This window comes from Arachis ipaensis, chromosome B8, assembly GCF_059453495.1.
Source record: "Arachis ipaensis isolate K30076 ecotype BB chromosome B8, ASM5945349v1, whole genome shotgun sequence".
Taxonomy (NCBI): Eukaryota; Viridiplantae; Streptophyta; class Magnoliopsida; order Fabales; family Fabaceae; genus Arachis; species Arachis ipaensis.
The window spans coordinates 131,204,117-131,276,205 of NC_142443.1; the positions used below are offsets into that span (position 1 = coordinate 131,204,117).

The 72,089-nt window shown below is 35.4% G+C and overlaps 3 protein-coding genes across 3 annotated transcripts; 1 reads left to right on the top strand and 2 right to left on the bottom strand.

Moving 5' to 3' along the window:
* The first annotated feature begins 15,717 nt into the window (after positions 1–15,717).
* On the top strand, positions 15,718–18,810 carry LOC107611533 (putative receptor-like protein kinase At4g39110). Its single transcript, XM_016313448.3, has one exon. It carries the CDS (start codon positions 16,037–16,039, stop codon positions 18,611–18,613), a length of 2,577 nt encoding a protein of 858 aa, XP_016168934.1. The 5' UTR covers positions 15,718–16,036; the 3' UTR covers positions 18,614–18,810.
* A 4,266-nt stretch (positions 18,811–23,076) lies between these two features.
* On the bottom strand, positions 23,077–29,027 carry SAE2 (SUMO-activating enzyme 2). The gene is made up of 11 exons (XM_016315017.3): positions 28,865–29,027; positions 28,681–28,770; positions 27,555–27,638; positions 27,256–27,474; positions 26,447–26,548; positions 25,522–25,980; positions 25,167–25,396; positions 24,366–24,459; positions 24,096–24,275; positions 23,922–24,019; positions 23,077–23,683 (listed from the first exon to the last, which is right to left on the bottom strand). The coding sequence occupies exons 1-11, from the start codon at positions 28,883–28,885 to the stop codon at positions 23,365–23,367; spliced, it is 1,896 nt and encodes a 631-aa protein (XP_016170503.1). The 5' UTR covers positions 28,886–29,027; the 3' UTR covers positions 23,077–23,364.
* A 3,567-nt stretch (positions 29,028–32,594) lies between these two features.
* Positions 32,595–34,303, bottom strand: LOC107611532 (uncharacterized). Its single transcript, XM_016313447.1, has 3 exons — positions 34,267–34,303; positions 33,978–34,090; positions 32,595–33,881 (listed from the first exon to the last, which is right to left on the bottom strand). The coding sequence occupies exons 1-3, from the start codon at positions 34,301–34,303 to the stop codon at positions 32,595–32,597; spliced, it is 1,437 nt and encodes a 478-aa protein (XP_016168933.1).
* Positions 34,304–72,089: the final 37,786 nt, after the last annotated feature.

Genomic DNA, 72,089 nt, shown 5'->3' on the forward strand with positions numbered 1-72,089 from the left:
GTGAATTCAAGAAGTGAGATTTATGAACAAATGGGTCAACATTTTGGGGTTCCTTTACTGAATGAAGAGGGATTTATGGATTACGTCTCTGAGAGCATTGAAGAACAGACATTGATTTCAGCCTTGAAGGTTTAGGAGGAGCTTCTTCAGTGGCTAGACACTTCCCCTTCGAAGTACTAAGGCGAGATGGTGCGCTGGATAGAGCCACTGCCTAAGATGAAGATGGTTACCTTGGGGTCATCTTTGTGTGAGACATGGGTTCAGTGCGAGGAAGGGAATGAGAATGTGAGGGTGATGGAGTGAATGTGGGATCGTGAGAGTGAAAAGGGGCTCGAGACTTTTTAGGGATTTTGGGAAGCTATTGAGTGAGGGTGCCTCTTCGTGTAGCAGTTTTCTTTCTTATTATTATGACACAATGATTTTGCAGTTTTCAAAACAAAGGATGGTAGTGGAAAAACTGAAGGTTCATGCAAGTGAATATGAAGGAGTTTGGTTTGGTAACTAGGACAAGTTAATGGTTTCTTGAAAACATGTATGTGCAAAACCTATGACAACTTTGAAAAGACATGACCTAAAGTTGAAAAGTTTTTCATTTAAAAAAAATGTAAAACAACTTTTATAAAAGACAAAGAAAAAGAATTAAATTTTTTTTAATATATGACAAAACCAATGAAGTTCACTATCACATAAACACACTCTTATTTGGCCTAATAGTGGTTATGTTTAAGGAAACACAAAGGACCACATGAAATATGAAAAGAATGGTTGACCCACATGAATCTGAACTTGGAACCAAATACCAAATACCATGTTCTAGGATGATGGCTCTTTACTTGTCTAGAATTATTTCATTCCAATTTGAGAGGCAAAAATTCTTAAACAGCACGTCAGCAAAGTTAGAACAAAGAATCATAACTAAGAATTTCTAAACTAGTACTTAATTTGCAAAATTTGTCCTCAGTTAGTGATTTGGTAAATATATCAGGTAATTGTTCCTTTGATTTAATAAATTGAATGTTAATATTACCCTTTTGAACATGTTCTCTTATTGAGTGAAATCTCACTTCAATATGTTTTGTTCTTGAGTGCAAAACTAAATTTTTAGAAATATTTATGGCACTGATGTTATCACACAACAAGAGAATGTTATCAGCATTTAATTTATAATCAATCAGCTGAGTTTTTAACCACATGAATTGTGAACAACAAGAAGAAGCAGCAATGTATTCGAATTTAGCAGTAGAAAAGGCCAATGTAGATTGCTTCTTGATTGACCATACATTCAAGGATTTGCCCAGAAAATAGCAAATGCCAAAAGTACTCCTTCTATCAAATCTTTCTCCAATAAAATCTACATCACAATAATTAACTACAGAAAATTCATCAGACCTAGGATACCATAAATCAAAGTTGGATGTATCATGAACATATCTAATGATCTTTTTAACTATAGAAAGATGTGACTCTTTTGGTTGTGATTGGAATCTTGAACAAATTTTAACACTTTATACAATGTCAGGTCTAGAGAATGTTAAGTACATAAGGGAGCCTATCATGCCTCTATACCTAGCCTCATTAACATCTTTCTCAGTTTTATTTTTTTCTAACTTTGAGTTAGGGTGCATGGGTGTTCTCATGGGTTTAGAATTTTTCATACCAAACTTCTACTTCTCTTGGTGAATAAAAGTTCTGTTTTGAGTTTGTTTAATTTGAAGACTAAGAAAAAAATTAAGTTCACCCATCATACTCTTGTCGAATTCACTTGTCAGGAGTTTACCAAAATTAGTACAAAGTGGTTCATTTACTGATCCAAATGTTATGTCATCAACATAAATTTGAACTAGGATAAAAGAATCATTAGAATTCTTAATGAATAGAGTAGTATTTGTAGTACCTTTTTAAAAATTATTTTTCAAAAAAAAAAAAAGAACTAAGTCTTTCATAAAAAACTTTTGGGTCTTGCCTTAATCCATAAAGAGCTTTTAAAAATTTAAAAAACATGATTTGGATACTCTTTATTTTCAAAACCAAGGGGTTGTGCCACGTACACTTCTCTATCAATCACATCATTCAAGAAAGCACATTTTATATCCGTTTGAAATAATTTAAAGCCACAATGGGCAGCATATGCTAGGAAAAGCCTTATAGCTTCTATTCGTGCCACAAGAGCAAAGGATTCATCAAACTATATCCCTTCTTCTTGATCATATCCTTGCACCACTAATCTTGCTTTATTTCTAGTAATGCCTCCATCTTCACCCAATTTATTCCTAAAAATTCATTTAGTGCCCGTCACTTTCCTTTCGATAGAATTAGAAACAAGTGTCCACACTTGATTCTTCTCAAATTGTTGAAGTTCTTTCTCCATAGCCTTTACCCAAGAAGGGTCATCAAGTGCTTCTTTGATATTTTGAGGCTCAATTTGTGATAGAAAAGCCAATTTTTTTCGTTAGCCTTTTTAGAGGATAATCTCGATTTGTAACACCTTGAGAAACATCCCCAATAACGAATTCTTGTGGATAGTTCTTTAAAAATCTTCATTCATGGAGTCTTGAGTATTTAGGAATAGATTCAGGTTAGCTGGGATCAATGGAATTGGTAATTCCAGGGATTTCACCAACTACCACTACAAGAAAAATATCCATTCAGCCACACTTTTTTTAAGCTACATTTGAAAAGCGTAGCCTATTCTATGAATAGGCTACGCTTTTCTCCGTGTTGCCTTTTTATAAGAGAAAAAGATACACAATTGTGGCATCATTTAAAAAGTGTAGCCTTAGGTATTATAGAAATCACTTATAAAGCGTAGTCGTAGGTTGATATCTATGGGTTCACTTTTCGTATCAAAGAGAACGCTTTTAAAAAGTAACTTATTTATTATGTTTTGGTTGCGCTTTAAAAGTGATGCCTAATGTATGTATGGCAAATTCCTAACACTTGGTAAATTTTTTGTTTCCCTTTCAATTTCCTCCAGAAGAACACACCCACAAGCCACTTCGCGCACAGCAAACCCTCTTCCCTCCAGAAGCACACCCTTTCGCCATTCTCACCTTTGCGCATAACCCTCACTTTTGCCAACCTTTTCGCACACAACACACCCTCAAATAAACACAGCAAAAATTTGCCCTCACCCAGTCACCCTCACTCACGTGACATACACCCTCATCCTCACTCCACACACACATGAAAGATGGAAGAAATCCAAAAGGGGGAGAACGGGAAGAAGAAGAGAAGTGAGGGAAGGAAGGAAAGGACGACTCCGCCGCTGTCGTTGTTGAGCATCAGTGAGAGAGAGAGCTCGAGGAAAAGAGAAAACGCGATGGAGGAGAGAAGAAGGGGGTGCTTCGTCGCTACTGAAGCTCCATCGCCATTGCTAGGGCTTGTTGCCATCGCCGTTCTGCCACCGTCGGGCTGCTGTGCTGCCGCCGAGGAGCTCGAAGGGATGTCTCGCTGCCGTCGTGCTCTGTCGCCAAGCCGTTGCGTCGCCGCTCATCTCTTCTTCACCGTCGCCGCTCATCACCATCGTCGTATCCTCTGTCACCAGGTAAACCTTCTCTGTTCTGTATCCTCCCTTTCTCGATCATTCTCTAACTCGCTCTCATTTTTCAGTTCGAAAGTGGGTATGGTTTTGATAGTGATGATAAACTGCAACGGCTAATTAAGATAGAGAAGGTATGTATCAATTTTCAATTGGTTCTGTGAATGTTTGGAGGTTTTGGTTTCGAATTTTAGGTTTTTAATTAGTTTAGCATCTTGAAAAATTAGTGAAAAGAACAGGTTTCACACTAAAATATTTTGATTTATGTCTTGGTTCATATGCATTCCTTGAACATAGTGGTTGCTTTCAATTTCTAGCTTCAAGCTATATTCCTCTCTGATGCTTTTCAAATGCTTTTTTTGGTTTTTTTTCATAGATGCTTTGAATTTTATTGATAATAGCCAATTAAAATGTGTCAATAAAATAACAGCAAATGGAAAAAAGGAAAAACTTGGTCCTAGAATGTATAATACTGTTATTTGATAAAGCACACTGGAAATAGGAGTTTTATTAGCCGAGTTTTGAGTCAATTACATTACATATGGATAAAAATAGCTGTATAAATTCTTATGTAGCTTCTCATTATTGTTACAATTAAACGGCCATTCCTTATAAAAAGAATTGTTATGTATTATTATTTAATTACGTATCAAGAGAAAATAATAATTGTGCAGAAATTTCGTTAAAATTAAAGGGTAACTATAAAACTAATGAGTGTGAATGAATTAAAGGGCATCATTTTTTTTTTTACTTTTGGCTACACTTTTCAAGTGTACCTGAATGGGTATTTTTATTGTAGTATACAGGAGATAAAATAAAATTGTCTCCTGCAGAATTGCCTGTTGCAGCTAAATCAGGCTCAGGTTGCTCACAATTATCTTTTTCTTGATTTTGGGCTTCATTTTTGTTGCTCTCCACTTGATTTCCTACATCACACTCTTCCAAAACACTTTGAACAAGGTTAGAATAAAAAATATAATATGTATGGACTCCTCAATTATTCTAGCATCTTGATGGTAAACTCTATATGCTTTGCTAGTTGCGGAGTAACCTACAAATATATATTCATATATTTTTAGATTAAACTTTTCTAAATTTCTTTTGGTGTTTAAAACAAAATATTTGCATCCAAAGATATGAAAGTAATCTAAATTTTGTTGTTTCCTTTCCAAAGCTCATAAAGGATTTTCTTCAAAAATTTTCTTATGGTTGGTTATATTCAAAATATAGCAAGTCGTGTTCACGGCTTCAGCCCAAAGGAACTTAGGAACTTCACTTTCATATAACATGGCTCTAACCATTTCTTGAATACTTATATTCCTTCTTTTCACAACACCATTTTATTGTGGTGTTTTTGGTAAGAAAAATTATGTGAAATTCCAAGTTCATCACAAAAAAATTTAAAGAAATTGATTTTCAAACTCTTTACCATGATCACTTCTAATAGAAACTATCTTTAAATCCTTTTCATTTTGAATTCTTTTGCTAAAAACCTTAAAGACTGAAAATGCATTATTTTTATGTATAAGAAATAAAACCTAACCAAATCTTGTATAATTATCCGCAATCACCAAACCATAATGATTACCACCCAAACTTTGAGTTCTAGTTAGACCAAAGAGATCAATATGTAACACTTCAAGTGGCCTTTTAGTAGAAATATCTTCCTTTAATTTAAAAGAATTATTTGTTTGTTTTTTCATTTGACAAGCATCACATATGATATTTTTGTCAAACTTAATCTTAGAAAGACCTTTCACTAAATCCTTTTTAACAAGTTTGTTTATTTGAAACAGGTTATATGGTCCAATCTTTTGTGCCATAGCTATTTTCATATTCTTTAGAATGAAAATAAGCTACATTTTGATTCTTAAGTTCATTAAGTAGTGAGGCCATACACATTATCACAACGGTTTGCAACAAATAACACTTCATCAGTCTTTTCACTCACAACAAGGCATTCTAATCTTTTGAAAATTACTAAGTAACCCAAATCACATAATTGGCTAACATTCAAAAGATTGTGCTTCAAACCATCAACCAAAAAACATCATCAATGAAAGTAGAGAGATCTTTACCTATTTTTTCAATTGCAATAATTGTACCATCACCAAAAGACACAAATCATCCATCATACTTGTTGGGTTTGATAAAGAATGTTAACTTTTTCGTCATATGCCTAGAGCATCCGCTATCCAAGTACCACATGTCTTTCTTCCTTTTGGATGCTAGGCAAATCTGCACACATTCTTAAGTAACCTTAGGTATCTAAACTAATTTGGATCCTTTGAACTTAATCCACCTTAGTTACCAAAGTACATTGAAATCACAAATAACCTTGTATATTTTGTCTCCCATTCTCCTTTTGTCAGTAAAGCATTGAGAAGAGAGTGGCCAGGTTTATTGCAATTAAAGCAGTAATTTTTTTGTGCATGTTGTTAAAAACGATTGAAGTTATGATGCTAATAATAATTAAAAGATTTGAATTTTTTATTTTTGAAAAGGGTGCATTTTCTTTGACAAATCTATTTTTAGCATTGATACCTTTTTTTTCAATATAGCCTAAACTAGAATTTTTTGAAGTAAATGGGTTTTTTTAATATAAGACCTTTTTGTCAAAGTACGATTTTTTAAAGGCAACCTCATTGCTAATAAAGTAATCCAAATCAGAAATTGTTTGAAGCAGGTTCGGTTTTTGATGAAGAAGCATTTTTATTAAAATATGGCTTTTCAAAGACAGAATCATTGTTAGAGAAATATCCAAGATTAGATTTATCAGACGAGAATTTTGTTTTTGAAGATGATGCCATAAGTTTAGGAATGGTTTTTCAAAAACTACTTCATTTTTTGTTACATAACCCAAATATGATTTTTCAAATAATGGTCTTCAATTAGCAAGTAATTTGTCTAAGTTGCTTGAACTACATGCAAATTTGGCTAAATCATTATTTAATATTTTAATCATTTCATCCAATCTTTCATTTTCAGCAACAAGTTCTTGAGAAGGATCAACAATGTGCTTTCCTTTGAACTTTTCAGTTTTAGATTTCAAAAATCTATTTTCTTCAACAAGATTAATAGCACATTCGGTCTCCATTTTTTCTTTCAAAAATTTATTTCAACTTTCAAAACTTCATTTTCAAATTTGCATTTTTTATATTTATTCAGCAATTTTTTAAAATGGTTAGTGAGATCATCAACAATAACATATAAATCTTCAAGAGATACGTCATAGTAATTTATCTTTTCTAGTTGATCTTCACCAGCCATTAAACAAACTTGAGCTTCATAGTTGGAGTTATCTTTCTCATCCTAATCATTCTCTAGATCCTCCCAAGAAGTCATGAGCACTTTCTTTTTGTCTTTCTTTGCCTTGTCCTTTTTTTTGAGCTTTGGACAGTTGAACTTGAAGTGTCCTACCTCCTTGCAATTGTGACAGATTACTTTGCTCAAATCCTTCTTGTACTCCTTTGATCTTGAGCCCTTGTTTCTGCCTTTGTTCCTATCAGCCTCCTTAGTCTCCTAGCAAAAAAAAAAATTTGTTATCCTAAAAACTGTCACTTGACTCTCCAAATACTCAACTTTTGATTTTAGAGCCACTTCTTTTTTCTTAGTGTCTTGGCTGGTGTGTGTTTTTATATGCTAGAAGTTTCTCTCTTAACTTATCATAAGTTAATGGACTCAGATTATTGCGTTCGGCTAGGACAGTAGCTTTAGTTTTTCACTCTTTTGTAAGGCTTCTAAGGACCTTTCTCACCAAAGTTTGTTTAGTGTGGGTCATGTCAATAGCATCTAGGCTGTTTATGATGATTGAGAATCTCTTAAACATCTCATCAATGCTTTCTCCATCTTTCATGGTAAATATTTCATATTTTTTTTGCAGCATATCAATCCTTGTTTCTTTGACTTATTTGGTGTCTTCGTGTGTGACTTGGAATTTCTCCTAGATTTTTTTTGCAGTCTTGCATCTAGACACCTTTCAGTACTATTCGAAGTTGATAGCACAATGCATCAAGTTTATAGCTTTTGCAGTTAGCTCCACCTTAGCTTCTTTTTGTCATCATCACTCTATTCGGCTTCTTCCTTTGGAGTCATCACTCCATCAACACTTGTCTTCGTATGAATTTTAGGACTATTCATAACTATCTTCCATATATTGTAATCAATTGATTGAATAAATATCTGCATCCTTTCTTTCCATTAAGCATAGTTTTTTCCATTGAAGAAGGGAGGCTTGTTGTTTGACTGACCCTCTATTAGAGTATAGGCCACAGTATTTGCACCCATGTTGCTCGCCATTGGACCTTTCCTCTAAGCTATGAAGTTTGATTCTTTAGACCTAGTTGTTGGTACCAATTGAAGGTTCTTAATGGCCTAGAGAAGGGGGGTTGAATCTATGTCCTTCTTTAAAAACTTGATTAATAAAGCCTCAAACTAAAACTTTTAACTTAGCTTCTATTTGGTTTACGTATTTGGTTATACAGGAGACAATTTCGTCTTGTCTCATAAATTGTGAAAAACATAATCAAAATAGAGAAGAAGAAGATGACACAACCATGTATCCTAGTTCAGTTGCTTAGTGCTATGTAACCTACATCCAGTCTCCACTACAATGTTGGTGGAATTTTCACTATCTTTTCAAGCATTACATATACCAATTCTCTAGAACTCAACATAATCCTATATGGGACACGCAATCTTCAATATAAACTTGACTTGGCTATGTAACTACCTAGACTCAACATACTAAGTGCTTACCCAACTTAGTAAGGGATACCTCTCAAGTACATGACACAAAATAGAAATATAACCAAAAGAAATCTGAAATCACTCTTGGCTTTTCTCTCCAAATATTTTTTTTTCAACCTTTTCTCTCATTGGCTTTTTCTCAATGCCTTTCTTTCTTATCTTTTACCTCTGAATAAATACAAAGAAAGATATAACATTGAAACAGAAATACAAACAGTAAATCAAGAAGGAGATGATAATTCATAGCCTTTACTTTATGTGCTGAACCCAACTTCTAAACTCAAGACATTGTCCTTCATCTTGGCGGAGTGCTCCTTTTAGTGTAGGTGCAATACTTCTAAGACTTTAAACTCTGTTGTGAGGTTTTTCTCTTCTCTCTCATTCGGGTTCTCTCTCCTTAGTTCAAAATGAAAACCAATTTCCTTTTTGTACATTGCTTGAGCCACGGCTAGAGTTTACTTCAAAAAATCAACCTCTTGATTCTTGGGCTAGCTGAAATCTTTCTTTCTCTTTTTTCAATCAACCCCAAAAATTAGAAATTTGTAATCAGGGCAAAGCCCCTTAGCAGACACAGTAGCAACATGATTTATCTTTTTCAAAGAGCTTAGCAAAATCCAAACCCTTAAATTTGTGCTTTACCTCCAAGAATTCACGTCAAAAAAAATTTACCACCACTTTTTTTATTTTACCCGAAATGGTGGTGCAAAGAGTAGGAGAAAATGTGAAGTAATTGACTTGTCTCTTAAAGAAAATAAATTATTTTTAACTTCTCTGAACTCTGCTTAGCTTGATTTGACATTAACTTTCTTGATTAGCTTTTCCTTTTTTCTACTTTAGTATTTGAACAGAAAAGTGAAGCTCTATTTCTCTTCTTATTTTTATCCGAAGTAAATTTATTTGAAGTTTAGGGTTACTTTCCTTTTGCTTGGAAGATAATGGGCTGAGTTAGTGATTCAGTTTCTATTCAGCTGCTTTGGATTATTGGGTTTCATAAGTTTGGGTTGCAAAAACAATAATTTTAAGCCTACACACTTAAACAACATCATCAAACCCACTTGTGTTATCAATCTAAATTCAATATGTTTGTCATCATCAATTTGTTATATATTTTTTGAACTCAACATAAAATATTATTGTTAGAATAATTATGTAATTTTAGATGTAATAAATATATAATTATAGTTGTTATATATATAATTATAGATGTTTTATTATATAAGGTAACTATCATCCATTTTTAATGTTTACCCAATGAATAATGATATAATTTATTACAATTGAATTTTTTTTTATATTCTACGTACATACTCTCTTACTCTTCCACTCCTCTCCCTGTTAGGTTTTGGGCTCCCTGTCACGGTAAATTTTAGAAGGTTAGATTTAACAGTGTTTGTATAGTTTTTTGGAGTATTTGAGAATACTCTAGATGGTTCCGGAACGTTCTAGAATGTCCTAGAAGGTCCCGGAATACCCTAGAAGGTTCTAGAAGACTCTGGAAGGTCATAGAGTATTCTAGAAGAGTGTAGATGTATATAGAAGTATAAAGAGTGGTATGGAATAATCTAGAAACATTTAGAGAGTTATGGTAGGATAGATATTTGTAAAGAAGGTTCTGAATGATTAATCTGGACCGTTGATTAGATTTAATCCTAACCATCCATTGAGGAGGTGTATGGCTATAAATAGGGGTGAGAGTTAGAGTTTGGGTGTGTGTGAATCATTTGTAACCACACTTGAGCAATAAAGTGTTCTTCCACCAAAGCTTCCTTTCTCTTGTGTTCTCTTGTATTCTTAGCTTTCTTGCTAAGTATTGAGGGTTAGGCTGACTTGGTCTTAGCTCAAGAGGTTGAGTAAGTCCGAGTGCCGGCACGGTAGCGTTGGAGTGTGTCCAAGGCCGTGACAATTTGGTATCCGAGCAAGGTTCGAGAGGGAGCACAAGTCGCTTGTGGGTATGGCTTCTAGTATCACCATGGAGCATGTTGAGTCTCAAAGGGGAAGGAATACTATTCCTTCTCAATGGGGAGGCAAGAAGGTCCGTTCTTCAAGTGAGCCTAGAGGTAAGGACTCTAACTTTTTAGAAGAAAGGGTTTCTGTGTTGGAGAATGTTCTATCCTCTATGGATGAGCGTTTCCAAAGGATAGAACATGATAAGGAGACCCTCGAAGCTCACGTGTTAGGAGAACTAGATGCTTTCAAAGAAAGCATGCTCCAAATCGAAGAGAAGATTGAGAATTCCTTAAAGCTATTTGAGGAAGTTCGAGTTTGGTTCGAGGAGGCAAAATCTCGACCAACCATTATAAGGGAGACGACAAAGATTGATCTCCCCAAGCCAAAGGAGTTCAAGGGCGTAAGGGACACTCGCGAGGTGGAGAACTTCCTATGGCAAATGGAAAGGTACTTCGAAGGCCAAGGGGTGGTCGAAGAAGCAATAAAGGTATGCACTGCAGCTCTCTACCTTTCTGATAATGCTACTTTGTGGTAGAGGAGAAAGTGCGTAGATATGGAAAATGGTACTTGCAACATAGCCACATGGGAAGATTTCAAAAGGGAGTTGAAAAGACAATTCTTCCCTGAGAATTTGGTTTATGAAGCAAGGAAGAAGTTGAGGGAGTTGAAGTACAAGAGTACGATTAGCGACTACGTAAAGGAGTTCACTACTCTCACGCTTCAAATCCCCAACTTAGCATCAGAGGATGCATTGTTCTTCTTCATTGATGGACTTCAACCTTGGGCAAAGCAAGAACTACAAAGAAGGAATGTTAAGGATGTCGACGAGGCCATTGTGGTGGCCGAATCACTCACTGAGTATCATAGGGGAGACTCTAAATCCAAATCATCCTCCAAGCCTAGTTCTGCTAAAGGTGGGGGAGACAAGGGGAGGAGTTTCTCAACCAAGAAGGAAGGAAAATACTCTTCAAAGAAAGAGTATGAAGAAAAGAAGAAGGCTTTCGTGCCCAAAGGAGGATGCTTCGTGTGCAAGGGACCACACCAAATGAAGGATTGTTCCAAGTTAGGGACTTTGGCATCTATCGCCGAGGAACGAGAAGCTCAAACTCAAGTAACTGAGTGTGTTGGATCTATCCAACACATGAATGCTGTGAAGGGCAAAGAGGCAAGCACTACAGAAAAGAAAGGCTTGATGTATGTCAAAGCCTTTATCAATGAAAAACCCGTCATGGCTATGATCGACACTGGTGCTACACACAACTTCATCACGCCTGATGAAGCAAAGAGGCTTGGGTTGAGGATCACCGAAAAGAATGGCTGGTTCAAACCCGTGAATACCAAGGGTGAACCCCTTAAGGGAGTAGCAAAAGGGGTTGAGATGACTCTTGATTCTTGGAAGGGCCTTGTGGATTTCTCAGTAGCACCCATGGACGATTTTAAAATAGTCATCGGACTCGATTTTCAAAGAAAAGCAAATATAATACCTATGCCATACTACGACGTAGTATGCGTCATGGAGAAAGGGTCTCCATGCATGGTCCCTACTATCTCTAAAGTTGGCGGACCACCGATACTGTCTGCCATGCAACTCAAGAAAGGGTTCAAGAAGGGAGAGACTACATATTTGGCTCTATTACAAGAGGAGTCAACATCCGAAAGAGAAGACGTTCCTCCCAAAATCAAGGAAGTCCTTGAAGAAAATAAGGATGTGATGCCTCCCGAGTTGCCAAAACAACTACCACCTAGGAGGAAGATGGACCACAAGATTGAATTGGAGTTAGGAGCAAAGTCGCCCGCCTCAACATCTTATAGGATGGCACTGCCAGAACTGGATGAGTTGAAGAAGCAACTCAAGGATTTGCTAGATGCTGGGTTCATCCGTCCATCGAAGGCACCTTATGGCGCACCAGTCTTGTTTCAAAAGAAGCATGATGGTTCATTGAGACTATGCATCGACTATCGAGCACTTAACAAGGTAACCATCAAGAACAAATACCCCATTCCTTTGATAGCCGATTTGTTTGATCAACTTGGTAGAGCTAAGTGGTTCTCAAAGCTAGATTTGAGGTCAGGATATCATCAAGTGAGAATTACCGATGGTGATGAACCTAAGACCACGTGTGTCATGAGGTATGGATCGTATGAGTGGTTGGTGATGCCTTTTGGCTTGACCAATGCTCCTGCGACCTTCTGTACCTTGATGAACGAGATTTTTTTACCTTACCTTGATCGGTTTGTAGTGGTCTACTTGGATGACATTGTTGTCTATAGCAATGCTTTGGAGGAACATGTAAAACACTTACGAACCGTGTTCAAGATCTTGCGAGAGAATAACCTATATGTGAAGAAGGAAAAGTGTTCCTTTGTAAGGGACGAAGTCCACTTCTTGGGATACATCATTAAAGATGGAACTCTCTGCATGGATCAAGGAAAAGTGAAGGCTATCAAAGAGTGGGAACCTCCAAACAAGGTATCTGAATTGAGGTCATTCCTTGGGTTGGCTAATTACTATCGGAGGTTTATCAAGGGATACTCCGCCAAGGCTGCACCATTAACTAATCTTCTCAAGAAGAACCACTCTTGGGAATGGTCAAAGGAGTGTCAAAAGGCTTTTGATGAGTTGAAGGCTGCTATCACAGAAGGACCAGTACTAGCACTACCCGACTACTCAAAGGTGTTTGAAGTCCACACTGATGCTTCTGACTACGCTATTGGAGGAGTTCTGATGCAAGAAGGACATCCTATTGCCTTTGAGAGTCGCAAGTTGAATGATACAGAGAGACGATACACTGTCCAAGAGAAGGAGATGACCGCGGTGGTGCATTGTCTGAGAACTTGGCGTCACTACTTGCTTGGTTCACACTTCATCGTCAAGACAGACAATGTGGCTACAAGCTACTTCCAAACTCAAAAGAAGTTAAGCCCCAAACAAGCTAGATGGCAAGACTTCTTGGCTGAGTTTGATTTCGAATTCGAATACAAGTCAGGCAAGACTAATGTGGTAGCAGATGCGCTGAGTCGCAAGGCTGAGTTAGTGGCCATTTCTATGGTTGAAGGAGATATTATGCATATCATCAAGGAAGGGTTGCATCACGATCCATTAGCCAAGAAGTTGGTGGAGTTGGCTAGAGAATGTAAGACCAAAAGATTTTGGTTAGAAAACGACCTTCTCTACACTAAAGGGAGAAGACTATACGTCCCTAAATGGGAAAATCTAAGAAGAAAATTAGTGAGGGAATGCCACGACACCAAGTGGGCTGGTCACCAAGGTCAGCGAAGGACCTTGGCACTCATTGAATCTTCTTATTATTGGCCTCAAATGAGAGATGAAGTGGAGAGCTATGTGAAGACTTGTCTTGTGTGCCAACAAGATAAGATTGAAAACAAGACACCAAGCGGGTTGTTGAAACCTCTGCCTCCATCAGAGCGACCGTGGGAAAGTGTCTCTCTAGATTTCATCTCTGCCTTACCAAAGTTCGAGGGGTTTGGATCTATTCTCGTGGTAGTGGATCGATTTTCGAAGTATGCTACCTTTATACCTACCCCTACTGACTGCACTGCAGAGGAAGCAGCACGACTATTCTTTAAGAATGTGGTGAAGTACTGGGGATTGCCTAAGAGTATCATTAGTGATCGAAATCCACGCTTCACAGGACGACTATGGACAGAGCTGTTCAAACTCCTTGGGTCGGAGCTTCATTTCTCAACAAGCTTCCATCCTCAAATCGATGGGCAGACTGAGAGAGTGAATGCCTTACTTGAGTGTTACATGAGGCATTTTGTAAGCGCTAATCAGAAGGATTGGACAAAACTCCTAGACATTGCTCAATTCTCATACAATCTGCAAAGGAGTGAGTCTACAGGGAAGAGCCCATTCGAGATTGTGACTGGACAACAGCCGCTTACACCTCACTCTCTTTCTTCCTCTTACTCAGGGAAGAGCCCTGAAGCTTATCATATGATTAAGTCATGGGAAGAACAAGCAGATGTCACTCGTTATTACCTCGACAAAGCTGCCAAGAGGATGAAGAAATGGGCAGATAAGAAGAGGAGGCATGCAAGCTATCAAGTGGGAGACAAGGTAATGATCAAACTTCTTCCACAACAATTCAAAGCCTTTCGCAAGGTTCATAAGGGCTTAATCCGCAAATACGAAGGGCCATTTGAGATCATTGGACGTGTTGGGGAGGTTGCTTACAAAGTACAACTCCCTCCCTCTATGGAGATCCACCCGGTCTTCCATGTGAGTATGCTTAAACCATATCATGGAGACCAAGACGAACCGAGTAGAGGTGACTCAAGTCGCGCTCCGCCTGTGGTAATTAGATCATTTGATAAAGAAATCGAAGAGATCTTAGCTAATCGCATCGTGCGACGAAGAGGGGTGCCACCAAGTATCCAATACTTGATCAAGTGGAAAGGGCTCCCGATAACCGAAGCTAGCTGGGAAACTCGCTGAGATCTGTGGTAATTCCAAGAACACCTAGAGCGCTATCATGAACAGAACGTGACGAGAACGTCTGCGCATTAAATTTTAGAAGGTTAGATTTAACAGTGTTTGTATAGTTTTCTGGAGTGTTTGAGAATACTCTAGATGGTTCCGAAACGTTCTAGAATGTCCTAGAAGGTCCCGGAATACCCTAGAAGGTTCTAGAAGACTCTGGAAGGTCATAGAGTATTCTAGAAGAGTGTAAATGTATATAGAAGTATAAAGAGTGGTATGGAATAATCTAAAAACATTTAGAGAGTTGTGGTAGGATAGATATTTGTAAAGAAGGTTCTGGATGATTAATCTAAACCGTTAATTAGATTTAATCCTAACCATCCATTGAGGAGGTGGATATCTATAAATAGGGGTGAGAGTTAGAGTTTGGGTGTGTGTGAATCATTTGTAACCACACTTGAGCAATAAAGTGTTCTTCCACCAAAGCTTTATTTCTCTTGTATTCTCTTGTATTCTTAGCTTTCTTGCTAAATATTGAGGGTTAGGCTGACTTGGTCTTAACTTAAGAGGTTGAGTAAGTTCGAGTGCCGGCACGGTAGCGTTGAAGTGCGTCCAAGGCCGTGACATCCCTCACGTTACACAACAGCTAAATAAATATAGACCAGAAATTATGTGGCTCGTGTATGAAACGGAATAATGTCACAATGATGCTTTAATTTAACATAATGTTGATTTACTTGTAAGTTGTAACCCACCAACAGATAAAAGGCTTTTAATTATTGTTGTTAAAGAATTACTGGGATGATACTCAAACTAACAGAAACTAAATGTTTGTTTAAGGTGATCAATTCAAGGATACAGAACAAATTAAAAGGCATCTTTTGACTTGTTCAAAATCAATTATTTTCAACTAAGCTTGTTATAAATTCTCTTTGCTAATGCTAAATAAAGGATAAAGATAGCAGATAAAGATAAATAAACGAAGAGAAAAGCATGTCACACACCAGAATTCCCTAATAAAGCACAATAATTGTTTGCCTAATTATAGAAACTGCAAAGTTTTGTGTCAACTTTGTTATCTTCTCTTCCTTTATTTTCTTCACCCTCTTCCAAAAAGAATGAACGAACTTTTTAGATTTTAGGAAAACCACCTTGTAGGGAATAGGGATCAAACCACCCTTTCTCTTTTTTTTTTCTTTTTTTTTCTTACCTTTCTCTAATTCTAAATTTCCAGGGGAGTGTTATAGGAAGGTAGGAAAAGAAACAACAAGAAAAAAAAAAACAAAAACAAAAAAATTAAAAAGCATCATTAGTGCCAAGATAAATTTCTATCATCCTTAGCTTGTGCATGCCATTTGATGGCTATCCCTCTGGTGGTTACCATTCTCTTGGCCTTAGCCTCCACCATAACGCCGCGGACGACCTCGGCCGCGTTCGTCCCCCGAGACAACTACCTGATCGATTGTGGCTCGGAAACCGGAACCACCCTCCCAGACGGAAGAACATTCAAATCAGACCCACAAGCCAACACTTACTTGCAAGCCAATGATCAAAACAAGGTATCAATAGAAAATGGCAATAATAACCCTGATCTCCCAAATCCATTGTACTCGAGTGCAAGAATCTTCATGCAAGAAGCCAAGTACTCCTTCCATTTAATCCAACCGGGTTACCATTGGGTTCGCCTTTATTTCTACCCAATCAAGAACAATATCTTTGATCTCCAAAAAGCCACTTTCTCCGTCAACGCCTATAAATACGTTCTTCTCCATAGCTTCAATGTTAACAACAATGACAAGCCAATTCTCAAGGAGTACCTCATTAATGCAAACGAACCCATCTTCACGCTCTCTTTTACTCCGTTGAAGAACTCAGCTGCATTTATCAATGCCATAGAAATCGTATCCGTCCCGGACAACCTTCTATTCGACTCCGGCTCGAACCTTTTCCCGGTCGGCGATTACTCCGGCCTGACTAACCACGCTTTCCAGCCGGTTTACAGGATCAACAACGGCGGACCTCTTGTAACCGCGACAAACGACACTTTAGGACGGAATTGGGAGAACGACGAGCCTTATATAACGGTGAAGAACGCAGCCATGAGTGTCGTTGTACCTACAAACATTATCAAGTACCCTACGAATAATCCAAATATCTCTCCTCTTATTGCTCCGCCGACGGTTTACGCCTCGGCGACGGAGATGACTAACGACTCTGCAGTGGATCAGCCGAATTTCAATATAACTTGGAAGTTTGATGTGGATACTTCTTTTAGCTACCTTGTAAGGTTGCATTTCTGCGACATTGTAAGCAAAGGTTTGAACGAGCTTTACTTCAACGTCTACATCAACGAGAAAACCGCGATTCCGACGCTTGATTTGTCCAGCATTACGCAAGCCTTGGCGACTCCTTATTACAGAGATTTTGTTGTGAATGCGACGTTGATGTCTCAGGAAGGACTAAAGATTCAGGTGGGAGCGTCGCTGGCGCGAGGAGGAAGCGGGAACGCTATCGTGAATGGGATAGAGATCTTGAAGATAAGTAACTCTTTGGACAGTTTGGATGGCCAATTCGGCCTTGATGGGAGCAATGGCGGTGGTGGCTCTTACCGCGGCGCAGTGGCCGGGGTTGGATTCGCGATGATGTTTGGAGCGTTTGTTGGACTTGGCGCCATGGTGATCAAGTGGCACAAGAGGCCTCAAGATTGGCAGAAACGAAACAGTTTTTCGTCGTGGTTGCTTCCGGTGCACGCCGGAGACAGTACCTTTATGAGCAAGAATGCGTCAGGAAAGAGCAATTTCTCTGCCACTATGGGTTTAGGCCGGTTCTTCTCTTTGGCGGAGCTGCAAGAAGCAACTAATAACTTCGATAAAGCAAACATTATCGGTGTTGGTGGATTCGGCAATGTGTATTCCGGCGTCATTGATGATGCGACTCAAGTTGCGGTGAAGAGAGGAAATCCGCAATCGGAACAGGGGATTAACGAATTCCAGACCGAGATTCAAATGTTGTCTAAGCTTAGGCACAGGCATTTGGTGTCTCTTATTGGATACTGCGACGAAAACGATGAAATGATTTTGGTTTATGAGTACATGCCTAATGGACACTTCAGGGACCATCTTTATGGCAAGAACATGGTCGGACCACCGCTTTCTTGGAAGCAAAGATTGGAAATCTGTATCGGAGCTGCTCGCGGTCTTCATTATCTTCACACCGGCACGGCACAAGGTATCATCCATCGCGATGTTAAGACAACTAACATATTGCTTGACGAGAATTTCACGGCCAAGGTTTCTGATTTTGGTTTATCAAAGGATGCACCTATGGGGCAGGGTCATGTCAGTACGGCGGTTAAGGGTAGTTTTGGGTATTTGGATCCTGAATACTTCAGGAGACAACAATTGACAGAAAAATCCGATGTCTATTCATTTGGAGTGGTGCTTCTTGAGGCCTTATGTGCAAGGCCTGCTATTAATCCTCAGTTACCCCGCGAACAAGTCAACTTGGCTGATTGGGCTATGCAATGGAAGAGAAAGGGATTGCTTGATAAGATCATTGATCCTAATCTTGTCGGCACCATTAACCCCGAATCGTTGAAGAAGTACGCCGAGGCGGCCGAGAAGTGCTTGGCGGATCATGGTGTTGATAGGCCTTCAATGGGAGATGTGCTTTGGAATTTAGAGTATGCTTTGCAGCTTCAAGAGGCCTTCACACAAGAAGGAAAGGCAGAGGATGAGACTCCGGCTGTCCCAGCCTCAGCCTCAGCCTCAGCCTCAGCCTCGGCTGTTCTGCCTCCGGCCGCTCCTGCGTCTTCTAATGCCTTAGATGAGGCTGTCCCTGTTCCAGAAGGAAATAACCCCCCGGCCGAAACCCGGGCGATTGATGACCATTCTGGAACTTTGCAGTTTGCTAGGTTTAGCCTTAATGGCAGGTGAAACCCGGACTCATATTTTTATGAATGAAATGATCTTCATCTAGGATCAAGCCAAAAGGTGTTATAAGAAAATTAAGGTGGGTTTGTGGCCAAAAGAAAATTACATACCTGCATAAATTGTGATGCTTTGTACTATATTCATGTAAAAATTCAATGGAAAGAAAATATATACAAGAATGGCATTATCGGTTCCTCTTAGTGGCAAACATTATATGGCAGTTGGGGTAGTTTGGTTAAAAGTACTAGCGTGTAAATATTGCAGTTAGTACCAATAATCATATGGTCTTATATAACTGAATTCCAGTATTTTGCTATTTAAGTGTTAGAGGGTGATTTTGAGTCATGTTCAAAGAAAATTGGACACTTGCAGCTAGTGAATTGACTCAACTGTGTACACAACCTGTAACTATCAATGTTATTAAATAATAAAATAAGACATGTCTAAGTTCATGATATAAATAATTAAATATATATTTTTTTATTTCGCACTATATTTTTCAACCCAGTAAACTAATCCACGGCGAATTAGAGTTTTATAAAAGTTTATTATTGGCCAACAAATTACTACAAATATAAGGAGGCAGCCGAATCTTCGGCACTTGTTTAACTAGTAGAGCGGGTTAATCACTCGATCAATTCAAATTGGCTAATCTATCTATTTATAATATATAAAGTTGATACTAACCTTCTTAGTTCTCAACAATGAGAAGTCGTTTTTTTTTTGTTAATGATGTTACCTTAACAATTTTAATAATTTGGCAAAAAATGATAATCAATCAATCATCTTTTAGTAAAATATTTTTAAAAAATTAAATGTAAAAGTTTTTATCTATTATTATTTAATTAAAACATAAAATACTAATTAAGTACACTAAAAATACATTATAAAAGTCTATTGAGGTCATAATTTTCTAAAATTTGATAGACTTAATCATCAAAATAATATAACTTAATTCAACTATTTGATTGACGAAAGCATAAAGAGTTATTAAAGTGTGTACCTAAAACTAAACAATGTAAACAGAATATTTAGCGTTAAAGTTTCATTCAAACATTAGTCTTTCTTGATAACTAGATTTAGACTTTTGCAAAAGACCTAATGCTATGAAATTTTTGTCAAAATTTTTAACTAAATGATAATAGAAAAATTTTAGGTTTTATAGTTAGTTATATATAAAACAATATACATATAGCTCTTAAAACAAAGAATTGTACCATAATAAAATTTATAATATAATATAATGATAATAATATAATAAAAACTAATTCAGTCAATATATACCTTATATTTTAAAATATTTGCTTAAATAAAATTCTTGACTCTTAAAACAAAGAATTGTATCAAAATAAATTCTAAACTATAATAAAATTTAAATTTGTCAATCTATAGTGTATATACATTGAAGTATTTCTTTTAAGTAGAATTTCTTAATAAAAGGCATAACAAAGAGTCAATTTTTTCTTATTTGAGATAAATCCAAGTATTTTTGTAACAATTTTTTTAAAGATTGTTGAAGATCAATTAACTTCACAACTTATAATTTCATCCTTAAAATTCACACACACACACACGCACGCTATAGAACTTGTAATATAAAATATATATCAATAGAATAATATTTAATAAATTAAATTAATGACAAAACACATATTTTTTTTGGTGACTAACACACACATATACACATATAACTTGTAATATAAAATATATATATCAATAGAATAATATCTAATAAATTAAATTAATGACAAATAAATAATAGAACAATTTTTTTTAAAAAAAATAATCTAATAACGGTATTAAATTCATTATTAATTAGAAGATAATGCTAGTAAAAGCTATTCGATAAAGAGAGATAATAGGAAAAACAAATTTAAAAATCTACAAAAATTTACAATTTGGCCAAAAACTTGATGTGGCAAAATTGAGATATTATTTTCTAGTTGTAAAAGAATTTGGGTATCAATATATATATATATACACCATGACCCAAATAATCATATCCATCTTTAATGGATCTAACGCAAGATGTCCAGATCTAAGGATATCAGTCTAAAAGTTACACGGGTTAACCTATCCAACTTACTCGAGGCATAGGTATTATGATCCATGTTTGACCCGAATTTTACATAAAAAAGATCTCAAGTGTACTAACGTGCATCCCTATAAATTAGTCCGCTATTTTAAATAAATTTCTTAACAATTCCTAAATAAAATGGACAGTAACCACCCATTATTATAAGTGTATTTTCCTCCTGTATAAATACCTCATGAAACACAAATATCTATTTAAATCCTTGTTAACTTAACCATCGCCAACTATCTTAGATATCTTTACTATCATCTCCAACCTCACAGCCCAATTGCTTACAGTCCGCTTCAAGTACACACTCTCCTGAGTTGTTATGAAGAGGATTCTGATCACTTGAAGTGACGGGTACATACAAAAGGAACATGACTTTCTTTAAAAGAGACTATTGAGAATTAAAAGGCGACAACTTTATTAATTTAATCGTTAAGAGAATATTGTATCTAAATTAAATACCAAAATTCATTTAATTGAGACGATTGCTATATTAATTTATGCATTGTGAGTATATTTTATACATTTTGCAATCATATTCATTCACATTATCGATATAAAAAGGGAGATTCTATGGTGCTTATCAAGAAAATCAACATAACATGCTGTCTTTATGTGTTAATTGTTGATTAGAGGCTATTTTTTTTAAATAAAAAAAAAGAAAGAGTAAATTAAAGTAATATAATAAAAATTTTATTATAATAGTTTATTATAATAATACAAATTTTGAGAAATTTTTTAAATAAATAAATTAAATATTTTATTTATCAAAATATATTATTATAAGAATATTTATTAATTAATGTAATATTATTTATTTCATTTATATTAAAAATAAGATGTATATACATATATTTTATTTACACTATAAATAAAATAAATAAAATAATATAAACAAAATATTAAAAAGTCTATTAATGTCTGAAATAATAATAATAAGTATAAAATTAATTAAAATAATAAATATTTAATATTTTTTATTATAAAATTGTTAAAACATAAACTTAGATGAGTTATGTAAATCGATTTTACTTTTTAAAATAATCTAAAATAAACTATAAATACGGTCTTTTTAGTTATACAATAGTCTATCATGAAAATTAAATAAATATATAAATATTTCATTTACACTTTAAATAAAATTGACTAAAAAAATTTAATATGTATCTCGTTTACATCTTAAGTACGACAAAAAAAAAATATAGCTCTACGAGAAATTAATACTTGGCTCTAAACTATTGATCTTGTATAAATTTTTTAGCGTTGTTATCTGTACAAATGTAATATGAGTCCTCGTTTCATTTTCTTTATCATAAAAAATAATTGAACTTAAATAATTTGATTAATCATTATAAATTTTAATATAAAAGATTTAAACATCGATATTTTAATTCATAAAATATATAAATTAATCTTATATTCATTAAAATTAAATTTGATAAAATTATTAAAATGATATAATAAATAATTTTATTGAATAATTTTTAATTTTATTAAATTAATACAATTTTAATAAATAATAATTTATTCTTTTTTTATTCATGATGATGTTATGGATGCAATCCTAACCTGACTAAAATTCTTGTCGTGACATTTAATTTAATTTTTTTTAGGATGTAAATGAGATACGTATTAAATTTTTTTTAGTCAATTTTATTTAAAATATAAATGAGATACTTATATATCTATTTAATTTTTATGATAGACTATTGGATAACTAAAAAGACAGTATTTATAGTTTATTTTGGATTATTTTAAAAAATAAAATTGATTTATATAACTCATCTAAGTTTATGTTTTAACAATTTTATAATAAAAAATATTAAATATTTATTATTTTAATTAATTTTATACTTATTATTATTTCAAACATCAATAGACTTTTTTAATATTTTGTTTATATTATTTTATTTATTTTATTTATAATGTAAACAAAATATATGTATATACATTTTGTTTTTAATATAAATAGAATAAATAATATTACATTAATTAATAAATATTCTTATAATAATATATTTTGATAAATAAAATATTTAATTTATTTATTTAAAAAAATTTTCAAAATTTGTATTATTATAATAAACTATTATAATAAAATTTTTATTATATTACTTTAATTTACTCTTTCTTTTCTTTTTTCATTAAAAAAAAAATAACCTCCAATCAACAATAAACACATAAAAACAGCATGTTATGTTGATTTTCTTGGTAAGCACCATAAAATCTCCCTATAAAAAATAGTTAATTTTGTTGATATATTATTAGGCAATTGAATATAAGTGAAAAACTACTTTACACTGAAAGTGAATGAAAATTAAATTCATGTTATATTTCCCAAAAGTGAACAAAGGATGTACAGATAACTGAATAGGGATTGCAGTTTGCAAAACTTTGTTCACTAATCTCAAATGTAAGCAAGTCAATCTGTAAGGTCAGTGATCCTCTGGTGTCAGACGTCAGCAAGAATAATACATAGTTGCTGCTAGAATTTGTCAAAAATACAGAGGAGAAAAAAAAGCATAAGATATTGTATCTACCCAAATCAGAAGCCTAAGAGCAGCAGAAAAACCCTAAAAACACCTATGGCCAAAAGAATTGCCAAACCTCCCTATCAAAATACAAAATTAGCATGTAAGATTTCTACTCCATAAATTAAATCACACATGGACTACGACAACTTTCTCTTTTTGAATCCTTCCATGTTACCCTCGAGCATGACAAGATCATCTTCGTCATCAATTACTTGCAGTTCATCCTGGTGGTTCCTTGCCTCGTTACCCGGAGCATTTGGAACGTTGGTGAGTTTTCTCTTCTTGGTAGGACTAACTATGCTTATCTCATCTGATTCTACAGCTGGTACAGATGCGCCTGAGGTGCTTGCGCCGTTGTTAGCAGCAGGCTTGTCTTTGTTCTCCGGAGCTGACACATGTTGAGTCCATCCTGAGAGAACCATCGAATCAGGTTCTTTCTCTTCATCAAATTCCTCTCTAAACATGAAAAGGCCAACACAAAAAAGTAATAATTTTAGAACCAAAAGCAAAAGATAAATGACAAAAGGGCAATTAAGCTGTGTCCAACGAAGTAGTGTCGGCTCATGTATCCAACGAGAAAATACTGTGTTTGGTAATTGAAGACGAGAAAGAAAGAGGAATGGGAAAAAGGACTATAAGCATTAGATACACAATAATTCCAACTCAGAACACAGATCCAGGGTTTAGCAAAAACCTGTGCTTGATGTTAACATTGCAAACAAATTCCTGTTGCATATCCTCTACTGTAAGCATCGTTCCGCCAGTTACTGGAGACGGAAGCTCAGCTAAAACCTGAGAAGAGAAGAAAACAAGCTAAATAAGATATCTCTCATGTTGATTTCAAACCAAAGACAAGAAGGGTGCATACCTTTTCAAGGTTGGCAGAGTAGATTGCAACCATGTCGTCCTCAACATCACCAGCTTCATAAAGAAGATTTGAGGAGTTCATAATAAGAGGAAGGTTCATCCCAAGCTTTGCCTTGACTATCTTTTCAACAAAGTCCTTCAACTTTGCGCGTTTTGTGTTTATTTCAAGCGATAAAGGTGTCTGTTTGCCACATACATGTTTGTGCGTAAGCATCTCTGTAAGAATGACTGACACTAGTCAAGAGGTGAGACATGAGAAGATTAGTCATACCTCAGAACAAACATAACAAGACTTGTTTGGTTCAAACGGCTCCACAGGCATCAACAGCATTTTCCTTGATGGATGTTCCAGACAATATGTCATTCTACAAGATGTCCAAAATAAGATTAACAAAAACATCAAAAAATTTATCGAATGCAATGCTAACTAGTAAGTTTCAATGAAGGTACAATAATGAACTCATTATTGAAAGTAAATAAGAACACATAATATAAGATAGCCTCCTAACAGAAACTACAGATAGAATGTAAAAAGCATGAGATACAAAGAACACAGGTAAAAATGAAAGAGCACTGCAGTTCCACTGTACATGTGTCAAAAGGGACTGCCATAAAGAGGGCTGTGTAAACAAATTGTCCGAAAGCTTGTGCGGAGCAAGCTTTTCCTATGCATTCTGCTCCAGCAAAAGAGGCATCATATAAAGCATTAAAGCATTACTATGCCACTCTAAGGATTAAGTACATCTCAGTAAAAATCTTATTCAGTCTAACAATGGAAACTGCACATTTTACTCCGTTAAAACAAAATATAACTCGGTCTAAAAGCCAGCATGACTTTTTTTTATTATTTCCAAAAAGGCAACACATTTTTTTTATAATGTATAAATTTTGTTTTCATTTCACCAAAAGTTGTAAATAGGTACTAGGTAGCATTTTCCTCATCATTGATTAAAACTGCTTAACCTTAATGTACAGCCAAAATAAGATCTTCATTCTTTTCATACAGCAAATACCAAAGGAAGGTACAACGAACCCAAAATAATAATATGAAGGAACAGGAATCGCATTATACCTGTAACTTTTAATGTCGTTCTGCAGCACTTTGATTGTCTCAATGACAATCAACCCAGCAATAACAGCATTTGTTGTCGCAACAGCATGCACAATATTACCAGCAATACCTTTAGCTTCGAAAAGGCTGTACGGAGGGATGCCAAATGAAGCAGCCCGTATGTTTGCAGCTGCAGTAACAAACTCTACAGCTAACTGATCATCTTTATCAAAAGTCAGATTGCCAACATCCTGATTTAAAATAAATAAATAAATAATAAGAATAAATAAACATTACCAGCCCAGGCAAAAACATTCATATGGAGATGCATAGAGGATTATATCTTAACTAAATTAAGAAAAGCATCAAATCAAACCTTCCCCCTATGTGTGAAAAATAGTCTCAGCGCTTCGAGAAATATCCTAGAATTTTCCTTAAGACTCCATATATCCTGAGGGTTCTTCATGCCCAAAGATTTCATGGCAGAAACTGAAAATTCATCATCAAATGCACATTTTTTGTCTACATTCCCATTTGGTTGGGCCAGTTCATCGGACAAGATATCTTTGCTGTATATAGGTTTTGGTCTATTACGATTTTTCCATGTCTCTTCATTCGACAAAGCTAACTCAATGTTATACCCAAATACATGATCAAATATTTTCTTTCCATATTGTTCAATATCTTCATCATTTCTCCGTACAAAGACATCTTCTACATTTTCTGAGGAGCTGGCAGCATCACTTGAACGTACATTTAAATCATTGTCCTGATTCTTGTCACCAAATAACTTTGCAAAAAGTAGGTCCTTTGCCCACACAATACAGTGAACAAACTGCCAGGAAGAATATTAAAAAAATAAAATAGATGAAAACATAACCAAAGGTATACGATTTGCATCAGTATCATCTCATAACTCTTAAGATATAACCAGTAACAGGCTCCAGATATCATGGCAAACAGTACCTACTTAATAACAATCTCAAGATTATTAAAATTATGGTAAACTTCCCATAGATGACCTTAGGACCTCTAGCTTCATGTTTTCAAAATCTTATGTTTCCTGGATACAAACTGTTATTAACCTAGGCAAAAGAAAATGATAACAAAAGAAGTACATAAAATCAACATATATAAAGCAACAATATTATCAATATCAAACCACAACACATAAAGAACCTTAATTCACATGTTAGAAGGCCTGTTCTACAATACGACTCACCATGAAAAGCATCCTAAAACCTAATCCTTTAAATGCTAATTCCTCCAAAGTGGACAAATGCAATTAAACACACCCATACCTTTGATGGGGTACTTGTGATCGTGCAAACAGGATATGTCTTGGGGGCTGGTTTAGGCTGACACTCATAACATTCTGTTTTTCCCTTGACATGTACAGTGACCTGTTTTAAAATCAAAACTATATCACAAATATAGTGGAAAATCTACAACTTAGTATATTATAAAAGATTAATCAAGAAGATTTATATTTAAGTTGTCATCATGTGAAATCAGTAAATAGCTTGATATAAGTAACAAACAAATTTCACAGTTCACATGCATTTATACAAGTAGATCAGAAGAAAGCAGAGCACCTAATGGAATAAGACTCTGCTGTTGTTGTTGTTTCAGAAGATAGCAGGTGTTATTGAAAGGATAAAACAAAACAAGAAGAACAGCCAGCCAATACAAGATCTCAAACCTCAAATGTCATAACAAAACAAATTAAAACCAAATAGCATAACAATTATGAATTAACATAATATAAATCACAGTTTATTTTCAGATGACTATAAAAGTACCAGGATGAAGAAGGGGTGTTTGCTGACATCGACAATGATCACAAAAATCAAGCATTTAAAAGATAAACGAGTTGGAAGCTTAAAATGCCATAGAAAATATATTTTGCTTCTCCAAAAAAAAAAATGGCATTAGAGACAAACAAATCAGTTATCAGTAGTAGAAAAAAACTGAATTTTACAGCTAGAATAATAATTATAACAAGATAATCAGAGTACACTCCTAAGCATAAAAAAAAACTAGGCATCAAATAGGAAAAATTGCCCTGCATAATACAATTTTATACAGCTGAAACACAACCTCTTATTACCTGTCCAAGGAACCCAGTAGTTCCACTTTCAACGAGAGGAACATCAGCAGCCAAGCACAAGCGATTCACATGTCGGCGTGCATCAAGATTGTCGAGTCCATTCAGAACAACGTTAAATTGCTTAAAGAAATCAACATTGAATTCAGGATCTTTGACATTTGCATGGTACGGTTGAATGTTTATGTGGGGCCTAAATTTTAAAACAGCATCCCTAGCAACCTGGTCGAGAACTTAATCAGATGAATAAATGACAGAAACCAATACCAGTAAACATTAATAGCCATAATGCATTGTCTCACTTTTGCCTTGGATTGCCCAACGTGAGATTGTCGAAATAAAAATTGTCTGTTAAGGTTACTGACTTCTATGGTGTCCATATCAATCTGCACATTTGGAAGTGAAATGTATTTAGGTACGTCTGTAGCTTAAATCTGTACATCTTCCAGTCCCCAAACACAAACAACCAAACTGATCACTGCCAACATGATACTAAAATGAATGCCAAAACTAACTTTGGCTACTCTTAGTGAGACATCAATCCACACAGATAAGAGCCTAAACTATAATAGAAATATAAATATAAATATAAACATGACATGCCATACTAAGCAACTCCCTCATTACGAGAATTCAACAAATCTGCTATTTCCATCTCCCTCGTTACAAACTATCAGTAATAAAAATTTGCACCACTAGTACTATCAGCATCTATGCCACCAAAACATAATATTGAAATATGAATTTCAAAGATCTTATTCTTATACATGAATCAACTAAAACCCAGCAAGATCCACCCCCACTCCATCAATCAGCACCCTGCTATAATTGTCACAGCACTTGATTACTACAAGAACAACAGAGAATTGACAGAATAAGCACCAAAAAGCTTCCCTCCAACACAAGCCAACTATCTACCCTATTTCCACCTTCCACCACAGTTAATACCAAAGAAGGAAAATCGCTCACATCTAAGAAAATCATAGCAAGCAACACTTAAATCTTACCCAGTGACTCAAACCTCCAGGATCAAAAAAGGAAAGAAAAGATGCTACAACTCCATAAAAAATTATTTTAAATAATAAAAAACATATTTCAGTAACAAATAAAATACCCTAATTAGAAGCTCAAAAAGTTCAAACCTTTAACAATTAAAAACCACCAACCACTCCACTTCTCATTCTCAAAAACACTTCCCTAATAACAACAGAAAAACCAAGGCCCGAGATTTTTCAAACACCCACCTCATCGAACACATAAAAATCAAAACTTTACCAACAACAAAAATAAAACGAAAGCGAAACCCCAACTGCACAAAAACCCTAGTTAGATAAAGTATAAAAAGCTTAATTCCCGAAATTCATAAAACTAAAAACCCTTTCTGAAAATTTTAAGAATCTTTTGAGACCCCTAAAAGAAGGAACTCACTATGTGAATGTCACGAAAACCAGAGAGAGCAAGGGTCTTCAGAAGCTCACAGCCAATTCCACCGGCACCAACCATGAGCACTTTTGCTCCCTGAAAACACATAAAAACGACACAGGGTTGTCCTTAAAACGACACTAGCGAGAAATTAAGAAGGAGAAGAAGAGAAGAGAAGAGAGGAAGTTACCTTAATAGCCTCAGAAGCCATTGGAAGAGAAGAAGAATAAGAAGCAGCAAGAGGAAGTCGAATAGTGTGCGTGTTTTGAGGGTACACGCAGAATCGTTGAAACTTGAAAATCAAAAGAGAAAAAGAAAGGAAAAAAGAAAGGGAAAACACAAGAGAGCGCAGTGTTTTCAGTGTTTATTTAACTTAAAATTAATTAATATAAACAAATAAGGTGAGTACGGAGAATCGAACCGGGGACGTTGAGCAGCACAATCTAAAGAGCAAAGAGTCTGAAAAATCGAAAAATTACTCCTAACAAAAGAAATTAAATAAAACATTTAAAAAATAAAACTTATTTTAAATTGTTTAAATTACACTAAAAATAAGAAAAAATATACCGTTATAAATATTTTTTTTGCAGTGATCAAACTAAAAATTATTATTTATATTAGTTTGATTTTGGTGATATTCAACTTGGTGATCTTAGCTGATGATAAACGTGGGGTGGTATACTAAGATTTCTCGCAAAAAACAAAAAATCGACGTTAGCATCATGCAAGCAGCGACAAATTGTGACAACGACACGTGTCGTAAGAGTTAGAGAAAAGCACCTACCGTTAACATCATGCCGGCTTTGCCAGGCATCGGTGGTATCACGCAGGCTTCGCCACGCGTCACTAGACTAGTTGGGACTTGCTTCTCCTACAACCAAACTTTCTGTGAACGGTAAGAAGTGTTTCATATGTGGACTATGCACACTTGTTGTAGCTGTTCTCCACCCTGCCAAACCGTGTACACATTCATCCTTCTCACAATTATGATTTGTTAATTAAAGGAGGAGAAAATAAATTTAATAATAGTTTACAGTAAAAACCATCTACATCTGTTGATATTGCGTTATCAAAAATATGGAACGTATACATGTCATTTGTTTATATGTGAGTGTCAAAGCCGTATGGGAGTTGTGTCTATATAATCAGTAGCGGACCACGACTAAAGGGTAGTTGTCAACAGTCGAAGAAGATAAATGTATTTAAAGTTGGTCATTAAGATTTGTTAATTATAGGGTGGAAATAAATTTAATAATAGTTTGCGTTGAAAACCACCAAATCTGTTCATGTTACGTGGTTGGTAGTTGGAATGTATGTGTGTCTTTTGTTTGCGTGTGGGTATCAGAGTCGCATGAGAGTTTTGTCAGTTTGATCAGTAGTAGGGTTATAAATGAAGAGTAGTTGTCAATAATCGAAGAAGATAAATAGATTTAAAATGTGCCATTTTAATTAAAGGGGTGAAAATAAATTTAATAATAATTTGCGTTGAAAATCACTAAATCTGTTCATGTTGTGTTGTCGGTAATATGGAATGTATATATGTATCCTTTGTTTGCGTGTGGGTATCAAAGCCACACGAGAGCTATGTTAGTGTGATCAGTAGTAAAGTCATGAATGAATAGTAGTTATTAGTAACCGAAGAAGATAAATAGATTTTAAGTTGATCATTATGATTTATTAATTAGAGGGGTGAAAATAAATTTAATAATAGTTTACAATGAAAGTCACCTACACCAATTGATGTTGCGTTGTCGGGAGAATGAAACATATGTGTCTTTTATTTACATGTGAGTATCAGAACTGCATAGGAGCTGTATCGGTATGATCAGTAGTGGACCATGTATGAAGAGTAGTTGTTAACAACAAAAGAAAAAAAAATGAATTTAAAATTGGTCATTATGGTTTGTTAATTAGATGGGTTGAAATAAATTTAATAATAATTTGCAATGAAAAATACCCACTTCTGTTGATCTTGCATTGTCGGGAGAATAGAATGTATGTGTGTCCTTTGTTTACATGTGAGTATCAGAGCCGTATAAAAACTGTATCAGTATAATCAATAGCGGGTCACGAATAAAGAGTAGTAGTTATCACTAATCGAAGAAATAATTAGATTTAATGTTGTTCATTATAAATTGTTAATTAGAGCAATGAAAATAATTTAATAATAGTTCACAAAAAAAATCACCCACATTTGTTGATCTTGCATTGTTGAGAGTATAGAATCTATGTGTATTTTTTTATTTACGGGTGAATATTTGAGCTACATGAAAATTGTGTTAGTATAATTAGTAGTGAGACCGTGAATGAAGATTAGATACAAAACTGTGACTAACTTTAATTCATATTATAATAATTTAGGATAGGAATCGCGAGTTTTTTATTTTTAATATTGGGCCTAAGTTGGTATAATTCACTGAAATGCTAAAAAAAAGTGGGTTTAACGTCGTTGTGGGGATCACTGACTGCTGCAGGAAAACATCACGGCCGTTTTTTTACCCACGTCACTTTCTTCTTCAACAAAACGTCGGTGACGTTTTGTGTGTGCATGGTTAACACGTGGATGAAAAGTTCTTCCTCGTTTCAGCGTGAAGATTTTTAACCTTAGTAACCCCTTCTCTTTCCCATTTCTTCGTCTTCTCTTCTCAGTTCCACCACAAAACGGCTCTCTTCCATCCTTATCAATCTTACCCCACCAAAAATAAGGAAACCCACAAAGTAAAACGGCAACACCCATACTGACCAATAATCACAACTAAACCAAACCATTCAGGTAAATATTTATATGGTTTACTTATTGCTTTTTTTTTTTGAACTGAAAGTATGAACAAGAATTTTTTAAAAATAAGGTAAGGTTTTGTAATTTTTTTAGATTATTTTACTATTAATTAATAGTAAGTTAATTAATTGTTAATAGTAATAGTACCGGCGTTAGTATAGGGGTTAGTTAGTGTTAGGGTTAGTTTTAGTAAATTAATTATTGTTAGTGACTTAGTTACTGTTAGCATTAGGTTAGGTTAGTGTTATTTAAAATTTAAAATAGCTGTTTTGAAAAACATAATTATTTATGTATTAATAATTGATTATTATTAATATATGTTTGAAAAATATTTTAATTATTCAAATATGTTCTTTCTAGTGCAGTGTTTAAAAAAGAGGAAGATGGAAAAACGTGACATCATACGTGCTGAAGATCATATTGTAAAATATCTTCGACATCCTGTATATGTAAGTAATTTTTATGTTTACTGTAGTAGTTAATAATTAGTAGTTTATTTAGTAATCATCAATTATTAGAATATGTAGTGATTTAGTAAGTGTTGAATATAATAGTAGTCATGAACTGGTTATAGTAATTTACTATTAATGATTAATTTTTGTTTTCAGGGTTCAAGAAATTTACACATGAGACACTTACACCAAATAGACTCATATGATAATAGAGTGGAAGAACAAATGAGAAGGAGCGGGTTCTATTATGTTTCTCAAATTGGGAGGATCGTGTTTCATAGGTCGACTGTAGACACACTAGCTGAAAGGTGGCGTCCGGAAACGCACACGTTTCATCTTCCATATGGTGAGTGCATGATCACTTTGGAGGACGTCGCAATGATTCTTGGACTCCAAACAGATGGTTTGCCGGTGACTGGATCAACCGATCATAGTACAAGTGGGTTAGAAAACGAGTGCTTGGCCCAATTTGGTGTTGCTCCTGGGCCAAACGACCACAAAGGAAGCGGAATCAAGCTGGCATGGTTTCGCACTCTAAAGCGGCGCCAACATTTGACTGATCAAGTAAGTAAGGAAATTTATGTGAAATGTCACATAATGTGTCTATTCGATACGATGTTATTTAGTGACAAATCTGGAATCTCTGTGCACTGGAAGTATTTACCGTTGCTTCGTGACTTTTCTCAAATTCATAAGTTTAGTTGGGGTTCTGCTTGACACAAGCACATGTATCGATCATTATGTCTGGCATCGAGATATGATTGCAAGGACATGGATGGTCCTCTGGCGTTGCTCCTTGTGTGGGCCTGGATACGAATGCGACAATAGGGCCTCTGCCGGTGGATACCAGCTGAGCGCTGATTTGACATAATTTTCTGAGTTGCATATTCAGAGAATAGTTGTCCTGCACTTATACGAGCCTCAACCTCAGATCTCTTCCTTGTGAACAACGCATTTAGCCTGTAAAAAGTTGCCTTAACAAAGGCTGTGACTGGAAGATTGCATGCCCCTTTCAGTGCTCCATTAATGCACTCCACTAGGTTAGTTTTCATATGACCCCAACAATGTCCACCATCATATGCCAAGGCATATTGCTGTCGAGGTATCCGGTCTAACCACTGCTTGTAAGCCTCCCCCCGCTCACATAATCTCTGGTAACGCATATCGAATTCACGCATTGTTCTAGAATAGCCAATGTTGACAATTAGCCTCTGCAGGAGTGGTGCCTTGAAACTCCTCAAAAAGTTGGATGCTATATGTCGGATGCAAAACATGTGAATAGCTCTCGGATATTCCCATGCTCCATTACTACGACCCACAGCTGAGATGATTGACTCGTGTCGATCAGAGATAAGGGAAACACCATCCCGATTAACTACATGTGTTCGCAAATGGCTAAGAAAAAAGTACCAAGCATTGGCAGTCTCACCTTCGACTATGGCAAATGCAAGAGGCACGATATTTCCATTGCCATCTTGTGATACTGCAACTAAAAGAGCTCCTTTATACTTTTCATACAAATGTGTGCCGTCAATCTGAACTACTGGCTTGCAACTTCTGAATGCTTTAATGCATGGGTAGAAAGCCCAGAAGACTCGTGTCAGAATCCGGAGATCTTCAACTAACTCACCCCCTCGGTAGCCATATGCAGTTTTATACTCATCAGCTGCTGATGGTTCTTTTGCAACCATTGCTTCAAACCATGTGGGCAAAGCTTCATATGAAGATTCCCACCCACCAAATATTTTCTCCACTGCCTTTTGCTTGGCCAACCATGCTTTGCGATAACTTATCGTGTAGTTGAACTTCAATTGCACTTCAGCAATGACAAATTTCACCTTTATGGACGGGTCAGCTTCAACTAATGGCTTTATCGCTTCTGCAATTGTATCAGAGTCCAGTTTAGCATGATCTTGAGATATGGTACTTCTGGTGCACGTGTGACTACCATTGTACCTCCTTATCGCCCAACAATACTATCTTTTCATAAGACTAACTCTGATAAGCCAATGACAACTTGTTCCGTACTGTACGCATTTAGCATAGAATGTTGTTGGTTCTGATTCATATACCCTATAATCAACTCCTCTTCGAATGGTATACTCTTTAACTGATGCAATAACAGCCTCTCTAGAGTTAAACTCTATTCCAACGACAAATTCACCGGCAGCTACAACTGCTGGGGCTACACCAATAACAAAACAAAAATAAATCTAAATAATATTCTATTATTAATAATAATGATGACAACAATAAATAGTAATAACAATTTAAAAAATAAAAATAATACTAACATAAAAGCAAAACAAATAATAATATTACTAATATTAAAAAAGTGAATAACAACAACAACAAAATTACCTGTATTGACATATTCAGAAAATTCTGGTGCATGCATGGCATCAAGATTCAAAGCATGCATAAAAGATGGCTATCCATAGGGATGTTGTCCGGTTAGTGCATTTGCAACATCAGCCACATCTCTTTCAACCATTATCTCATCTTCCTCTACATCTTCAGTTGGACCAACAACTTCATAATTACCTTCAAACTCTTCATCGCTTTCAGTATTATAACCCACCCAGTCTGTGTTGGGTTCTGGAAAGTCAACATCAATGATTTCTTCGAGCTCAACATACAACTCGATAAGTGAGGCCTGTGCTCTAGTTTGATGATAGGTAAAAAACATTCTTTGCATACTAGCTTCATCTGTCACATGCATTATTTGAAATTGGCCGAAACCACCAAATACTAGCATAGGCTGCCTATACAGAATATTTATGACTCTTTTTTGCACTTGATGATCTACACTTTGAGAAAGTATACTCTTAAGTCATTCATATGTTATTGAAAGAGGAACAACAATAACAAATGGATTCTCACATAAAAAACTCACACCTTCATGTGTATGAGATAAAATCTGACCATTATAATATATTTTTAAACTAATATAACCCTCCATTTTATACACTCATCACACTCACTCACGATTTTTTTCACCCTCTCAAACTGAGAACATTTTGTAGAACAAAGCTCTCATTACTTCACTTAAACTTTAGTCTCATACTCCATTTTTACGTTTTAACACAATCCAGAACTTCTTTTATAGTTACTTTTATATTTTTTTATTCCCCCAGCACAAAACGTCACTGACGTTTTCACAAAACGTCACTAACGTTTTTACTTTTTTAGCAATACGTCAACGACGTTTTGACCAAAAAATAATTTAAAAATATATTTTCCAGCAAAATGTCACTGACGTTTTTCTTTGTGACAATTAAAAAATAAATAAATATATATACAATACGTCGCTGACGTTTTGCCTATAATAAAATAAAAAAAATTTCACATAGCACGTTGCTGATGTTTTCTTCATGCAAAATTTCAAAAAAAAAATTTATTCAATCCGTCGACACCGTTTTGCTTTGTTTATTTAAAAAAAAAAATTCACCCTCCCACAAAACATTAAAGACGTTTTGTTTCTTTCAAAAAATTGAAGCAGGCCCATAGCAGAGTAATATACAATACCAATCAAATATCATTGAATAACACACATTAGTTTATAATATACAAAAAGTGAGCCTAGGAATCGCCACCATCCTTTATCATCTACCTAAAACGGATATAGTATCCCCACTACTAAACAACTACTCTAAAACTGTGGATCCTGACTCTGATTATGCTGTAGTCACATCGCGTCAAAAGTCACAAAAACTCATAGCAAATTTTAAGAGTGGGGGGACAAAAATATGTATAATTAAATAAATTTTGTTGAACATTGTTAATTATATTAAAAATATAATAAAGATATGAAAATTACAAAAAAATTAGTGAACACTTTCATTCTTAAAATACTATTTATTATATATAATTTATAATAAATATTTTTATTTCTAAAAATTAAATTTAAAATATTTTAATTAAATTATAGATAATTTGTCATCCTAACTAATTTTACTTTTATTTATTTTTACACAATTCAATAATAAAAAAACTGAATCAATTGGTATGTTAACACCTATTAATATACTAGTATTTATAATTTGAAACTAAAATTATATATAAATACCAAAAAAAACCAAGTCTATATATGAAAAGTATGTTTATCTCAAATAATAAAAACTTAATTTACAATTATTTTTCTCTCTTTCTCTTTAAAATAATTAAATTTGTTTATATATTTTTTAATTTAATTTTAATATACTGTCATATTAAAAATTTTATGTATCTATTTAATTATGTATTGTAATTAAAAAAAATATCTTTTATATTTATTATATAAATAATAAATAATTATCTAAAAAAATAAATATAATTAAATGACTGTATAAAAAAATATACATATTTTTAATATATCAAAATTAACTTCTATGCTTTTAAACAATTGTTCTATTACTCATTATAATTTTCAAATATTAATTATCTTCCATTCAATTAGGAAATTTATTTGTTATAATATTTATAACATAAAACACTTTCTAATTCAAAATAATTGTTACAAGTAAGATTATTTAAGAGATAAAATTAAAAAATCTTATATAATTTTAAAACAAAGAATATAATTAATAGATAGATACTATTCTTTTTTATTTTAATTAATTTTTTAAGACAAAAAAATATTGATAATTTTACTTATATTCATAAAACTGAGATTTAATTTAGTGGTTAACTAATTGATTAATTTTAAAAATTATATTATCATTGTTCATTAATTTGTTTTATTGAGTTCATTTATTTACTTATTTTCAATTTTAATATTAAATCAAATTTAATAAAATTAATATTGTTACATATTAAATTTAATAAAAAAATTATTTTTAACATAAATCTAAAAACAAATTTTGTAAATTTTTATGGAGACAAATATATATATTATATAATTTTTTAATTTAGTGGGGACAAGTGCCCGTACTCTATACATCGGTCCGTCCCTCGTAGTAGAACGCGCATTCACCACTGGGTTTTGTCACGACAGCTTAGTATGTGTTGAAGGTATTCACTTTAAGCACCATAGAATTAGTTAAAATCGCCTATTTCCTCTATTATTTAGAAACCGTATATCTTTTCTATTATTTAAAACCGTCAATCTTCCCTATTATTTGAAACATTCTATTTTTAAAAATTTGGTCTAATTTAAATTATTAATATTTTTATTATTTTTAAAAATTATATTTTTATATTTATAATATACATATCTCATTTACAATAAGATAATTATAAACGTATCTCGTTTACAGTATAAACGAGATATACAGTATAAATGAGATAAGACTGCAAGACATATTTTCGTAATAATTTTTATAATTATTTATTTCAATAAATAAAATATTTATTTAATTTATTTAAATTAAAAATCCTACAAACTTCCTCACTATTTTTCTTTCTTTTTTACTTTTGTTTCTCTTTTTCATCCAATTTTTATTCCCTTTTCTCCTTCATTCTTTTTTATTCTTGTTCTTCATTTTTTTCATGTTTTAATTTTTTTATTTTTTATTTGTTCAAATTATTTTATCTGTTTATGTAAAAATTTTGATTATTTTCATGTCATAAAAAGAAAAAAAAATAAAGTAAATGATGAACGATGGAAAAAAATGTGAGTAGAGGCGAGTGTCCATCTCCGTACATGCCAAAAGAATTTTTTCAATTGGAACTTGTTTTTAATTCCATTAGTCATAATGTATACCTAAATTGAAAATAAATCACGAGACAACTGTTTTATTTTCGAAACAATATAACTCACTTTAAATTTGCAAAACCGTGACCAACTTTAATTTATATTATAGTAGTTCAGGGTAGGAATCGCCATCATTTTTTATCATCTATCTAAAATAAATTCATTATCCCCACTATCAAAAATTACTCTAAAATGGTGGATTCCAACTCTGACTATGCTTGCAGTCACATAGAACCAAAAGTCTCAGAAACTAATATGGTAGGACACGCGTCCACCATTGCATTTTGTCACAACAGTTCAATATGTGTTGAAGATATTCACTTTAAGCACTATATAATTATTTTTTTTTATAGAAGCATCGTATTCATATTATACATAGGAATGTCAATGAAGTTTCGTAAAAGTGCATATCCATAGTTCACTCTATTTTCATTAAGAAAAAATGGTTGTTATCTCCTTTTTATTTTCGTCACAAGTTTTAATTTACTGGTTTTTGTAAAAGTGAATCATTGTAGGTATATGTAGATATTAATTTAAAAAATTAACTTTTAAAAAAAATACAACATAATCCAACATAGTATAACGTAAAAGATAAATATTCATAATTTATTTATTAAAAAACTCAACATAAAGTTAAAATACAACATAAAGATTCATGTATATTATTTCAAGGTCAAAATTTTTCAAACATATCAGATTATTTATGTATTGTTTATCACACTTTTTTATAATAATATTATCTAGATCTCACATTAACAAAATCAATAATAACTAAAATTCTAATTTTAAATTTTATATAAATAAAGTAAAAGATTATTTTGTATTTTATGTTATAAGAATTTAGCAAATGTCCGAGGTATAGAAGTAAATCTCCATTTATGTGAAAACTTAAAAGGTCTTTTTTTTTATTCTAGTAACAAATAATTCCCAAATACTTATTCTAGTAATTTTTTGCCATCTTTACTTATGTGCACACCGAGTTCATTTTTCTCACTATTTTTTTTGTTTCTCTTTTTCATCATTTTTTTATCCCTTTTCCTCCTTCGTTATTTTTTATTTTTTTATATTTTAATTTTTTTATTTTATATTTGTGCAAGTCTGTTTATCTGTTTGTGTAAAAATTTTGGTTATTTTCATAAGTTATAAAAAAAATAACAAAAGAAATAAGTGATGAATGATGAAAAAAAAATATGTGAGTAGGTATAGGTTTCCATCTCCATACATTCCAAAAGAACTTTCAATTGCAGTTTGTTTTCAATTCCATCAATCATAATTTACACCCAAATTGAGAATAAATTACGAGACAATTATTTCATTTTTGGGAACAATAAAACTTGCTTTGAATTTGCAAAACTGTGATCGACTTTAATTCATATTATAATAGTTCAGGATAATAATTATTACCATTCTTTATATATTGTTTACATCCTCTTTCTATCCTCAATCTCGTTCTTAATATTATTAGAGATCATCGGTTTCTGCTTTTTTGTGCATAACCAGAAATCACAATACATTTTTGGTTGACAAATTGAACAAGGACCAAGTGACAAAATTATAACACGTAAGTTTTATTATGCTGATTTTAAAACTACAGCATTTCAGCTGATTTTTCTTTTATTTTAACTGATTTAAAACACACAGATCATTAAGAACTTGAAAAAAAAAAGCATATAATCATAACAAAACCAAAAGAGGCATGTATAATCTTGAAACAAAAAAAAATAATCAGTAGAAGCTAGAAAAACTCATATTAACAAGCTCACATGTTAAATCAAGAGTACGAAACTTTCCACTTAAAGTGAGGTTCAAAATCACATGTGATTGTAGCTAAAGAGTAAAAACTATTTCATTTGGTAATTTTACCCTTTTTTTAATCCAAGATCGTCATAAACCTACTCACAGAACTAGGGAGAACAAAAAAGATTCTCCCTATTCAAAATCTATCTGCATGCAAGAATCTACATGACATACACAAACAAGATAAATGTTAAAGAAGAAACCGCAATGTCCTATATGATGAACCGTTGTAAATAAGAATGTGCACTATCAGAAGAGCAGAGAAAGAAGATTTCTTATACAAAAACCTACTCTAAAAGCTACCTGATACACATAAACAAGATGAAGCTAGAGAAAAAGAAACTCGGGACATTGAGCGGCATAATCTAAAGAGTAAAGAGTCTTCAAGAAAAAATCAAAAAAATTACCTGTAACCAAAGAAAATTAAATAAAATATTTAAAAAATAAAACTCATTTTAAATTGTTTAAATTATACTAAACAAAATAAACAATTTTAAATGACTTTTTTGCAATGATGAAACCAAAAATAATATTTTATATTGGGCCGATTTTGGTGATATTCAACTCGGTGGCCTTAACTGATGAAGAACGCGGGATGGTGGACCAAGGTTTCTCACAAAAAACGAAAACTGGCGTTGGCATCATGCAGGCAACGAGAAGCTAAGATAGTGATACAGTTCGTAAGGGCTAGGGAAAAGCACCTGGCGCTAGCATCACTCAGGCTTTGGCACGCGCCGCTGGCATCACGCAGGTTTTGCCACGCGTCACTTGGCCAGCTAGGACCCTGCTTCTCCTACAACCAAGCTTCTCATGAGCTACGAGAAGTGCTTTATGAAAACACGTGTGGGCCATACATAATGATTGTAGCTGTTTTCCATCCTGGTAAACTGTGTATATATCCCTCATTCTCGCAATTATGATTTGTTAATAAGAGGAAGAACAATAAATTTAATAATAGTTTACGGTAAAAATCATCCACACCTGTTGATATTGCGTTTTCAGAAGTATGAAACGTATGCATGTCATTTATTTACATGTGAGTGTCAGAGCCACGAGAGTTGTATCTATATGATCTGTAGCGGTGCCACAAATGAAGAATAGTTGCCAGCAATTGAAGAAGATAAATGTATTTAAAGTTGGTCATGATGATTTATTAATTATAGGGTGGAAATAAATTTAATAATAATTTGCCTTGAAAACCACCAAACCTGTTCTTGTTGCGTGGGCAGTAGTACGGATATATGTGTCATTTGTTTGTGTGTGGGTATCAGAGTCGTATGAAAGCTGCGTCAGTGTGATCAGAAGTAGGGTCATGAATGAAGAGTAGTTGTCAATAACTGAAAAAGATAAATGCATTTAAAGTTGGTCATTATGATGTAGTAATTAGAGGGGTGGAAATAAATTTAATAATAGTTTGCGTTGAAAACCACCAAATCTGTTCATGTTACGTGGTCGGTAGTATGAAATGTATGTGTGTCCTTTGTTTGCATATGGGTATTAGAGGCACACAGGAGTTGTGTTAGTGTGATCAATAGTAGGGTCATGAATGAAGAGTAGTTGTCAATAACCAGAGACGATAAATGAATTTGCAGTCAAAACCACCTACACCAGTTGATGTTGCGTTGTCAGGAGAATGGAATATGTAAGTGTCCTTTGTTTACATATGAGTATTAGAGTTGCATACGAGCAGTATCAGTATGATCGGTAGTGGACCTTGAATAAAGAGTAGTTGTTAACAACCAAAGAAGATAAATGAATTTAAAGTTGGTCATTATGGTTTGTTAATTAGATGGCGAAATTAAATTTAATAATAGTTTGTGATGAAAACCACCCACACCTGTTGATCTTGCGTTGTCGAGAGAATAGAATGTATGCATGTCCTTCATTTACGTGTGAGTATCAGAGCCGCATAGGAGCATTATAATCAGTAGCGAGGCCACAAATGAAGAGTAGTAGTTGTCAGTAATCAAAGAAGATCAATGGATTTAATGTTGGTCATTATAATTTGTTAATTTAGAGGGACAGAAATAAATTTAATAATAGTTCTGTTGATCTTACATTGTCGAAAGTATAGAATGTATGTGTGTCTTGTATTTACGGGTGAGTATACGAGCCACATGAGAGCTATGTCAATATGATTAGTAGTGATACTTGGTTGTCGTCTGTGCTACCTTGGTTTCGTCATCCCTGAAGTTTTCCTCCCTCCCATGCTTACTGGTGTTGTAACTGAAAAAGCAAGAGAGAAGAAGATGAAAGGGCGAAGAAGATGAAGGAAGAAATATGTTGATAGAAGTGAATCCTTGTGGGTATATGTTGATATTAATTAAAAAAATTAACTTTCAGAACAAAATACAACATAATCCAACATAATATAATGTAAAAGATAAATATAATGATTTATTCAATAAAAAACTCAATATAAAATTAAAATACAACATAAAAATTCATATACATCATTTAAAGGTCAATTTTTTTCAAACATATAAGATTATTCATGTATTGCTATCACACTTTTATAATAATATTATCTAGATCTCACATTAACAAAACCAATAATAACTAGAATTCTAATTTTAAATTTTTATATAAATAAAATAAAGGTTTATTTTGTATTTTATGTCATAGGAATTTAGCAAGTGTCCGAAGAATGGAAGTAGATCTTCATTCATGTGAAAACTTAACAGGTCTTCATTTTCATTCTAGTAATAAATAATTTTTCAAACACTCATTCTAGTAGTTTTTTGCCATCCTTACTTGTGCGCGCACTGAGTTCATTTTCCTCACTATTTTTCTTTCTTTTTTATTTTTTTTCTCTTTTTCATCATTTTTTTGTTCCTTTTCCTCCTTTCTTTTTTATTCTTTTTATGTTTCAATTTTTTATTTTATATTTGGGCAAGTCTGTTTTCTGTTTGTGTAAAAAATTTGGTTATTTTCATAAGTCATAAAAAAATAACAAAAAAAAAAAAAAAAGTGATGAATGATGCAAAAAGAAATAATGTGTGAGTAGGTGTAGGGTGTCCATCTCCATACATTCTAAAAAAATTTCAATTGTAACTTGTTTTCAATCTCATCAATCATAATGTACACCCAAATTGAGAATAAATCACGAAACAATTGTTTTATTTCTGGGAACAATATAACTTATTTTGAATTTGCAAAATCGCGACCGTCTTTAATTCATATTATAATAGTTCAGGATAAAAATCGCCACTTTCCTTTATCTGTAGTTTACATCCTCTTCCATCCTAAATATTGTCCTTAATCTCATTAGGGATCATCAGTGTGTGCTTTTTTCGTGCATAACCAGAACTTACAATATATCCTTGGTTGATAAATTCAACAGGGACCAAGTGACAAAATTATAACACATAAGTTTTGTTATGCCAATTTTAAAACTACAGCATTTCAGCTGATTTTTCTTTTATTTTAACTAGTTTAAGACACACAGATCATCAAGAACTTCAGAAAAAAGCATATAATCATAAAAAAACCAAAAAAGGCATGTACAATCTGGAAACAAAAACAAATGATCAACAGATGCTAGGAAAAACTCATATTAACAATCTCAGATATTAAATCAAGAGTACAGGACTCGTAGCTCAAAGTGGGGTTCAAAATCACGTGTAATTATAACTAAAGAGTAAAAACTATTTCATTAGGTAATTAATCATTTTTCTGATCCAAGACCGTCATAAACTTACTCACAAACCAGGGAGAACAAAAAGGATTCTCCCTGTTGAAAACCTATCTGCATGCAAGAATCTACCTATCATATACAAATAAGACAAATGTTAGAGAAGAAATCTCAGTGTCCTATATGATAATCGACGTAAACAAGAATGTGCACTATCAGAGAAGCAGAGAACGAAGATTTTTTACATAAAAATCTGCCTTAAAAACCTACCTGATACACATAAACAACATGAAGTTAGAGAAAAAGAAACAGAGGATGTTGAGCAGCAGAATCTAAAGAGTAAAGAGTCTTTATGAAAAAATCGGAAAAATCACCTGTAACAAAAGAAAATTAAATGAAACATTTAAAAAATAAAACTCATTTTTAAATTATTTAAATTATACTAAAAACAAAAAAATAAATAGTTTTAAATGACTTTTTTGCGGTGATCAAACCAGAAATTATTTTCTATATTGGTTCAATTTTGGTGATATTCAATTCGGTCGATTTAACTGGTGATGAACGCATGGTGGTGGACTAAGGTTTCTCGCAACAAATAAAAAACTGACGTTGGCATTATGCAGGTAGCGAGAAGCTGCAGTAGCAATACGTGTCATAAGGGCCAGGGAAGAGCACCTGGTGCTAGCATCACGCAGGCTTTACCACGCATCGCTGGCATCACGCAGGCTTGACACGGATCACTGGGCCAACTGTGACCCTTCTTCTCTTACAACCAAGCTTCCCATGAGCTACGAGAAGTGTTTCATGAAAACACGTGTAGGCCATGCACACTGGTTGTAGCTGTTTTTCATCCTGTCAAAACGTGTATATATCCCTCCTTCTCACAATTATGATTTTTTAATTAGATGGGAGAAAATAAATTTAATAATAGTTTATGGTAAAAACTATCCACATCTATTGATATTGTGTTGTCAGAAGTATGGAACGTATGCATGTCATTTGTTTACATGTGAGTGTTCGAGCCGCATGGGAGTTGTATTTGTATGATCAGTGCGGGGCTACGAATAAAGAGTAATTGTCATCAATTGAAGAAGATACATGTATTTAAAATTGATCATTATAATTTGTTAATTATTGGGTGGAAATAAATTTAATAATAATTTGCGTTGAAAACCACCAAACGTATTCTTGTTGCGTGATCAGTAGTATGGAATGCATGTGTGTCATTTGTTTGCGTGTGGGTATCAGAGTCGTATGAGAGTTACGTCAGTGTGATTAGTAGTAGGGTCATGAATGAAGAGTAGTTGTCGGTAACCGAAAAAAGATAAATGGATTTAAAGTTTGTAATATGATTTGTTAAATAGAGGGGTGAAAAAAATTTAATAAGTTTGTTGTGAAGACCACCTACACCAGTTGATATGTATTGTCGGGAGAATGAAATGTATAAGTGTCCTTTGTTTACTTGTGAGTATCAGAGCTGCATAGGAGCCGTATCAGTATGATCAATAGTGGGCCGTGAATGAACAGTAGTTGTTAACAATCAAAGAAGATAAATAGATTTAAAATTGGTCATTATTGTTTGTTAATTAGAAGGTGGAAATAAATTTAATAATATATAGTTTGCAATGAAAACCACCCACACCTGTTGATCTTATATTGTCAGGAGAACATGTGTGTGTCCTTTGTTTACGTGGGAATATCAGAACCACATAGGAGTTGTATCAGTATAATCAGTAGCGAGGCCACAAATGAAGACTAGTAGTTGTTAGTAATTAACCGTTGTGGAGTTTTCGCTAGGCAATGGGGCTATAGTGATATGGTCCTCCAATTTTTTTATAGAAAACTTAGTAATAGTAGTGTATTAGGAGAAATTTAGTTCAAGTGGCATAATTCTTTCCCTTTTTCATTAGAATTATTGTGTTCAATACTCATTACTTGCATTTACTCTTTTATTTTTAGTTTCAAATCCAAACATATTGTCCTTTGAATTTGGACCGAAATATGCTAACCAAAAAAGAGAAAAACACTAATAACTTTTAACATTATATAACCAAATAAAAATAGAACCAAATCTTTTAAATAGATTCAATAACTATAAAAGAACATTTTTGACTTCATCCAAGTGAAAAATAAAAAAAGCTAAAATTAGGTATTTTATTTATTTAATTTAATATTATTTTAGATTTTACTGTTTATTTAATTTAATTTTTTATGTTATAAAAAAATATTAAAATATTCAATAAGTATTGATAACATTACATTTTTATAGATTGATAGAAGAATTTGTAAGTTGTAACTTAAAAATTTTTTATTTTTGAAACTAAGTTCCAAATCCAAGCAATTATATTTTTTTGCATCATCTTTGTAAAATTATTGAAAGCTTCAATTATTGAAGAACGAAATCTTATTTACATTGAAAAAGAAATTGCTGAAAGTTTAATTTTCATTCAATTATTGAAGATTTTAAGCCACTCAATATTCGAAGAGTACCATTATAAATTATTTTATATTTTTTATTTGTAAAATTATTTATTTATTATCATATTAATAATAAACTTAAAGAATAATTATATTTATAAATTTTATTTTAATACAAATACTATTATGTAATTTTTATGTTAAATTTTGGCTACCTCAAAAACTTTTTCATGCTCCACCACTAAACATAATCCAACATAATATAATGTAAAAGATAAATATTCATAATTTATTTATTAAAAAAATCAACATAAAATTAAAATACAACATACATATTCATGTATATCATTTCAAGGTCAAATTTTTTCAAACATATAATATTAGTTATGTATTATTTATCACACTTTTGTAATAATATTATCTAGATTTCACATTAATAAAACCAATAGTAACTAGAATTCTAATTTTAATTTTTTATATAAATAAAATAAAGGATTATTTTATATTTTATGTCATCAGAATTCAGCAAATGTCCAAAGAATGAAAGCAAATCTCAATTTTTTATTTTGTATTTGTGCAAATCTATTTATTTGTGTGTAAAAATTTTAGTTATTTTTATAAGTCATAAAAAGAAATAACAGAAAAAGAAAATAAGTGATGAATGGTGAAAAAAGAAACAATATGTAAGTAGGTGTGTAGGGTGTCTATCTCCATACATTCTAAAAAAAATTTCAATTACAATTTGTTTTCAATATAATGAATCATAATGTACACCCAAATTGAGAATAAATCACGAGACAACTATTTTATTTTTGGAAACAATATAACTTACTTTAAATTTGCAAAACCATGACAGTCTTTAATTCATATTATTCCGCTATTTACATCCTTTTTCAATCCTCAATATCATCTTTAATCTCATTAGGGATCATCAGTTTGTACTTTTTCGTGCATAACCAGAACTCACAATACATCTTTGGTTGACAAATTAAACAAGGACTGAAGGTTGTAGAAGGCTTAGAGAATGGGGGTTAAATCTATGACCTTCTTTTATTTTACTGAATTAACCCTTTTAAGACAAACTTTCAATCTGAATCTGTTTGAACTTAACAACGAAAAATTTATGAGACAATTTTATTTTGTCTCATGAATATCAGAAAATAGAACAGCGTAGAGAAGAAAGAAGCTGACACCACCATGTATCCTGGTTCGGTTGTTTTGTGCAATACAACCTACGTCCAGTCTCCACCACAACTGTGGTAGAATTTCCACTATAGTTAAAGTATTACATACACCAATTCCACAGGATTGACATAATCCTTTCACACTCAAGTTCTAACCTAACTTAACTTAGTTATGCTAATACCTAACTATTCACTCTTAGTGCTGACCCAACTAAGAAAGGGATACCTTACTGGTACAAGATACAAGACACTTAATCAACCTAAAAAAATCTGAAATAACTCTAGGCTTTTCACTCATGTGTATCTCTCTGCCTTTTTCCACTCTTAGGCTCTTACAATGACTCTCTCATTCAGCATTTTACCTCAAGAAATTACAGAAAGATAAACATTGAAAAGTAAATTACAATCAGTAAAATATGAAGGAGATTGACTCTTCAACAGCCTCTTTGCTATGTGATAAACCAGATTTGCTAGCCTCTGATTTAGTTTCATATTCTGGCGGAATGCTTCTTTGAAAGAAAGTACTGTCCAAGTTGATGAACTTCTTCAGAGAACTCTTCTCAGAACACCAAACCTCAAACCACTGGTTATCTCTCCTTGCTTTCTGAATGGTGAGCCAACTTCTTTTCTATCTCCTTGCATGTTGTTGATTTGCTCTCTCCTAGGTCAACTCTCGAGCTTTGTGCTTCACCAACCCACCATCTCACTTTTTCCCATTAATCCTCAAACTAGTAACTTTGGTTCTGACCTTCTATTGTTGACCGAAAGCCACAAGACAGCAGAAACAAATATTTTCAATGGTAAACCCAGATCTTGGCCATTGAAAAACAACTTGGTCCCCAAGACACACTTATGACCGTAGATGCACAGCAGTGAAGAACAGAAATCATCTTTTCCATGTATCCCAGAATGGATTGGCAGAACGTTGAAGATGAGAAGAAGAAGATATGATGCATGTAAAAGGAAATGAAATCACCTTTAGCTTCTGACCTCTTCTTGATACAGTTTGATGAGGGTGATTAGACTTCAACCTTTTTGCTTAAGCTTCTCTTTCTTGCTTCTTTGGTGAACAACTTAAGGAATAAGCTTTCTCTCTCTCTCTCTCTCTCTTGCTCTGAGTTCTGACTGAGACAGGAAAAAGTGAACGTTGCTTTGGAAGCAAGATGGAGGGATTAGCTTGCTGAAATCAAATCGGGCTTGGGTTGGTTCTATTCAAGTTCAGCCCATTTTCATTCTTTTCATCATCTTTGGGCTTCTATTGATTTGTGGCCCAGTAGAATAGATTCAGCTTGCTTTGTATTGGGCTGCTGCAACAATGTATTTTAGCCTGCAACATTTTAATCATAAATAATCAATACTAATTATTTACTTTGCCCAATAAAATAATGTTTGTCATCATTAATTAATTTAGTTAATTTCTTAACTCAACAATCTCCTCCTTGATGAAAAACATAATTGATACAATGATCAAAGGAAATGAATTTGAGTAAGGTTTAGGAACTCCCTTTGATTTTTGTCATTTGCTTTTATGTTGCTCTCCCTTTCCTTTTCAAGAGTAGCTCCCCCTAGATTTATGCTCTCTTCTTCTTTCCTGTTATTATTCTTATAGGGAATGCAAAAAAGAGCTACATTCACTTCAAATTGACTAAGTGATATTGCATAGCTAGCAACACAAGTCCAGCCCAGTATAACATATCATGTCAGCATCAAAGCAGAACATTAAGTCTAACAAGGGCAAAACAGCAACATGTCATAAAAAGCAAGTTCCATTTTTCATGCAAAAACAATCACAGCAGTAGCAAACATTTGCAAATCAAATTCTCATGCCAACAACATTGTAGCAGCAGCAATCAACATTCCAAAAAATTTATCAAATATTCACAATCTTGCTGCTCATGATTTATCAAATATTCACAATCCTGCTGCTCATGCGCTATTACTCCCCCTTTTGTCATCAAGGGTGTAAAATAAGCAAACTCAAGTAAAAACTGCACCATAAAACCTGCAAGAAAGTGTTAATCCACAGTCTAAAACATCAAATTAATGTAAAGTAGTAGTTAAAGGATTACGGTCATCCGATGATCCGAAATAACAAAAGGTAGTTCAAAAGTAACAAAAGAAACAGTTTTCATGAGACAAAAGTCAGCGGATAGCAGCAGCTTCATGAGACAAATCTAGGCATCTGAACCATTTCCCTCCGAATCAGCTTCCTCATCAGCGTCAATGGCAGGATCCTCATCCTTTTGAAGGTTATCAATGAATGTCATGAATACAGCCTCTCTATCTCTTGATGTTCGGAGGATATTCTCATGCTTGCTTGCTAGCTTCCTTTGTTCCTTACTTATGGCAATCATGTGATTGGATTGGGAGACAAACTCCTAGACTACATCTTTGACAATATTCAGCAGAGTAGATTTTTGTCCAGTGGAGATGGAAGTACCCTCGGTGGAAGGAGGAGGAGATTCCTCAGGAATAAAGTCATCATCTTCATCATCTAAGACCACTCTCTTAGAACGAGTAGGTCCTTTTTGCTGTTTCACTGAACCATCCCTTTTTAGATATGAATGTCTGTTTTCATAATCCTCATTGGACAAGTCAACACCAAAATGCTCAAATATACAAGTTAGAAACATGCCATAAGGAAGGGGTTAGTCTTTCTCACTTCTAACAGAGTCAAACATGTATCTAACCATCAAATAAGCAAAAGAAATTTCTATTTTAGTAAGCAGGGCATACAAAACAAGAGTGTCAATGTAAGATACCCTTTGATATGAACCGCTCTGTGGAAGTATGATGTGATTTACAATACAGTGCAACTGAGCACGTTCATAACCCAGGGCTTTATGAGTAGGGGTGATGCCATCAATTAGAGAAACATGTTCATAAATATGAGCCAAAGCATCATTGAAAGATATACATACTCCTTCATCCCACTTAACAAAAGTATAAGCACAAGGCCCAACATCAGTATACTTCAATGAATCACTGATTGTTTCATCTTTTAAAATAATGTCTCTGCTCTTAACATAAGAATGAACACTGCCCTCATGATATGTCATGTTAGCATTAAACTCTTTGACCAAAAGAGGATAAACAGGCTTTTTGATGTTAAAAAGATGATTCCAGTCTAGAAATTCTAAATTTTCAACAAAAGGAAAACCTTTCTTTTTCAAAGTTAGTAAATCAGCAAGAAAAGAGGGACATAGGGTACGGTACTTAATTACTCCTTCAACAAAGTCATTAATTCATGGCAGACTTAAATCTATAAGGGTTATAGTTGGAGTGAGATGTCATGAAATGGAATTTACGTGCAAAGGGATCAATGTCTGGTTCTCTAACTGATTTAAGGGGAATTCGAGGTTTACCTCTCTGAGAACGTAAGGGAACAGACCTTGTCTTAGGTTGAGTAGGCTCAGAAGTAGGTTCGGCTGCTGGGCGCTTCCCCTTCGAAGAGCTTGGCTTCGACGAACCATGTTTGAATTGAGGTTCCTTCGGAGGTGGCGTCGGCTTGGCTGAAGGAGGAAACCTTGATGGGTTCTTAGTGCGAGCCATGGGGTCAGACCTAGGAGGTGAGGTAGGAGGAGAAGGAGATGGAGTGAAGGTTTTGTCCTGAGAGCGAGTTGAAGGTTTTTATTTTGTAGGAAGCTTGTATATCTTTTCTCGAAGAGGCCTTTGAGATATGGTTTCTTGCTCATTTGGTTGGTTTTTGGTTTTTGAAAGAAGAGATACAGTAAAGGTAGTGGGGAGAAACTGAAGGGTTGGAGGAGTTATGGAGGGAGAAGAAAAAGTATTGGTAACCGTACCCAAAAGAAATTTTCTTAAACCATGCAACTGCATCACCTCTGATTTGACTTGAAAAGACTTGACATCATAAGAAGAAAGATTTGATTTTATTTAAAATTAAAGAGGAAGTTAATTTTAAAATTTGAAACCCTTTTTGGACCTAAAGACAAAAAGAAATAATCTGAAACACACAACCCAACAAAAACAAAAAATGTAGCATTCATATTGGGCCCAGAGGTTGTTTGAATTAAGGAAACATATTGGACCACCCATGATCTGATTTTTTAGGCTGGCCCAGATAAATCTGCACGTGCAACAAGCCCAAAGAACACTGATTGAAGAGAACGTTCTTCACTTGCCCAGAATTGTCTCATACCTGTTTATGAGACGAAAACTCCAACAAACACATCAGCAACTTTCAAACAATGAATCATAGCTTAAAATTCCTAGACTAGTCCTAAGCATGCAAAATCTGTCCTCAGCTAGTGGTTTAGTGAAAATATCTGCCAATTTCTCTTCTAATTTAACAAATTAAATGCTAATATCCCCTTTTTGAACATGTTCTCTTATTGAGTAAAATTTCGCTTCAATATGTTTAGTCCTAGAGTGCAAAACTGGATTTTTAGAAATATTAATGGCACTCATATTATCACACAACAAGGGAATATTTTCAGCATTTAACTTGTAATCAGCAAGCTGTGTTTTTAACCACATAAGCTGAGAACAACAAGAAGAAGCAGCTATATACTCAGCCTCAGCAGTGGATAAAGCCATTGTTGGCTGCTTCTTACTTGACCAAACATTCAAGGACTTTCCAAGGAAACAACATAAGCCTGAAGTGCTCCTTCTATCAACTTTATCACCGGTAAAATTTGCATCACAATAACCAACTGCAGAAAAATCATCAATCTTAGGATACCAAATACCAAAATTGGATGTGCCATGAATATATCTAATGATCCTCTTAACTGCAGAAATATGTGACTCTTTTGGTTTAGATTGGAATCTTGAACACATTCCAACACTTTGCACAATATCGGGTCTAGAGGAAGTTAAGTACAAAAGAGAGCCAATCATTCCTCTATACCTAGTCTCATGTACATCTTTCTTAGTTTCTCCCTTATCTAATTTTGAATTAGGGTGCATGGGAGTTCCCATGGGTTTGGCATTCTCCATACCAAATTTCTTAACTAGTTCCTTGGCATACTTCTCTTGATGAATGAAAATACCATTTTCAGTTTGTTTAATTTTGTAGCCTAAGGAAAAAATTAAGTTCACCCATCATACTCATGTCAAATTCACTTGTCATGAGTTTTCCAAATTCAGTACAAAGGGATTTATTGGCTGATCCAAAAATAATGTCATCAACATATATTTGGACTAGAATGAAAGAATCATTAGAATTCTTGATAAATAGAGTAGTGTCTATGGTGCCTCTTTGAAAACCATTTTTCAAAAGAAAAGAGCTAAGTCTCTCATACCAAGCTCTAGGAGCTTGTCTCAAACCATAGAGAGCTTTTGATAATTTGAAAATATGGTTAGAAAGCTCTTTATTTTCAAAACCAGGTGGCTGCTCCACATACACTTCTCTATCTATCACACCATTCAAAAATGCACATTTTCCATCCATTTGATATAATTTAAAACACAAAATACAGCATAAGCTAAGAGAAGTCATATACCTTCTATTCGGGCAACAGGGGCAAAGGATTCATTAAAGTCTATTCCTTCTTCTTGGTCATATCCATGTGCCACTAGCCTTGCTTTGTTTCTTGCAATGCTACCATTCTCTCCTAGCTTGTTCCGAAATATCCACTTGGTGCCGGTCACTTTCTTTCCATTCGGCCTTGGAACCAATGTTCAAACTTGGTTCTTCTTAAACTCATGAAGCTCATCTTCCATTGCCTTTACCCAAGAAGGGTCATCAAGGGCTTCCTTGACATTTTGAGGCTCCATTTGTGAGAGAAGGGCAATGTTTGTTCCTTCATTTGCCTTTCTAGATGAAGACCAAGTTTTAACCCCATGAGAGACGTCCCCAATGACAAATTCCTTGGGGTAATTCTTCAAGAATCTCCATTCACGAGGTTTGGTGGACTTGGAGGCAGATTCAGTTACCAAGGGATTTTGGTTACTGCTGGTTTCAGGATCTCCTTCAAATTCATGAGACAAAATGGAATTGTCTCTTAAATTTTCAACAACTGCAGTTTCTAGTTCAGCTTGTCCAGAATTTTCATTTTCATGATTTTGTGCAGTCTCATTGTCTTTTTGAGCTTGATTCCCTGCATCACAATCTTCCAAAACACTTTGCACCAAGTTAGTATCACAAAACGTAACATGTATGGACTCTTCAATAATCCTAGCATCTTGATGATAAACTCTATATGCTTTACTAGTTGTGGAATATCCTACAAATAAGCACTCATACGCCTTTGGATCAAATTCACCCAAATTATCTTTGTTATTAAGAACAAAACATTTGCATCCAAAGATGTGCAAGTAGTCCAAGTTTGGTGGGTAACCTTTCCAAAGTTCATAAGGGGTTTTCTTCAAAAATTTCCTTATGATTGTTCTATTTAAAATGTGGCAAGCTGTGTTAACCGCTTCAGCCCAAAGGAATTTTGGAACATTGCTCTCACAAAGCATAGCTCTTGTCATTTCTTGAATACTTATATTTCTTCTTTCCACAACACCATTTTGTTGTGGTGTCCTTGGATAAGAGAAGTTGTGAGATATTTCAAATTCCTCACAAAAGGATTCAAATAAATAGTTTTCAAATTCGGTTCCATGATCACTTCTTATAGAAGAGATCTTTAAATCCTTTTCATTTTGAATTTTCTTGCAAAATATTTCAAAGGCCGAAAATGCTTCATTTTTGTGTGCAAGAAATAAAACCCAACCAAACCTAGAATAGTCATCCACAATCACTAAACCATAATGTTTACCACCTAGGCTTTGAGTTCTTGTTGGACGAAACAAATCAATATGTAGCAATTCAAGTGGCCTTTTAGTAAAGATATCTTCCTTTGGTTTAAATGAACTTTTTGTTTGTTTTCCCATTTGGCAAGCATCACAAGTGATGTCTTTGTCAAACCTTATCAAAGGAAGACCTCTTACTAACTCTTTCTTTACAAGTTTGTTTATTTGAAACATACTTGCATGGCCCAATCTCTTGTGCCATAGCCACTTTTCAGATTCTTTGGAATGAAAACAAGCCATATTTTGATCCTTTAGTTCATCAAGGGTAAGTCCATATACATTGTTACAACGCTTGGCAACAAACAAAACTTCATTTGTCTTTTCATTCACAACACAACATTCTAATCTTTTGAAAGTCACTAAGTAACCCAAATCACATAGTTGACTTATACTCAAAAGATTGTGTCTCAAGCCATTTACCAAAAAGACATCATCAATAAAAGTAGAGTGGTTATTACCTACTTTTCCAACAGCAACTATTTTACCTTTTCCATTATCTCTAAAGGTCACAAAACCTCCATCGTACTTGTTTAGTTTGATGAAGTAAGTTGACCTTCCACTCATGTGCCTTGAGCATCCACTATCTAAGTACCACATATCCTTTTTGTTCTTAGATGCTAGGCAAATCTGCATGAAAAACTTCAAGTAACCTTAGATATCCAAATTAATTTGGATCCTTTGAAGTTATCTTGGTTGCCCAAGTGCATAGAAATCACACACAACATTGTAAATTTGGTTTCCTACAATTCTTTTTTCAATGAAGCATTGTGAATAAGAGTGACCAAATTTTTTACAATTAATGCAATGATTTCCTAATGCATGTTGCTGAAATTGAGGTGACCTATTGTGCTGGAAATGATTAAAGGACTGGAATTTTCTGGTTTTTGGAAGAGGTGTTTTTCTTTTGACAAACTGATTTTTGTTATAATTGTTCCTCTTTGCAAAAGTATTTCCACCATAATTTTTGAAAACTTTAAGACTTTTCGAATATGAGGTTTTGTTGTAAAATGGTGGATTTTTAAAAGCAACCTCATTATTCGAAATGTATCCCAAACCTGACCTGTCAGGTTTGATGTAGGTTCGATTTTTGATGATAGCTCATTTTCACTAGCATAAAATTCATCAAATTTCTCCTCATGTGTGGGAGTATATCCAAGACCAGTTTTATTGGAGTTGAATTTGGTTTTTGATGAAGAAGCCACGAATTTCATAAAGGAATCATCAAAAACTCCACTTTCCTTGGTTACATAACCCAAACCAGATTTTTCAAACAATGGTCTTTGACTTGCAAGTAATTTGTCCAAGCTACTAGAACTTTGAGCAAATTTTGCTAAGTCACCATTCAACCTTTGAATTATTTTATTTAATCTTTCATTTTCAGCAATTAGCTCTTGAGAAAGATCCACAATGTGCTTTCCTTTAAGTTTTTCAAGTTCAAATTTTAGAAATCTGTTTTCTTCAATAATATTCAAAGCACATTTAGTTTCCTTCACCTTTTCTTTTAAAAAATCATTTTCAGCTTTTAACACATTTTTTTCAGATCTGCATTTATTGTACTTATCCAACAATTTTGAGGTGTTTAGTGTAAGATCATCAATTATAGCATGTAAATCATCTATAGACAAGTCATAGTAATTTAACTCATCAAGATGATCATTACCAGCCATGAAACAGATTTTATCTACACCTTCAGAATCTTCTTCCTCATTGGAATCATTCTCAAGATCCTCCCAAGCTGCCATGAGCACTCTCTTCTTTTCTTTCTTCCCTTTGTCCTCCTTCTTGAGTTTCGGACAATTTAGCTTGAAATATACAGCCTCCTTGCAATGATGACAAGTCACCTTGCTCAAGTCCATCTTGAGTTCCTTTGAGCTTGAACCCTTGTACTTGCCCTTGTTCTTCATCATCCTTCTAAATCTCCTAACAAAAAACATAAGCTCATCATCTAAAATACCATCACTGGACTCACTCTCTTTTGATTCTATTTTTGACTTGAGGGCTATTCCCTTTTTCTTTGAGTCCAGGTTTGTACGTGTGGTTTCATAGACAAGGAGTTTTCCTCTCATCTCATCATAGGTTATGGGGCTTAGGTTATTGCTCTCGGCTAGAACAGTGGCAGTGGTTTCCCATTCCTTTGTGAGGCTTCTAAGGAGTTTTCTCACTAGGGTTTGTTCTGAGTAGTTTGTACCCATAGCATCAAGGTTGTTGATTATGATTGGGAATCTCTCAAATACTTCATCAATGCTTTCTCCATCCTTCATGTTAAACATCTCGTACTCTTTTCGCAGCATATCAATCCTCGTTTCTTTGACTTGTTTAGTGCCTTCGTGTGTAACCTGGAGTTTTTTCCAGATTTCTTTGGCTGTCTTGCATCTAGACACCTTTCTGTACTCTTCAAAGCTGATAGCACAGTGAATAAGGTTGATGGCTTTAGCATTCAGCTCCATCTTCTTCTTATCGTCCTCATTCCATTCAGCTTCTTCTTTTGGAGTCACCACTAGGGGTGGCAAGCGGGGAAGCCCGCCCCGCCCTGCTAGAAGCCCGCCCTTTAGCGGGCTGGCCCGCCTTGCCCCGTCTAGTGAGGCAGTCCCAAAATCCCAGCCTGCCCCGCCTAACGGTGGGCTGGCAGGTCGGCGGGCTAAGCTCGCCAAATATCTTCTTTTCTTTTTACTTTTAACTATTAAATAATATATATAAAAGCATAAAAAAATCTCTTCTATTTTTTTCTTTTAACTATTATAATTTTTATATTCACAAACATTAAAGTCTTTGTAATTATAAATATCTAATAAACATAATTATAAACTAAGTTTTCATCCAAAACATAATTATAAATAGTCTCTAAAACAAAATAAACATAATCCAAAACACTCAATTTTCATCTTCATTCTCTTGTAAGTTGGGTTGGGGGAAGTTGGGTTTTGGCAAAAAAAATTGTAAAAATATCCCTTGATAAAAAAATACTAAGCCCGGCGGGGAAGCCCGCCCCGCCCCGCCAAAGCCCGCGGTTTAAGCGGTGCGGGTCAGGTGAGCTTTTGCTATTTGGCGGTCCTAATTTTCCAGCCCAGTCTGCCTTTTTTGGCGGGTTACGCGGGCCGGCTCGGCGGGTTTAGGCCCGTTTGCCACCCCTAGTCACCACTCCATCAGTACTTGTTTTCGTTGGAATCCTGGGACCGCTCACAATAATCTTCCATATGTTGTAGTCAATGGATTGGATGAGGATCCTCATCCTCTCTTTTCAGTAGGCATGGTTCTTCCCGTTGAAGAAAGGAGGCCTATTGTTTGACTGGCCTTCAGTTAGAGTGTAGGCAACCGTAGTTGTGCCCAAGTTGTTCGCCATTGGACCTTTGCTCCAAGTGGTGAAGCTTGATTCTTGAGACCCAGGCTCCTTATACCAATTGAAGGTTCTAGAAGGCTTAGAGATGGGGGGTTGAATCTATGACCTTCTTTTATGTTACTGAATTAACCCTTTTAAGACAAACTTTCAATCTGAATCTTTTTGAACTTAGCAGCGAAAAATTTATGAGACAATTTTGCTTTGTCTCATGAATATTAGAAAATAGAACAGAGTAGAGAAGAAAGAAGCTGACACCACCATGTATCCTGGTTCGGTTGCCTTATGCAATACAACCTACATCCAGTCTCCACCACAACTGTGGTGGAATTTCCACTATAGTTAAAGTATTAAATACACCAATTCCACAGGATTGACATAATCCTTTCACACTCAAGTTCTAACCTAACTTGACTTGGTTATGCTAATACCTAACTATTCACTCTTAGTGCTGACCTAACTAAGAAAGGGATACCTCACTGGTACAAGATACAAGACACTTAATCAACCTAAAGAAAACTGAAATAACTCTAGGCTTTTCACTCATGTGTATCTCTCTGCCTTTTTTCACTCTTAGGCTCTTACAATGACTCTCTCATTCAGCCTTTTACCTTAAGAAATTACAGAAAGATAAACATTGAAAAGTAAATTACAATCAGTAAAACATGAAGGAGATTGACTCTTCAACAACCTCTTTGCTATGTGATAAACCAGATTTGCTACCCTCTGATTTAGTTTCTCATTCTGTCAGAATGCTTCTTTGAAAAAAGCATTGTCCAAGTTGATGAACTTCTTCAGAGAACTCTTCTCAAAACACCAAACCTCAAACCACTGGTTATCTTTCCTTGCTTTCTGAATGGTGAGCCAACTTCTTTTGTATCTCCTTGCATGTTGTTGAGTTGCTCTCTCCTAGGTCAACTCTCAAGCTTTGTGCTTCACCAACCCACCATCTCAGTTTTTCCCATTAATCCTTAAACTAGTAACTTTGGTTCTGACCTTCTCTTGTTGACCGAAAGTCACTGGACAGCAGAAACAAATATTTTTAATGGTAAACCCAGATCTTGGCCATTAAAAAACAACTTGGTCCCCAAGACACACTTATGACCGTAGATGCACAGCAGTGAAGAACAGAAATCATCTTTCCCATGTATCCCAGAATGGATTAGCAGAACGTTGAAGATGAGAAGAAGAAGATATGATGCATGTAAAAGGAAATGAAATCACTTTTAGCTTCTGACCTCTTCTTGATACGGTTTGATGAGGATGATTAGACTTCAACCTTTTTGCTTAAGCTTCTCTTTCTTGCTTCTTTGGTGAATAACTTAGGGACTAAGCTTTCTCTCTCTCTTTTTCTGAGTTCTGACTGAGACAGGAAAAAGTGAACGTTGCTTTGGAAGCAAGATGGAGGGATTAGCTTGCTGAAATCAAATCGGGCTTAGGTTGGTTCTATTCAAGTTCAGCCTGTTTGCATTCTTTTCATCATCTTTGGGCTTCTATTGATTTGTGGCCTACTAGAATAGATTCAGCTTGCTTTGTATTGGGCTGCTGCAACAATGTATTTTAGCCTGCAACATTTTAATCATAAATAATCAATACTAATTATTTACTTTGCCTAATAAAATAATGTTTGTCATCGTTAATTAATTTAGTTAATTTTTTAACTCAACAAGGACTAAGTGACAAAATTATAATATGTAACCCTTGTTATGCCGATTTTAAAACTACAGCATCTCACTTGATTTTTATTATTTTAACTGGTTTAAAACACACGAATCATCAAGAACTTGTGAAAAAGCATATAATAATCATAATAAAACAAAAAAAAAAGGCATGTACAGTCTTGAAACATGGTGCACGAAATTGTAAATCACACTTTTCACAACTCGTACAACTAACCATCAAGTGCACTGGGTCGTCCAAGTAATACCTTACGTGAGTAAGGGTCGATCACACGGAGATTGCCGACTTGAAGCAAGCTATGGTTATTTTGTAAATCTTAGTCAGGAGATTAATGATAAAAATGATTTTGTTATGAAAAGTAAATAACATGAATTAAAAGGTACTTGTGATTCAGTAATGAGGAACAGGTTGAGGTTCCGGAGATGCTCTGTTGTCTGAATCTCTACTTTCCTACTGTCTTCTTCTCCAAACACGCATGGATTCCTTCAATGGCAGGCTGTATGATCCTCTCGGATGAAAACAAATCCATATGCGCTGTCACCGCATGGCTAATCATCTGTCGGTTCCCGCTAGCATCGGAATAGGACCATTGTCCTTTTGCACACTGTCACTGCGCCCAACATTCGTAAATTTGAAGCTCGTCACAGTCATTCCTTCCTAGATCCTACTCGGAATACCACAGACAAGGTTTAGACCTTCCGGATCCCAGGAATGCTGCTAACTGGTTCTAGCCTTTACCACGAAGATTCTGATCCCAAGGACTCGGTCTGTGGATCAGAGACCCAAGAGATACGCACTCAAGCTGTCGCCCAATGTCTACGTTGAGCTCAGATAGAATGGGAGTGGTTGTCAGGCACGCATTCATAGATGTGAGAATGATGACAAGTGTCACGGATCATCATCTTCTCCGATTGAAGTACGAGTGAATATCTTAGAATAGAATCAAGCGTGATTGAATAGAAATCAGTAGTAATCGCATTAATCCATTGAAACACAGCAGAGCTCCTCACCACTACCTATGGGGTTTAGAGACTCATGCTGTCAGAAATACAATATGAAGTGTAAAAAAATGTCATAAGATGTCAAATGAATCTCTAAAATTAGTTTTTATACTAGACTAGTAACCTAGGTTTACAGAAAATGAGTAACTAAGTGCAGATAGTGCAGAAATTCACTTCTGGGGCCCACTTGGTGTGTGCTTGGGCTGAGCTTTGGATATTTTTCGTGCATAGGCTGTTTCTGGAGTTAAACGCCAGCTTTGGTGCCAGTTTGGGCGTTTAACTCCAATTCTGGTGCCAGTTTGGACATTTTATGCCAGAATTTTTAGGCTGACATTAAATGCCGGTTTGGGCTATCAAATATCGAGCAAAGTATGGACTATTATATATTGCTGGAAAGCTAAGAATGTCTACTTTTTAACGCAATTGAGAGCACGCCAATTAGGATTCTATAGCTTGAGAAAATCCATTTCGAATGCAGCAGGGTCAGAATCTAACAGCATCTGTAGTCATTTTTCAGCCTCTGAATCAGATTTTTGCTCAGGTCCCTCAATTTCAGCCAGAAAATACCTGAAATCACAAAAAAATGTGATTTTTGAATAAAAACTAATAAAAACTAATAAAAATATAATAAAAACTAACTAAAACATACTAAAAACTATATAAAAATAGTGCCAAAAAGGGTATAAAATATCCGCTCATCACAACACCAAACTTAAATTGTTGCTTGTCCCCAAGCAACTAAAAACAAAATAGGATAAAAAGAAGAGAATATACAATAAATTTTGAAAACATCTATGAAGATCAGTTTTAATTAGATGAGCTGGGCTAGTAGCTTTTTGCTTCTGAACAGTTTTGGCATCTCACTTTATCCTTTGAAGTTCAGAATGATTGGCATCTATAGGAACTCTGAATTCAGATAGTGTTATTGATTCTCCTAGTTCAGTATGTTGATTCTTGAACATAGTTATTTTATGAGTCTTGGCCGTGACCCAAAGCATTTTGTTTTCCAGTATTACCACCAGATACAAAAATGCCACAGACACATAACTGGGTGCACATTTTCAGATTGTGACTCAGCTTTACTAGAGTCCCCAGTTAGAGGTGTTCAGAGCTCTTAAGCACACTCTTTTTGCTTTGGACCACGACTTTAACCGCTCAGTCTCAAGCTTTTTACTTGACACCTTCACGCCACAAGCACATGGTTAGGGACAGCTTGGTTTAGCCACTTAGGCCAGGATTTTATTCCTTTGGGCCCTCCTATCCATTAATGCTCAAAGCCTTGGATCCTTTTTACCCTTGCCTTTTAGTTTAAAGGGTTATTGGCTTTTTGCTCTTGTCTTTTGGTTTAAAGAGCTATTGGCTTTTTCTGATTGCTTTTTTCTTTTTCTTTCTTTTTCTTTATTTTTTTCGCCATTTTTTTCGCAAGCTTTGATTTTCACTGCTTTTTCTTGCTTCAAGAATCAATTTTATGATTTTTCAGATCATCAATAACATTTATCCTTTTTCATTATTCTTTCAAGAGCCAACAATTTTAACATTCATAAACAACAAAATAAAAAATATGCACTGTTCAAGCATTCATTCAGAAAACAAAAAGTATTGCCACCACATCAAAATAATTAAACTATTTAAAATTTGAAATTTATGTACTTCTTGTTCTTTTGCAAATAAAAAAATTTTTCATTTAAGAAAGGTGAAGGATTCATGGGACATCCATAACTTTAAGACATAGGCACTGAATACTAATGATCATGTAATAGAGACACAAACATAGACAAAACATAAATCATAAAAACCGAAAGACAGAAAAATAAGAACAAGGAGATTAAAGAACGGGTCCACCTTAGTGATGGCGGCTAGTTCTTCCTCTTGAAGATCTTATGGAGTGCTTGAGCTCCTCTATCTCTCTTCCTTGCCTTTGTTGCTCCTCTTCCTAGAGGTTTCTTTGGCCTTAGGTGCCATTAGTGGTTATGGAAAGCAAGAAGCTGAGCTTTTCCACACCAAACTTAAAAGATTTGCTCGTCCTCAAGCAAAACAAGATAGAAGGGAGTAGAAGAAGAATGATGCAATTAATTTTGAAAACTTATTGTTGTATGCAATAAAAAATTAAAAAGAGGTTGAAAAGAATTTGAAAAGATATGTGAGTTTTGAAAACGTTTTAGAAGAAATTGAAAAGAATTAAAAAGAGTTGGAAAGATTATTAATTTTTGAAAATAGAAATTTAAAGATGAATGTCTTAAAATATGTTTGATGCAAAAAAAATTATGATTTAAAACATGAAAAATTGAAAAAAAATCGAATTGGAAATAAAATTACCTCCCTTGTGTCATCCTGGCGTTAAACGTCCAGAATGCTATCTATTCTGGCATTTAACGCCCACTTGGCTACCTCTTTGGGCGTTTAACGCCCAGCCAGATACCCTGACTGGCATTAAACGCCAGGAATCCTTCTTTACTGGGCATTTTTCTGAACGCCCAGAATGCTGCCAGCATGGGCGTTAAACGCCCATTCTGCTATCCTTACTGGCATTTAAACGCCAGTAAGCCTGTCCTCCAGAGTATGCTGTTTTTGATGCTGTTTTTTATTCTGCTTTAATTCTGCAGCTATTTTTATGACTCCACATGATCATCAACCTAAAGAAAACATAAAATAACAATGGAAAATGAAATGAAAATGTGATTAACATAGATAAATAAGATTGGGTTGCCTCCCAATAAGCGCTTCTTTAATGTCTTTAGCTGGACTTTTACTGAGCTTTTTAATTTAGTCTCAACATTGCCTTCAAGATAATGTTTAACTCTCTGTCCATTAACAATGAACTTTTTGTCAGAGTCAATATCCTGAAGCTCTACATATCCATATGGTGACACACTTGTAATCACATATGGTCCCTTCCACCGGGATTTCAATTTCCCAGAGAACAATCTGAGCCTAGAGTTAAACAGCAGGACCTTCTGTCCTGGCTTAAAGACTCTAGATGATAGTCTTTTGTCATGCCATCTTTTTGCTTTCTCCTTGTAGATTTTAGCATTTTCGAAAGCACTGAGTCTGAACTCCTCTAGCTCATTCAACTGGAGTAATCTTTTCTCTCCAGCTACCTTAGCATCAAGGTTCAAGAACCTGGTTGCCCAGTAGGCCTTGTGTTCCAGCTCTACTGGCAAATGACAGGCTTTTCCATACACAAGCTGGTATGGAGAGGTCCCTATAGGAGTTTTGAATGCTGTTCTGTATGCCCATAGAGCATCATCCAGACCTCTTGCCCAATCCTTTCTACGAGTACTTACAGTCCGTTCCAGGATTCGTTTTAGTTCTCTATTCGATACTTCAGTCTGCCCATTTGTCTGTGGATGATATGGAGTGGCCACTTTATGGTTAATTCCATATCTGACCAGAGCAGAGTCAAGCTGTTTATTGCAGAAATGAGTGCCTCCATCACTGATCAGTATCCTAGGGACACCAAACCTGCTGAAGATATGCTTCTGGAGGAACTTCATCACTGTCTTAGTATCATTAGTGGGTGTTGCAATTGCCTCTACCCATTTAGATACATAGTCTACTGCCACCAGAATATAAGTGTTTGAGTATGATGGTGGGAAAGGCCCCATGAAGTCAATACCCCATACATCAAATAACTCAATCTCTAAGATCCCTTGCTGAGGCATGGCATAACTGTGAGGCAGATTACCAGCTCTCTGGCAACTGTCACAGTTACGTACAAACTCTCGAGAGTCTCTGTAGAGAGTAGGCTAGTAGAAACCACATTGGAGAACCTTGGTGGCTGTCCGCTCACCTCTGAAATATCCTCCATACTGTGATCCATGGCAATGCCATAGGATCTTCTGTGCCTCTTCTCTAGGCACACATCTACGAATCATTCCGTCTGCACACCTCTTAAAGAGATATGGTTCATCCTACAAGTAGTACTTTGCATCAGTAATTAATTTTTTTGTTTGTTGCTTATTGTACTCTTTGGGTATGAATCTCACAGCTTTATAATTTGCAATGTCTGCAAACCATGGTACTTCCTCAATGGCAAAGAGTTGCTCATCCGGAAAGGTTTCAAAGATCTCAGTAGGAGGGAGGGACACTCCTGCTACTGGTTCTATCCGGGACAGGTGATTAGATACCTGGTTCTCTGTCCCCTTTGTCTCTTATTTCTATATCAAACTCTTGCAGAAGCAACACCCATCTTATGAGCCTGGGTTTTGAATCCTGCTTTGTGGGGAGATATTTTAGAGCAGCATGGTCAGTGTACACAATCACTTTTGATCCTACTAAATAAGATCTGAACTTGTCAATGGCATAAACCAATGTAAGAAACTCCCTTTCTGTGGTTGTGTAGTTCTTCTGTGCGTCATTTAAAACAAGGCTAGCATAATAAACGACATGCAGAAGCTTGTTATGCCTCTGTCCCAACACTGCACCAATGACATGGTCACTGGCATCACACATTAGTTCGAATGGTAATGTCCAGTCTGGTGCAGAAATGACTGGTGCTGTGACCAGCTTAGCTTTCAGAGTCTCAAAGGCCTATAGACACTCTGTGTCAAAGACAAATGGCGTGTCAGCAGCAAGCAGATTGCTCAGAGATTTTGTGATTTTTGAAAAATCCTTTATAAACCTCCTATAGAATCCTACATACCCCAGAAAGCTTCTGATTGCCTTAACATTGGCAGGTGGTGGTAATTTTTCAATTACCTCTACCTTAACTTGATCCACCTCTATTCCCTTGTTCGAAATTTTGTTCCCAAGGATAATTCCTTCAGTCACCATAAAGTGACATTTCTCCCAGTTTAAAACCAGGTTAGTCTCTTGGCACCTTTTCAGAACAAGTGCTAGATGGTCAAGACAGGAGCTAAATGAGTCTCCAAATACTGAGAAGTCGTCCATGAAGACTTCCAGAAATTTCTCTACCATATCAGAGAAGATAGAGAGCATGCACCTCTAAAAGGTTGCAGGTGCATTGCACATACCAAATGGCATTCTTCTGTAGGCAAATGCCCCAGATGGACATGTGAATGCCGTTTTCTCTTGGTCTTGAGGATCTACTGCAATTTGGTTGTAACCTGAATAGCCATCCAAAAAGCAGTAGTATTCATGACCTGCTAGTCTCTCTAGCATCTGGTCTATGAATGGTAAAGGAAAATGATCCTTCCTGGTGGCTGTATTGAGTCTTCTGTAATCAATACACATACGCCACCCTGTAACTGTTCTCGTAGGAACCAGTTCATTCTTTTCATTCTGAACCACTGTCATGCCTCCCTTCTTGGGGACAACTTGGACAGGGCTTACCCAGGGGCTATCAGAAATAGGATAAATAATCCCAGCCTCTAGTAACTTAGTGACCTCTTTCTGCACCACCTCCTTCATGGCTGGATTCAGCCGCCTCTGTGGTTGAACCACTGGCTTAGCATCATCCTCCAAAAGGATCTTGTGCATGCATCTGGCTGGGCTAATGCCCTTAAGATCACTTATGGACCACCCAAGAGCTGTCTTGTGTGTCCTTAGAACCTGAATTAGTGCTTTTTCTTCATGTGGCTCTAAGGCTGAGCTTATGATCACCGAAAAAGTGTCATCATCTCCCAGAAATGCATATTTCAGGGATGGTGGTAGTGGTTTGAGCTCGGGTTTAGGAGGCTTCTCCTCTTCCAGAGGAGTTTTCAGAGGTTCTTCTATATTCTCTGGTCCCTCCAGATCAGGCTGAACATCTTTAAAAATGTCCTCTAGCTTTGATTCGAGACTCTCAGTCATATTGACCTCCTCCACCAGGGAGTAAATAATATCAGTGCTCATGCAGTCTTTTGGTGTGTCTGGATGCTGCATAGCTTTGACAGCATTCAACTTAAACTCATCCTCATTGACTCTCAGGGTTATCTCCCCTTTTTGGACATCAATGATGGTTCGTCCAGTTGCTAGAAAAGGTCTTCCTAGAATGAGAGTTGCACTCTTGTGCTCCTCCATTTCCAGTACTACAAAGTCAGTAGGGAAGGCAAATGGCCCAACCTTGACAATCATGTCCTCAATTATGCCTGATGGGATTTTAATGGAGCCATCAGCAAGTTGGAGGCATATCCGGGTTGGTTTAACTTCATCAGTCAAACCAAGCTTTTTGATAGTGGATGCAGGTATTAGGTTGATACTTGCCCCCAAGATCACATAGAGCTGTCTTGGTGCAAGCAACCTCTAATGTGCATGGTATCATAAAGCTTTCGAGATCTTTAAGCTTCTCTGGTTAGCTTTTCAGAATGACTGCACTGCATTCTTTAGTGAGAAAAACTTTCAGTTTTTCTCCAATCCTTCTTATGACTTAAAATCTCTTTCATGAACTTAGCATAAGAGGGTATTTGCTCAAGTGCCTCTGCAAACGGAATCTTTATTTCAAGAGTCCTGAGATAGTCTGCAAAGCGGGCAAATTGTTTATCCTGTTTCGCTTGGTGGAGTTTCTGAGGATAAGGCATCTTGGATTTATATTCTTCAACCTTAGTTGCTGCAAGTTTATTTCCTACAGAAGTGGTTGGAGAAGCCTGCCTAAGGGGGTTGTTATCAGCACTTGCAGGTGTCTAATCCCTTGTTGGCGTTTGAACGCCAGTATTGGGTGCTGCATGGGCATTTAACGCCATATTGCCACCCTTTTCTGGCGTTTGGACACCAGATTTGGCTATCCAATGGGCGTTTAATGCCAGCTTTCTACCCTTTTCTGGCGTTTGAACGCCAGAATCATTCTTCTCTGGGCTCTTACTGTCCTCAGAGGGATTTTAGGCAGTGGTTTGGTTATCCTCTGTCAATTGTTCCTTTCTTGGTTTTTTGTTGCCTGGAGTTGATACATTCAATGTCTTCCCACTCCTTAATTGAACAGCTTGGCATTCTTCTGCTATCTGTTTAGATAGCTGCTGTCTTGTCTGATCCAATTGTGCTTCCATATTCTTGTTAGCATTTTTAGTGTCTTGGAGCATCTCTTTGAATTCTTCAAACTGATTTGTTATAATAAGCAATTGCTGATTGAGTTCAGCAACTTGTTCTTGAGGACTAAGTTCAGTGGATACTGTTTTAGCTTCTTCTTTCATGGAGGACCCACTACTCAAGTATAGATATTGATTTCTAGCAACTGTCTCAATGAGCTCTTGATCCTCTTCAATTGTCTTTCTCATGTGTATAGATCCACCAGCTGAGTGGTCTAGAGACAGCTGGGCCTTTTCTGTAAGCCAATAGTAAAAGATGTCTAACTGCACCCACTCTGAAAACATTTCAGAGGGGCATTTCCTTAGCATCCCTCTGTACCTCTCTCAGGCATTATAAAGAGATTCATTATCCTCTTGTTTAAAGCCTTGGATGTCCAGCCTTAGCTGTGTCATCCTTTTTGGAGGGAAATATTGATTCAGGAATTTGTCTGATAACTGTTTCCATGTTCTTATGCTTGCTGTGGGTTGGTTATTTAACCACCTCTTAGCTTGATCTTTTACAACAAATGGAAACAGTAATAGTCTGTAGACATCTTGATCTACTTTCTTATCACGTACTGTGTCAGTAATTTGTAAGAACTGTGCCAGAAACTCAGTAGGTTCTTCCTGTGGAAGACCGGAGTACGGGCAATTTTGCTGCACCATGATAATGAGCTGAGGGTTTAGCTCAAAACTGCTGGCTCTGATGGGAGGTGTTCCGAGGGTTACCTGAAACTGTAGGTCGATCTCGGGCGAGATCTTCTGTGCTTGGTCGGAGATGATGGGTCCAGCCGGTGGGTGGCAGTTGGAGTTGTCGTGTCTGACTTGTTGGACTGGCTGCACTGCTAATCCTTGGTCACCGGAGGGTGGGGGATACCTGCAAGGGACTCCGATACTTAAGTTAGCAAGGGTATTAAGCAGGTTTTTAGTAGAATCAGAGTATGAGTTATACCTGGGTGCTCCAGTGTATTTATAGTAGTGTGGAGTGACCTTTTTAGATAAGATAAGTTAGTTATCTTATCTTATCTTTAGGTGAGGTCAGCTTATCTTCAACGGAACCGCCCTTATCCCTGTAGGCTTGGACTGTCTTTGGATTTGGGTCGTGTTCCTCTATTTGGGCCCTTTATTCGGCTCTCCTGGTAATTTGGCCGAGCTCTTTGAGAAGAGGTTGGATGATCTGACCTGAAAAGGTCGGTCGCTTTGCCACTAACCATTCCGGGTCGGACAGCTTGACCCGGGGTATGAACAGTGCCCCTGCTCGAGCTCGGTCTTTCTTTTTTGAGGTCGAGTCTTAGTTTTTTTTAGGACTTCGATCCTTCTCTGTTTGAAAGTCGAACTCGAGCATTTTGTCGATTTTGTAGAGCTTTTTCTTCCTTTGAATATGGAACGTTTCCTTTGCTTCTTTAAAAAGCGTGAGCTTTTGTATTAGCGCTCCTGGCTTTGGGAATATGCGGGGCTTTTAATACCTTCATTAATTGGTTTTTAATTGCCCCGTTTTCCTTAACTTTTTATTTTTGAATTTTACACTTAGGAAACGGTTTTTCTTCTTCGTAACCTCCCTGTTCTTTCTCTCTTTTTGTTTTTTGCCTGGAGTTTATAGTTTCTCCCTGCGATATTGTTAGGTTATTGCTTCTTTTGTGGGTGACTCTGGATTTTGCCTTCTGTTTCTTACTTCCGTGAGGCTTTCTGTTCGAGGGGGGTGCTTCTCCCTACTGCTTTTGCTCTCAACTTCTCTTCAGGGTTTTCTCCTATTCCTCCAGGTTTGATTTTTCTTTTTTTTTTGCCGCTTTTTTCCTTCTTTGCCTTTAGTTCCTAGTGAAGTTTTGGTTTTTCTTAAATGCATGTTTGAAAGCTTAAATATTTATGCTTCATTGTGCTTGCTCGTCGCTATGCTGTATGTTTTTTCTGGCTTCTATGAACCTGTTTTGCTTCGCCCAAAAGATTGCTCCTTTTGATGACTTTCGCTATGTTTGATGATTTTGCTGATGAACCCTCGTAGAAAGTTGGTACCTTTTTTATCTTCGTAAATCATCTTTGTTTGGGGTGCTTTTTCTCTGGAAAAGGTGGCGTTTTTTATGACTCCCTCTTGACTTCCTCTTGACACTTTTGTTACTTGGTAGTTTCGTCCGAAACCGTGAATTTGGGAGGTAATTATTTTGATGGCTTTTCTTCATGGTTTTCCGCTCGGAGTGTTGTCTTCCTGTTAGGTCGTGTAGAAATGTAACTTGTAGGATTTCTTGAGTCCTTGCTCCCTATCTTGCCCCCAAAGGATGCCCCTGGATCTTTAGCGTGGGTCCTGGGGTTTTCTTTTGTTGCTTGCATTGCTCTGTGTCATGCCTGTCTGAGATGTTCTATTTTTTATCCGAGATGTTTTTTGGGTTAGTAATCTGTTTTCTTTTCTTCTTGCTGTAGGACTAGTCTACCTCATATCTTCTCGCAAGAACATTGTTGAAACGTCTTCCCAGGTTCCTGAGGGCATGGCTGATTGGGTGGATTCAATGGTTCTTTTGTGTGTTTCTTTGGTTGATTCCGAGTTTTGTCAGTAGCTTAGGCAGTTTCATAGGGTTTGTAGTAGCATTGGTGAGGAAAAGAATTACGAACTTGTACCTCCCACTTCTGAAGAGAGAGTTTGTTTCTCTACTCGGGTTGCTGGAGATCACCCTTTTTTCTATGCTTACGATTTCTTTTTTGGTCAGATGAGTATCACCCTTCCTTTTACTGATTTTGAAACCAACCTGTTATGGTCCTATAATGTTGCTCCTTCCCAACTTCACCCCAATTCCTAGGGTTTCATAAAAATTTTCAATTGTTGTGTGATGGATTCGGTATTCCTGCTTCGCAATCTCTATTCTTCTATCTCTTTGTTTTGATGAAGCCTGGGGTAGTAAAGAAGAAAGCAGCTTGGGTTTCTTTCCGAGCTTCCCAGGGAAAGAAGGTCTTTTCCATGTTTGATGAATCCTTTCGTGATTTTAAAAATTACTTTTTTAAAGTCCGAGCTGTTGAAGGAGCTCGGCCCTTTTTTCTGGATGAAAATGACGAGCCCGCCTTTCCTTTGGAATGGCAAAAGGATGTGAGAGTATCTAGATATACATGAGAAATGTTGGATGAGGGTGAGCAAGCTTTTGTGACTGTCTTGGAAGAGCACTGGGGTCAGCCTCCCCATCTCGACACAAAGAAATTTTTAACCAATCCCTCTCTCCTCCAAACTGAGTTGGGTAGTTTATATTTTTGATTTTCCTCTATTTATTTTGTTTCTGTGCAAATTCTTTTCTGATTTGTGACTTGATTCCTTACTGTTGTGTTTGCTTGCAGAGATGATTAAGAATAATGAATCCATGAAGGCCTTCAAGCGGGCGAGGAAAGCTACCGTAGCCCAGAACGTCTCGGCTAGGGCGGCCGGGGAGGGATCATCCCAAGCTCAGTCGAAGCTGACCCTGCCGAGCTCATCTGGGATGAGGAAAGTAATCCCGACTCCCCGGGTTCATTTGGTTGATCCTCCCCAAGCCTCTGTTGCCACTTCTGGTGCTCCTCCCTCCAAGAAGCATAAGACAATTGAGCCTTTCAACCTTGATGCCCCTGATTTCGATGCGGTCGAGTTCGTAGATCAGCAGATCGGTCCCTACGGTGCCCTCTCTATGGATGATGTATCGCTCCTTCGCCATTTGGACGTTATAACTCGGAGTAGTGTAAAAATGGCACATATGGGAGCTGCCTTGTACCGAACTGCTCAAAATCTTCCTCTCCATGCCACCAAAGCCTTCATGGAGGAAGCTAAACATGAGTTTGATCGGATGAAGAGCTTGAAGGAGGAACTTGAGGTGAAAGTTCCCAAACTGGAGAAAGAGCTGAAGAATGAGAAGGCTAGCTCCCTTGCTTTGGCGGCTTCTTTGAAATTGGCCGAGGATACGGCATTGAGGCATAAAGACAGCTACGTCACCACTTATCGGGAAGTGATGCATCTTAGGGAGGAGCTAGCGTCGGCCCGGGTTGACTATTCTGAACTCTAGGGTCACCTTGTAGGCAGCGTAAATGCTGCTTATGAGAACCTGAAGGAGCAGGTTCGGGTTTTCGTTCCTGAAGTCGACCTTGCTCTCTTCAGCCTGGACAATGTTGTGAGGGATGGTAAGATTGTCCCTGACGACCAAGATGATGATGATGTCGAGCCTCCTCCTGCGCCTGCTGCCAAAGTGTCAACTCCTACAGTTCCTCCAATTGAGGTCGATCATCCCGTATCCGATCTGGACTGTCAAATCCTGAATCGAGATGATGGGACCGTGGATGTTGTGCCTATTCAGACTCGCCCTCCTTCACCCCATACTACTGAGAAGGCTTCTGATGTTTAGTTGTTTTTTCTCTTGATTGTGTAGACAGCCCGGCTTGTGGGCTTTTAAACTCTTTATTTTGTAAATTTTATTTTGCTGACTGTTAACACTTTTTAGTTGCTTGTTTAGAAACTTTTATTTTGAAAAACAAAGGTAGTTTCCAAGCTTTTGAGGTAGACTTTGGTGGCCTCTGAAGCTTGTTATAACTTCGTATTTTTATATCCTGCTTGTTTGTATTTGGCTTGGCATCTTTCTGTGTTTTGAGAACGTTGTTGTTCGACCTTCTTTGTGCTTATGGCTTTGATTCCTTTGAGGCCAAAATCCTTTGTTGTTCGGGCCTTTTGTGAGGTCTCTGCCAAATATCACTTTTTGTAGCTTTCGCACTTTTATGTGGGTCGATTTCGACATGTCGGGTCTGACTTTGTATTAAGTTATTTCGTAATCCTCTTTCTTGGACTTTTATTTAAGTCTCTTTCAGGGATTACTTCCGTAACTTTATGTTTTGGGCCGTCTTCATCATGTCGAGCCCTTCTAAGTTATTTTTGTAATCCTCTTTCTTGGACTTTGTTCAAGTCTCTTTCAGGGATTACTTCTATAACTTTATGTTTTTGGGCCGACTTCATCATGCCGGGCCCTTCTAAGTTATTTTTGTAATCCTCTTTTTTGGACATTGTTCAGGTCTCTTTCAGGGATTACTTCTATAACTTTATGTTTTGGGCTGACTTCATCATGTCGGGCCCTTCTAAGTCATTTTTGTAATCCTCTTTCTTGGACTTTGTTCAAGTCTCTTTCAGGGATTACTTCTATAACTTTATGTTTTTGGGCCGACTTCATCACGTCGGGCCCTTCTAAGTTACTTTTGTAATCCTCTTTCTTGGACCTTGTTCAGGTCTCTTTCAGGGATTACTTCTATAACTTTATGTTTTTGGGCCGACTTTGTCATGTCGAGCCCTTCTAAGTTAAAGTAATCCTCTTTTATAGGGTTGGCAGACCTCTTTCCAGAGTTTACTTGTAACTTGGTTTGACTTGGTCCGACTTTGTTAACGTCGGCAAGTCTTTTAAGTTATTATTTAGCAATCCATTAGGACCTCGTCAGGTCCTTTCTCCGGATCACTTTCGATAACTTCTTGCATTATTCTGTTTTTCATCTTTGCCGATTTGTAGAAGGTGGATTATATCCTCGTTTAGTCGACCTTTTAGATGAACTTGGTTTTCATCTCTGTTGGTCTTTATCGTGATTGTGCAGTGAATTTGTTTCACTTTCCGCCAATCTGTCGCTTTATAATCGGACGATGAATGTTTTAGATTAATGCGTCTTGAACACTTGTAGAACATCTAATATATTTTATTTAAAATGAAAAAGAAAATATGTACATATAGAGTTTTTATCCTTTTGAGTCGGATAATTTCTGGATCCCAACTTGATGCCTCATTAAAAAACCT

Coding starts and splice junctions, on each gene's coding strand:
- LOC107611533 (XM_016313448.3), top strand. CDS start 16,037: ATGGCTATCCCTCTGGTGGTTACCATTCTCTTGGCCTTAGCCTCCACC.
- SAE2 (XM_016315017.3), bottom strand. CDS start 28,885: ATGGCTTCTGAGGCTATTAAG. Junction 24,460..25,166: donor AACGACATTAAAAGTTACAG/GTATAATGCGAT, acceptor GACATCTTGTAG/AATGACATATTGTCTGGAAC. Junction 23,684..23,921: donor AATGTTAACATCAAGCACAG/GTTTTTGCTAAA, acceptor TTTCATGTTTAG/AGAGGAATTTGATGAAGAGA.
- LOC107611532 (XM_016313447.1), bottom strand. CDS start 34,303: ATGCATGCACCAGAATTTTCTGAATATGTCAATACAG. Junction 34,091..34,266: donor TTCTGAATATGTCAATACAG/GTAATTTTGTTG, acceptor TTATTGGTGTAG/CCCCAGCAGTTGTAGCTGCC. Junction 33,882..33,977: donor GAAGAGGAGTTGATTATAGG/GTATATGAATCA, acceptor ATGAAAAGATAG/TATTGTTGGGCGATAAGGAG.